The sequence below is a fragment of the Phaseolus vulgaris genome, chromosome 1 (assembly GCF_051622355.1).
Source record: "Phaseolus vulgaris cultivar YP4 chromosome 1, ASM5162235v1, whole genome shotgun sequence".
NCBI classification, from domain to species: domain Eukaryota; kingdom Viridiplantae; phylum Streptophyta; class Magnoliopsida; order Fabales; family Fabaceae; genus Phaseolus; species Phaseolus vulgaris.
The window spans coordinates 42,416,133-42,488,221 of record NC_143498.1 but is presented as its reverse complement, the minus strand read 5'-3'; the positions used below and the strand labels follow the sequence as shown (position 1 = coordinate 42,488,221).

The 72,089-nt window shown below is 30.0% G+C and overlaps 4 protein-coding genes and 1 pseudogene across 13 annotated transcripts; 1 reads left to right on the top strand and 4 right to left on the bottom strand.

The window, feature by feature from the left end:
• Positions 1-6,455: 6,455 nt before the first annotated feature.
• On the bottom strand, positions 6,456-8,034 carry LOC137814148 (homeobox-leucine zipper protein HAT14-like). Its single transcript, XM_068616730.2, is given in 5 exon segments — positions 6,456-6,839; positions 6,841-7,111; positions 7,192-7,271; positions 7,363-7,601; positions 7,680-8,034. Coding segments are annotated over 5 exon segments (792 nt in total). The 5' UTR covers positions 7,840-8,034; the 3' UTR covers positions 6,456-6,797.
• A 19,326-nt stretch (positions 8,035-27,360) lies between these two features.
• LOC137814147 (uncharacterized) lies at positions 27,361-29,840 on the bottom strand. Of its 10 annotated transcripts, none has more exons than XM_068616724.1 (3): positions 29,500-29,666; positions 29,327-29,408; positions 27,361-28,829 (listed from the first exon to the last, which is right to left on the bottom strand). In XM_068616724.1, the coding sequence occupies exon 3, from the start codon at positions 28,822-28,824 to the stop codon at positions 27,496-27,498; it is 1,329 nt and encodes a 442-aa protein (XP_068472825.1). In that variant the 5' UTR covers positions 28,825-28,829; positions 29,327-29,408; positions 29,500-29,666; the 3' UTR covers positions 27,361-27,495. The 10 variants fall into 10 exon arrangements, with proteins under 10 accessions (XP_068472825.1, XP_068472827.1, XP_068472828.1 ...); XM_068616726.1 differs by having other exon boundaries at positions 29,327-29,396; positions 29,489-29,664; XM_068616727.2 differs by having other exon boundaries at positions 29,327-29,396; positions 29,500-29,652.
• Positions 29,841-37,054: 7,214 nt separating this feature from the next.
• On the top strand, positions 37,055-37,164 carry LOC137816763 (U2 spliceosomal RNA; annotated as a pseudogene).
• Positions 37,165-37,789: 625 nt separating this feature from the next.
• Positions 37,790-39,966, bottom strand: LOC137814146 (peroxidase A2). Its single transcript, XM_068616723.2, has 4 exons — positions 39,675-39,966; positions 39,394-39,588; positions 39,033-39,198; positions 37,790-38,521 (listed from the first exon to the last, which is right to left on the bottom strand). The coding sequence occupies exons 1-4, from the start codon at positions 39,888-39,890 to the stop codon at positions 38,103-38,105; spliced, it is 996 nt and encodes a 331-aa protein (XP_068472824.1). The 5' UTR covers positions 39,891-39,966; the 3' UTR covers positions 37,790-38,102.
• Positions 39,967-53,215: 13,249 nt separating this feature from the next.
• LOC137814145 (DNA polymerase delta small subunit) lies at positions 53,216-59,120 on the bottom strand. Its single transcript, XM_068616722.2, has 14 exons — positions 58,919-59,120; positions 58,703-58,832; positions 58,477-58,583; positions 57,683-57,809; positions 57,292-57,399; positions 56,613-56,728; positions 56,444-56,527; positions 55,564-55,632; positions 55,412-55,483; positions 55,055-55,146; positions 54,848-54,975; positions 54,539-54,640; positions 54,350-54,417; positions 53,216-53,441 (listed from the first exon to the last, which is right to left on the bottom strand). Exons 1-14 carry the CDS (start codon positions 58,961-58,963, stop codon positions 53,382-53,384), a joined length of 1,308 nt encoding a protein of 435 aa, XP_068472823.1. The 5' UTR covers positions 58,964-59,120; the 3' UTR covers positions 53,216-53,381.
• Positions 59,121-72,089: the final 12,969 nt, after the last annotated feature.

The window sequence follows — 72,089 nt, the reverse complement described above, 5'->3', positions numbered from 1 at the left end:
TGAACGGGATTACCAACTTTATAGGTTGCAACAATAATAGGAAAGGCCTGAGTTTTATGGATCCCAATTTCGCTGAAATTGATAGATTACCGTTTAGTTTGGTCTTATAAAGTAATAATTTTGACGGCTAATCTTAATCCTAATATTTAAAAACCACATATTCTTATTCTTGTTTGTTTTTGTTGTATTTTTACATTGTTTCTATAAGTATTTTTTTATTAATATTTAAGTATTACCTGTTAAAATAAAAGTAAAAAAGTTATCATACATTACACTGTATAATTCTAGGACAAAATAAAGGAAATTATCATTCTCTACTAATTAACTGTTTAATATTTATCCAAGTAGTTAAATTTCATAAAGTAAAAGAATAAATTGTACCAATAAAAACAGACTATAATTTATGTAATTAGTATAAATATTTTTTACATTGAAAAAGTAAATGGTTAAATCTTGTTATACTATTAGTATATAAATGATTTGGTTAATGTAGGACATTTTCTTCTTGTTAAAATAAAACTAGATAATGAAAAGACGATATACACAAAAAAGATATTTATGAAAAGATAAATATAAAATTTAAAAATCAATTTTTTAATAAAAATATAAAATAATATCAAATTAAAGATATAAGTTAGTTATACTTAATTATAAGTAATTCTAAAAGACAACTATTGTAAATAACAGTTGAAGTGACTTGCCACTCTTCCACCATTATTAGTATTTTCAAATCAATATCTAGAGTAACACATAAAATAAAGGAAAACATAATTAAATTTTTTGTAACTTATTTTCAATTAGGATTCTCAATTCTTTTGGTTATCTTTACTTAAAAGAATAAAATTTAAAAAATTATGAAATAATTCATTATTCCATGAAAAAAGGAATTTTTTTCTTATGAGAATACAAGAAAGATTGAATGTTAGTTTATAATTTTAATGTTTCATAATGAACTTTATGTATTTTCCTATAAAAAAATATAATATTTAAAATAAAAATTATGAAGAAAAATGATTGAATTTAAAAAAGAAGAAACTATATATCTTCTCCTTTTATAATATTTTAAATAGAAATGCATGTGATTTATAAGATTTTTTCTAACAATCTGATTACACTACGAAACATTGAAGTGAAAACACATTGTAATTGTATTTTTGTTTACATGTATTATAATAATAAACTTAAAATTTAATGTTTAAGAAATGTCGTAACTTCTCAAACAAAGAAATTGATACCTTACAATTATTCTTAAAACATTTTGAGTAGATGTTGGTTAAAGTATTTATAAGTACAATAATGAGTGATGAAGTGAGTTGGATTCCAAAGGCTAGTTCATCAACTCTTTTTATTTAGGTGAGAAATGCTCATTTTTTAAACGAATCAATTATTTGTGTAATATTTCAGAAAATATATTTAATTATTACAATACAAGTTCTACATATTTCTTTACAAGTTTAGAGTTTTTTAAAATATTCACTAGTGTAAAAAATATTTTTTTATGACAGTTCAAACATATCATTTTATCTCGGTTTTAAAATTTTCATAAATACAAACGACATAGAAAAGTATGAGTTTTTTATGATGATTGTACAACTGTCATAAAACGTTTACTTTTTATGTCAAACATAAAGGAACCACCATAGAAAATTTACTTTTATAACTCATTTGTCTTTAATCATCATAGAAAGTAATACATTATGATGATTAAAATTACAGTCATAAAATATTATTTTTTGTTATAAAATGTATTGTTTTTTATAATAGATAATGTTTTAACTGTCATAAAATATATTATTTTTTATGATGATTAAAGACAAATTAGTCATAGAAAATAATATTTTTTTATGACAAATTTAACAATAACTGTAATAAAAAAGTGTACTTTTAAAAAAAATATTATGTCCATGCTTTTGAACCTTTTGTACTTCAATGGAGATGGATAACTGAATATCTACACAATCAATTGAAGATGAAATTAACATTCAACATATTTAATATATTTGGGTTAATTGTATATTATCTCCTTCCACGAGTCCTTAATGTTAGCATATATGCTTTTATGCATATGCCTCATTACATAATACTCGCATTCATAACTTTCTGATTGATGTGAACTCTACAAGTTAAATACAAATATTATAATATAATAATTTATACATTACAATTTAATACCAGTAAGACAAATGACTTACATTTGGTGCATTATATTTGTAGCTTCTTTCGGATAACATGTGAAAGTCCTTGGAACCTTAAATGAACTTTCATTCCATAGCTCTATAAATAGTTACATACATTAAAATTTTATTAATTATAAAATCATATAACATAAGAAACAAAATAATAAAAAACTTATAGTCTGCAAGGATAGTAGGACCAACGTCCCCCCTAATCCTTCTGGAGCATCACAACTCCCTTTTGACTTATACGAATAGGGAAAAACTTTGAAGTGGCAACTAAGGATTGAACAAATATGGATGTTAACTTTGCTCCCATGTCTAATAATAACTTTGTCTTAAATTCAGAGTATACCTCGTTCTTAATTTTTTTCCTAATCTCTTCTTTAAGGGACTCTATTTTGATTTGACTAATATGTGATTTACTAAAACATCGACGTGGAGACTATTTCACCTTATAATCTTAATGAGTTGTGTAATGAAGATTCCTGGAATTTATGTTCAAAAGATGCCTTTGTTTACGTGATTTTAGTTTGCAATTGCATCAAAGTTCAAACAAAGTTGGGAGGGAAACAGTGAGGAAGTGCAAAGGGTTGCCTTTGGCTGTGAAGACACTTGCAAGACTTTTGAGGTCTAAAAGTGATAAACAAGAATGGTGCAAAACTAAACAATGAGATATGACATTTGCAAGATTCTGAGAGTAACATTCTGTCGGTTTTTGAGATTAAACTACCATTATCTCCCATCACATTTGAAGAGATGTTTTGTTTATTGTGCAATTTTACCAAAAAAATTATGAATTTGAAAAGGAGAACCTGATTTTGTTGTGGATGGGAGAGGGTTTTCTCCAACAATTCAAAAGACAGAGAAGAATTGAAGAAGTTGGAAATGAGTACTTCTGTGAACTAGTATCTAGATCATTCTCCTAGCAATCAAGACGTGGCAAGTCATGGTTTTTAATGCATCACCTTATAAATAATTTGGAACAATTTGTGTCAGGAACATTTACCATCAGAATGGAATGTAACAATTCTAATGAAATCAAAGAAAGAACTCGTCATTTATCACACATTATTGCAGAAAGTTCCTCATAAGTAAATTGAAAGATGTTAGCAAAACAAATTGCTTACCCACTTTTCTACAAATAAGGCAAATCGGTACATCCATTTACTTGTTCAACAACATGCCAAATGATTTGTTAACAAAGTTAAGACGTTTAAGAGAGCATCACTACTCTCATAAGCCATAACATACATTTCTAGCTAACACAAATCATAATCCAAAAATTTAAATAAAAAATAAAAAATTGATTGAATACCTTAATGGAGAAGGCAAAATTGGAAGGGAAGGCGAATGCGGAAGGTCTTCCGAGGTAAACCGATGGTGTCAGGACAGTTTCCGTCGCAGTCGCTTCCATTGGCAGCTCCACGAAAGCAATGAAACGACATTGAATGAAAGAAGAACAATGGATGAATAAAAGTAAATATAATACGACAAATAAATTATATAAAATATATAATTAGAAAGAAAAAGAAACAGAATAGGGGTGTAGTGTATGAAAAGAATGGAAACGTGACTGCAGGAGGAGAGAGAGGGCGCATAGTGAATAAAAAAAGTGGGAAGAGAAAAGGTGAAAGTGAGAGGGGTGCGGAGAGTAATGATAGAGAGTGTGAGGCGGAAAAGTGAAGTAAAGGAGAGAAAGAATGAGAAATTAGGAAAGAAAGAGGTAAAGTAATTATTGAGAAAATTTATTGTCCCTCAAAATTTTGTGAGTCATCCAATTTCTTTTTTACATTTTTCAATTCTCTCCTTTCAACATTTTTTAACCAATTGTTGATAGATATATTTATAAGCGTACTTTCTTTTATATTTTTAACTAATAAAAAATATATAATTATAAAAATCAACAAATTGTTATATATGCTAGTATTTAATAATATTCATGAATTACTTTCTAAATACAAATAACATAATGTCTCTAAACTACATGACATTGTCAAAATTATAATTTAATTATAATAGTTGATTAAAATAAAACTTGAATTATTAAAAACTTAATTGTTCTTATTGATCAGAATTTATGAAAAATAATATACTTTAAACTATAAATTTTATTTATAAATTTTATACTTTATACGAATTTATCTAATTTTAATTTAAGGAAAATGATAATAATTATCTTCCACAATTTTTGACAGCGGAAAATGTAAAAATTGCCATATTTTTTCTTTAAAAAAAATATTTATTGTTAATAAATTAAAAGTGAATAATTAACATTACGAAAATTATTAATAAAAAGAAGTGAAGATTTCAGTGTGAGTGTGAGACTAAGATGTGTGAATTTTTTTTTATTATGATAGTTATTTATGGAACCAACATAAAATCTAAAAATTAACTAACATAGTAAATAATTTTATATTTATAATTTTGTTATTATTTTATTTATTATGATGGGTAAAAGAATAAGTGACATAATAAATAATTTATATTTATAATTTGTCATCATCTCATTTATTATGACGGGTAAATTATAATCGTTATAATAAATCGTCATAAAATCATAATTTTTGTTTTAATGATTCCTAATACATGATTAGAGCTTATAGAAATTCAAATATTTATAATATAAGGTTAAAAAATACATCCTAAAACCTTTCGACACCTATATGATCATTTACTCGTGTACGTAGTATAATTTTCGCAGTTCAAACATAACAAGAAAAATAAGGGTAAGTTAACGAAAAAAAAATTCATAACATATATAATTCATGCAAAAAGAATCAATCAAACCAATCATTTATAAACATTTCTTTAAATGTTTTCATATAAAATTTCAATACTAATTTCATCATTCATATAGACCACACATGGATCTATTTTCAATCACAATGATTAGATTTCATTTCAATCCCATTGACTGCACATGAATTCATCGTCTTCCGAAAGACTAATTAAATACACTCCTACTAGAGACTAACACCTGATCCAAAAATTATACCAGTGAATCCAAGATAAAGGATCAAGGTAAGTTCAAACATGTAATACTGAGTATCTACAGTGGGACCCGGTGTACATGAACTCCCTCTCAACTTCTCACCACCTGATATCTTAGTCTATATGACTTAAATCATCAGTTAAGCTAGATGATATCTGTTAACATATACTTTTCATATTTAATACCATCAAACAACAACTCATACATTATCCCAAATGTATGACCTCAATTTTATACAATTTTCATCATTCATATATAATACATATCATTCAATCACATATTTAAAAATTCATACCATTTAAATTTTTTTCCAACATCAAAAACAATATTTATCTTTCAAACTATCAAAATATAATATTTATACATGTTCACACAACATAAAATCAAACAATTTTTTCAACTAACATCCCCGTAAGAGAAATTGAAACTTGGAACACATCTCCTCCACATTCAGAACTTCTAGCCTAGAGTGCTATTGAAAGTTAAAGTTGGTTTCCCTTACCTGAAATTCCACTTATGAAAATTTTACCTCAAACAAGATAACCACTCTAAAATTTAGAAACCTATAGCAAGTTATCTAGATATTACCAAATTTTAGTATATGGTAAAAAAGTTGAGAGAAACATTTTTCTCAACTGTTCCTATCAAAATTGATGACTAAATGACTAAATCATAGAGTAAATGACTTAATGAAAATAGTATTTTATTATAGGATCTATAAATGTTAATCGAATATGTTATTCAAAATTACATTTTCCAAAAGACATTTTTTATACCTTTTAATTGTTTATAGCTATATAAAATTTTTCTTTTCTTTTTTTATCATTTCTCACAGGATATGTTAAAAACTTTAGAGAGATGAATTATACTATCCTTCAAACTATTTAAACCGCAGTATGTTAATTATTAAACAACCTAGCATGTTAAAAATTAAAGCTATAATCTACTGCACATTTCTATTGACAAAATAATTAGAGAACTTATACTTGTTTATAAATTTTGTCATTTTTTTATTAAAAATAAAATAAATAAATGTGATTTAGGGATACTCCAACTTATTACAGAGAAATGTTATGTTTCTTGCTTAACATTCAAAAACCAAATCCAAACCCAACCTAGAATTATACAAACAAAACTAAAGTCAGATCAAAGATGTAAAAACATGAAGAAAAAAAACATGAATAAAGAACTATCTGATTCTCATCCCAACATAGATAAATCCAACAAAAGTATAAATCTGAGTCCAGAAAAACTAATGAATCCAATCTGATAGATTCAACAACAAATACCCTTCCTAACCAAACATGTTTTTTCTATAATCCATAGGTTTTGATATAAATTTTGTACATTGTTTTCTTACAAATTAAAAGAAGAGAGAAAGAAGTTGAGTGTGAGATGAAAAAACATTATAAGAATTACAACTTAAATAATTGATAGTTCCATAGATCTAAAAGATCATTCTTCCCATAGAATAAAGAGAAGAAGAAAAAAATATGGAAAGAAAGAATTAAGTGAAATTTGTAGAAAATGTGACATTTTATACAAAAGGAAAATAAGAGATGAAGTTGAAAGTCTTTTGTGCTCTTAGATGCACATCAATTTTATGATAGCTAAACGACAAAAATAGGTCAATCAGATGAAGAAGCAATCTGATGAGCCATGTGGGCCTGCTGCGGGTGGGCTTGACAATATTCTGGGCTTGTCCCGAGAAACACCACCTTTGTTGGTGGCGGCAGCGGAGGTGGAGGTGGTGGTGGCGACGCGTTCACAGGAGGGACACATGGTGAGGGTGGTAGCCGGAAGCTGCTTGAAAAAAGGTTCACAAGTTTTCAAAGCCCTCAGTTCCTGCAGTTCCTTCTGTAACCTCTTATTCTCTTCTGTCAGACTCTCACAACACCTCTTCAAGTACTCACAATCCACCTCTGTCTGCTTCAACTTTGTTCTGTCATCATTGTGTTTTTTTATCAGAAAAAAGAAGAAGAAACAAAAGCAACAAACATGGTTTCAGAAGTTCTCAATTACCTTGCCCTTCTGTTCTGAAACCAAACCTCCACTTGACGGGGACGGAGATTTAACTCTTTTGCAAGAACAAGTTTTTGTTTCTGCACTTTTTTTACATAACAAATAAGAACTAACAGTACCTTGGTTGAAACAGTGAAAGAGATAGGGAGAAGGAAAGTGAGAGTTACTAACGGGATTGAGAGTGGTGTGTTCTTTGAAGCTGTCTTCCAGGAAAGCTGATTGTGTTTTGGAGAGTCTGAGTTTCTTCCTTGCTGTCCCATTTTCGTCTTCTTCGCTGTCACCCTCAGAAAACTTTCTATTGTTTCTGCAAAAATCCATCTGAAATGACGATACTGCACTGTTGGGGGATGAGACTGCAGCAGCGTCGTCCGTGTCATCAAGCGTTCTCACCGGTATCTCTTCCATGCCTACTGTGAGGAAGAAACATGCAGACAGATGAGAGAATGAAAGAAAGAAGAAAGATGAAGGGATATGATAAGGGTGTTTACATGCATGGGAGAGCCATGGAATGGGAAGGCGTGGAGAAGGAAGAACTGGTGTTGAAGGAAGAAGGTGGTGGAGGTGAAGGGGTGGATCTGAGGAAGGTGTTGGTATGGAGAAACCTAGTGAAGCATTGTCTGTGTGGCCTAAGCTCAAAGCCAACTCCATATCTGGTAATGGAAAAAGATTGTGTGGTTTGAGAAAGTATGAAGAATGAATACTGATCAAGGTTTTTAAATGAAACTGAGAGTGTGAAAAGGCACACACCAGAATGGTGCAAGAATCAACACTATGACTTACAACGGTTTCATTTTTCTTTTTCTTTCCCTTAGATGATGCTATAAAACAAGGACGGGCCTCAAAACATTGTTCTCTCAATAATCACTGTGTCCTACCACATCCATAAATACTATTAATTGTTTTCTATGTCACTTTTATAATCAACATAATTCATTGGTTCTATCAACTATTTTTTTAACTAATTAATATTTGAAATTCTAAACTATTTTGTAAGAAAATGCATGATTCTTGCCTGTTCTATGTGCGTGTGTCTTTGGAATTGCATTCTTGATATGTGGAGGTAATTTCATCGACATTTGTCATGCCTTCAATTATCATTTTTACTTCATGCATTTGCTTTTAGAGCATCAAGTATTATTCGACAGCCTACCTCAGCATTAGTTCTAACTTTCTTTGTTTATTCTCCAACTGTTTTTGACGTGTGAATTATTAAAGTGTTAACAATTAATCCCAGAGTTGAGACTTCATTATGATAGTAATATTTATTATAAATGAATTTTTGACTATATATATATATATATATTAAAGTTCGATCATTCACATTTTAATTAAATCACATTAATTTTGTCTTTTTTTTTACTCTTTCTTATTTAATCCTCGTGTTGTTCTTGTAAATTTTTCATTATGATCTTTTAATTGTTTGTGTTGATATAGTGGATTTGAGAGTTATTCCTTTGCTCCTTCATTAAACAAAAACATCAACATCAACTTTGTATGCGTGCAGTGTATAGAGAAGTATGATTTTTGGCATCTTTAGGCTTTTTTTTGGATAATTATCAAAATTGATTATGGTTAATAAAATACCTATTTAGATAACTACAATCTAGTCTTCTTTAAAATCACATTTAAAAGAATAATAAAACTGTTCATTATTTTTGTTTTCAGCAACGAATTAAAATCAACTATAAAAAGAATTGAAAAATCAATCCAAACATCAATTTCATAAAACTACATTTTATTAATTATAATGTTATTTGACGTGATTTATTCCACTGTTTTCAAATACGGATAGTCATGTATAAACACGTTGCTCAATAGGAATAATTTTAATTTTTCTTTTCATGCTATCATGTAATATTTTTGTATTATATATAATTTAAGATATTATAAAAATACCGAATTAATTCATTTTAACAGTCAAATTTTTAATAAAAACATTTCTTTTACATGCTATTTTTTAAAATTTTAAAATAACATGGTTTTTTTAATTATTCTCTTTATTTAATTAATATAGAAAAAAATTACTTGTGATAACAAAAGTATATAATATCACAGATATATATTTGAAATAATTTTTTTTATCATAGTAACTGGATAATAATTTTTTGAATTGATTTCTATATTTCTATAATTTTATACGTTTTTTAGTTTAAAATATCATTTTAGAATAAAAAATATCTATTTTTCCATAATTTTTTCTTAGAACTATTAAATGCACTTTTTAATTTTTTTATTAATTTGTTATATATTTTTCTTTCTTGTGTTATCAGACATAACCTCGTGCAGCAATTCAGAAAATACAGATAAAGATTGCAGGTTGCATAAAATATTTATATTTGTAAAGTGAAGAGATGCAATATACGATGCTTTTGAGATGATTGCAATAATTGAAGCCATGCAGACTTTAATGATAAGGTGTAGTGAGAGAAGAGAGGATGCTTGAATTATTGGTTAGGACAATCTTTGAGAAGACCAACAATGGCAGAAAGTGAACATCATGTAATCATTGCTAAGGGAATGTATAGCCCAAATGAAGAACCTCTGTAGTGTAACCAACTTTCTTTGTTGTCTTTCTGTCACAAAATATCAACCTTTTCTTTCTGCTATTTTTTTTACCGCATTCAGAAAAGGTAATAGAAGAGAAGACTCTAATTCATTTCCCTCAACACTTATTATATGGAGTATGTTCAAAGTTTTTGGCTATGCATAGTGCAGTTTAATCTCTCATATCATGCACTTTTATTTGTTTTTATTTATTAATGTTTTGATTAAGGTTTGAGGGTTTGAGCAGTACTTGTGAAGCACTTTTGTGCAGTGTTGTGATTTTGGGAAGAGATTAATCTGGTGCAGTAACCAGTTAGCATCATTATTCATTAGCAATTCAAATCTGAGTCTGCATGTGTGGACCATAATGTGTGTTATTCACAGCATATACAAACACATCTTGCTGCATTGATGGATTTCATTAAATAATAAATATGTACAAAAGTTTGAATTGAATCTGAATATATATAGCAAAGAGAAATTATTAACACTCTCTAATTGATTGATCAAAACCTATACATATGGATAATAACTAATTAAAATATATTTAGAATCTTGAAAAGTAGTCGTATAAAACAAGTAAAAAGTTTCGCAGAAAATAGCAAAGATGTATTAATTTGTTGTTCTTTCCTTTGTAATATTACGATTTTTTTTAGCAAAGAACTATTTCTCTTACAAAACCATCATTCAAGACAACACAATATAAATATAAGTATGAATGCAGAAATTAAATTGATTTCAGTGTATGAGGAAAATAGAAAATTATTTAATGTATAAATTAAATTAAAAATATTTTAATTAATCGTAGAAAAACTCATTGGAACAATTTTCTTCATTAATTGTGAGAAATTTTAAATAATATATAAATTAAATTAAAATATTTTAGATGACAAGTTTATGAATGGCATAAATATTTATAATTTTATAATATATAATTTATATAGTGATAAAAGGTATGAGAAAGAATAATTTTAAAGTCAGAACAAATTCATTACTAGATAAAGAAAATTCTGTCACAAAAGAATTAGTATAGAATTTTGTAATGAAAAAAATGTCACAAAATTAGGTATAATGAAATCAGTATGTAGTTGAGTTTGTCTATTTAAATCTCTATTCCCATAAATTTGAATTAAAAAAATTCTCTCATATAATCTACATCTTAAATAAACTTAATTTTAACATACCATATTTGTCATACAAAACTCGTTCGTAATATGGAATTACCTACACTTATAAATACTTTTTATATACTTGAAATAAAAATTATAAATTTAAATACAAGGTACATTAATGTAAAATTATACCAAAACAAGACATAATAACATCAAATTCATTTATCCATTATATTTTATCATTGATGTAGTACATTTCCTATTTTTCACTATTTGAAGTTCTCTCCTTTTAATTTACAATATAATATGAAAACTAAAATCACTTTAGTTCATCACAAAAAAATAACAAAATTATAATATACTAAAAACTTTAATGTAAAATCATACAAAACTCCAAAAAATATAGATTTATATGACTTGCCCTTTATAATTACCATTATCCTTTGTTTATCCTATATCTCTTGAAAAAATCAGAACCAATTTTCCTTCTTGGTGTAAATACAAAATAGGTACTTGTGAAAGTAACAAGTAGACAAAAGATAGAGCAAAATAGAATAATGACAAAAACAAATTAACATGGAAAAACCTCCTTAACTTGAGAAGTAAAACTCATGGGACCTAGTCCTGAAAATGTCTCCATTATGAAAGTAGATTATAATATTTGTTTCTCTCACTTTATGAGTCACCCAACAAGGATGAAATACAATGTTTATGTAGTCTCTCACTAGAAATTCTAATCTCATACTATCGTGGATAGCTTTCAATCTACTTTCTGTGTTGCTTGCTTTTCTCTTCCCTCACAAGTTCCCTTCATATAGAGAAGGAGATAAATATTTCTTCATAAAGAGATAATTGATAATTAATGTTTATTATATTTTCAAGATACCTTGAAAATGTTATCTTCAACTTTCTAGGTTGAACTTCATAGTTTTCAAGAGAGATGTAATTTCCAAGACTTTGAGATGTCCATCATTAAATATACTAAATGGATCAATTATTAAGATTCATTGATCATGGTCTCTCATTAATTAAGGAGAAATTCTCAACAATATGTGACTATGTTATAGAAGTTAGATATTTAAATAAGAGGTGAACTCCAAAAACATATTTTCAAATGTGGAGGTGGAGACCAGCGACAACAAATATAAAAGTTAAATGCATTATGTTATAACTTATTTTACATGAGATATTGATAACTACAAACTTTGCAACTAAATGTAGATAAAGTTTTAAAATTCCACATTTATTTTTTAACTTAAAAATACAAACTCACATCCACACAAATTATGGATCATAAGGTAGTTTTTGAACTTTTATCTAAATATCCAACTATAGGTATTACAAACATTTTCAAAAACTTTTTTGTTTGTTTGTTACGATTTTAGACAAAAGAATGTCCATCATTTGTTCTAAAATATCCATTATATAAACAAATTTATTTAAATTCTTTATTTTTTATAGTTATTAAAAAAAAATCATGTTACTAATTGTGAACATTCATGACCTCACAATTTGTGATGAATATACTATGTTAAGATTTGTAATAAATGTAATTTTCCACACACTATAAAAAAAATAGAAAATATTGATTAGTATTTCAATTACTAAATAAAATAAAAACGAGTTATTACTTAATTTAATAATTATTTTTTGTACTTTTTTATGGTATCTTTGTTGTGATGGTGAATGATTCACTACAATAAAATCATGAAATATAAACTAATTTTAGAAACAAAAAATAACTAGTTGCTATAGTGACTAAATTAGAGATCATTTTAAAAACTAAAAATACTTTTGGTTTCTATTATTGTTAAATGGTTTCTAAATTGGTATCTAATTAGTTACCAAGGTTTTTTTCTAGCAAATTTAGAATTTAAATAATTGATAGTGTAAAATTTTGTTAGATACCAATTTAGAAACTATTTAACACTAGTAGAAACTAATTTAGAAACCAAAATGTCTCTAAAATGGTCTCTAATTTAGTCACTATAACAAATAATTATTTTTTGTCTCTAAAATTGGTTTTTATTTGACGATTTTCTTGTAGTGGTAAGTTAGTCAATATAACAATTAATTAATTTTTATCTCTACAATTGGTTTATATTTAATTTTCTTGCGGTGTAAGTTACTCAATGAATCTATAATTTAATATGAATTGATAATTTAATAAATAAAATTAGTTTTTGATTTTCAATATCATTATTAATTAGAAAATTATTAAATAGAAACAAATTTTAGAGACAAAAAATAATTAATCACTATGTTGACTAAATTAGATACTATACTTTAGAGACTAAAAAATTGTTGGTACCCAAAGTAGTTTATAAATTTATAAACTAGTTTTTAAATAGATATCTAATTAACTATCAAAGTTTTAGTTACCAACTACTTTAAATTCTAAAATCAATAGCTAAAAGAATCCCCTAATTGTGGAATAAGGGGAACGAATTTTCCCTAATTGAGGACTAAGAGAACAAGGGTTGATCTTTGGAACCACTTTTCTCTTAGAGAAAGATGATTCATTTTTGGAACCTCTTTTCGATTCACACAGACGTAGTCATTGTTTCTACTTCAAATCCTTTGACATATCATTATTATGATCAATCACCGCATCTGAAATAAATAAGTATTTAAATTATCCTAGACCCAATTCCTAAACAATATATGACAAATGAACGTAACATAATAATAATTATGTTAAAATTATGGTAGGACGGTAGAGTCCAAAATAGAGATTTAAAAACATAGTTAAAAAAATTGAAAGAAGGAAAGGGTTTAGAAAGAATGATGAGGGCATGGTTGTACTCGCATGCATGATTGCACGCTACCTAAACAAAGCAAATGAGTGACGAAGTGAAAGAGAAGAGTGTGAAATTAAAAGACAAAGCAATTAAATTAATTAAGAGAGTAGCCATGCAATGCAACACTTTTGCTCCCCTCACCAGACATCATCATGGGACATTTCTCATGCTCTTTCCTTTTCTTAGTTATGCCTTTCATCATTATTCTCACTTTCATAATCTCATTTCTTCTTCTTCTCATTCTTCTTCTTCTTCTTCTTCAATCTGCTGCTGCCAAAGTATGCGACAAACTCTTCCTAAAATATTTGCACCACACACTTCTCAACTCTCCCTTCTTCAACACTATCTTGGCTTGGAATCATTAAAACTTATAACTGAAATTATTGCATCTCAAATGGTGGTGACCTAATTACAAGGCTGTCTTCAAGAGGCTCCATTCAGATTTTCAAAATTACATATATGCACTTATGAAAGGAACAATGTTTTCAAAATTAACATGGGATAGGTTATTATAAACAGGTAAAAAGTACTGATTCATTGTTCGATGCTTATGGAGTTGGTCCTACTTGTAAAATTTATTATAACATCAAGATATATAGTTTCATATATGTATGAAGTCTTCTATTTTAAAACTTCTTTTTAAATTAAAAATTTATTTGCTCTGATTTCGACCATATTTGTTCATTGGTTTGATAAAGATAAACTATTTTTTGAGAATTTTTGACTGATAGTTTTAAAAAAAAAATTAGCCAAATTGTGTCTAGTTCTTTTTAAAAATTGAAATCTTACTATATTGCTTCACTTTTCAGATTAAAAAAACACTAATGGAAAATGTTGATTTTATGTTGTTTAGATAATATCGAGTTGTAGAGGTTTATGTAAAAAATAGTATAGTGATAATTTTAAAATTAATGTAGAAAATGTTTAAAATATATTTTCATCGCGTCTCTTCCTTTTATTTTCACTTTCTTTAATGTGGTTTTATAACTTTTATGGTTTTTGGTGGGGAGAGCAAGGAACCAACATATCTTTGTGGAGATGTCATGCCTTATATCATTGACATGGATTATGTTGTTGCTTTATTTTTTGTATTGTTGTTTATGTACAAACTTTGACTAAGAACTAGGCTTTTTATACATGGATTGGAATACCCCAAGTATTCTCATTTATATTATTCTTTATTGCTGATTAAAAAAAAAACTTTTATGTTTTTTTTTTAATTCTTGGTGACTACTACAGTTCTTTTTCTCTTGTATCATTTTCTTTCTACTTCCAGTTATCTTCTATCTTCTTTGGTACTACTATCATTTGATAACCTCTTCTCATATTTATTAAAAAATAAGTAACTTCATCTAATTTTACACTTAAAATGGCAACTGACTTCATTTATTTTGTTTCATTTTATGAAAAAGCTATATTTCTTTAAACTATATTTAATCATGTTCAAAAGAGATGATGTTATAACATATTTAAATTAACCTGTAGATAAGAATTGATTGAATTTTTCTTATATTTCAGTTCAGTAAATTTGAACATATATATATATATATATATATATATAATATTCATAGAAATTTTGTGAAGAACCTAGAAAGAGAAACGCACGTAATACATATTTCTAATCATCGTTTAAAATAAAATAGTTTAAATTTCTAATGTAAAATATTTTATGAAAAAATTTGCTTTCGTATACTTATATTTGTCTTTTATTAATCCTCAGTATTATGTTTTAAAATTACACAGGCTTTATCTTAAAAAAAATCACACGAACCTACATAATAATATCATTTGCTTGGGAACATGTATTTATTTTTTCTCGATTTTCTTGAATTTAATTTGCAAAATTATATATATATATATATATATATATATATATATATTGCTTAACTAAGTTTTAATATTCAGATAAATCTGTGTATTTTTAATTGAGTTTTTATTGAAGTTTTTTTTGTCGTCTTATATTGAATTCTTATTATTTATTTTTTCTGTTAATTTGATTATGTGATTATTATATCTTATTTCAATAATTTATTTAATTATATTTTTTTATTAATATTAAATAACGTAATTTTATAGTTAATAAAGTGATTTTTATTATTAAATGAGGATAAAAGAAAATCTAAATATAATGTTAGAGGACTATAAACATAAACATTGAACTTGATAAATTGAAAGTTGGAGTTGCATGTGAGTAGTGAAAATGTTAACATTTTTAATATTTACATACAGTTTGGTTCTTTGGAGTGGCACTGTAGTTGAAGACGGATGAGAGAGTGTCATTCTCGTTTGGTTCAGTGCACATTTGCAGGGGTTTGTTGGCGCTCTCAACAATGAAGAGAAAAGAGAGATTTCTAAGTAAAAAAGTCAACCAAAAAATATCATGCTACCCTTGCTTTTGTTCACTTTTTTGAAAGTAAATTTATCTTACACTAGTAGTTCCACTCCCACGCCATGCACAACGACAAGAACACCACTATACCCATGTCATGCACAACAAGACAATATTTCATTTCAAGATTTTTCACAATCCCTAGTCGATTATGCATGAAAAAACACATAAAACTTAATCGATTATGTCCTAAAAAATAGTTGATAATCGATTAAGCATACAACATAATTGATTACTCTCTATTTTTAGGAGGATAATCGATTATGTGTTGTGTGTTAAAACAAACATAATCAATTATGTTATCTAGAAATTTAACATAATCGATTAGGTTATTTTTTTAAGAGAATACATAGTCAATTAGACTCCTAAAAACAATGAATAATTGATTATGTTATTTTTTTTAATACAAAGCATAATTGGTTATGTTCATTTTTTTTTTTTCAGATTTTCCAATTTTTGTTTTTTATGATTTTTCCTTTGATTTTTTTTAAGTTTTTTTGTTCTAATTTAATATCTGGTTTGTATATTTTTTTAGAAATATTAAAAATATTTTTTTTATTAATCAGAATTAATAAAATACATTATTTGAAATTATAGACTATTATTTTAATAATTTTATTTATATTATATTATTCAAATTCAATTATATATTATAGTAATCTTGATTTTGATTTATTAATAAGAATAGAAAATGAATTTAAATATTTAAACTCCAAACCCTAAATTTGAAACATACACAAAAAATTTCTAACCTAAATTTTAAATACTCATTTACTTTTTAAAATATTTAACTTTTTCATAATAATAATAATTATGAAAATCATCATTAATATTAATATTTTTTTTATAAAAACTTTCATACATTAATATTAATATTTTTATATGAATAAAATTATATACTTCATATATATATATATATATAATACAAAAAAATGTAATTAACTAAAATGGGATTTAAATCAATTAATATTTTATTTTTCTATTTTTTATATATAAGGATAAATTTGTAATCTTAGAATCTACATCATTAAAAATAATTAAAAATATTTTTACAATCATCATATCACTCATGTATTTCAATCAACTTTCTTCACACATCCATTCTAATTTATCTCAATTCAAACGTACTTAACTTTTTTATTAAATTTGCACACTTTCCTCCCTCACATCCTCAATTTTTCACTCCCTAATTAAAAAAAAAAACGTATTATATAATATATTATAGATTGTTATATATAGAATAATTTTTTTGTGGTTGTCTTCTTATCGAAAGACTAGTTTGAATATTGAGAAAAAAAAGGAGTTAGTAAATTCACCAATAAATGCATGCTTGTGTTTGAAAAGGGATGATTATTATATAATTGCAATAATTACAATGATGATTAAGATAATATTGATAAACAATAACATAAGTTGGTCCAATAAAACAATGATGGAAAGGATGAGAGGGAATATATTGACTTTGATGATGGAAGCAATTGGCCATGAAAAGAAGGATGATGTTGGAGAATCATGATGAGAGTGACCACACACATTCACAACAAAACACACAAATTATATACTCAATTTAATCAATCAATCTTTTATAATTATCAATAAATTAACAGTCAAATTCATTTTTAAAATAAATAAAAAATTCAATTATCAATTAATTTATTTTTTAAAATTATTGCAATAGATTAAACTAGTCTCTGAAGTTAAAAGGGTCCAATTGTATGCTTCTTTTTATAATTCATATTAAGGAATCAATTAAATTGGTCATAACAATTTTAAAGATGAAATGAAATACAATTGACCATTATATATACATAAAGATAATTAATGTTATAAAAATAATAAATATTTTTAGAAGAATATAAATAATAATAGTACTAAAAAGTAAATGTGACGACTCCAGCTACAGTAACTCGTGTGCCCAACCACGCCCTTTCAGGCAATTCATCATTTTGTTTTGGGTGTTCTTTTTCAAGTGTCAGACTTACGTATCAGAATAATGATAAATGTTCTTAATATTTTAATGAATGAGAATAAATAAAATGAATACTAAATGATTATTTTAATTCGTAAAATTATAAATCACTGTAGTTTTCATCTTCTAAAAAAAATTATTTAATCTTTAAATGTGTAAAATTAGGATAACTACATTCTATGGTTAAATTTTGTAAAATGATTCAATTCATTGAATATTAAATTGGTAAGACTGATTTTGTAGCTTTTTTTTTTATAACATTTGATGCTACTAGAGAGTTTCAAAATTAAAATATTTAAGTACACCTTTTTTTTCAAACTTTTAATTATTTAAATCAAGTTATTTAATTATTTAATTTTTTTTCATTTTAAAAATATTTATCAATTTTTTTTACTGTAACACTAATAAGTGATATGACATAATGTTGGTGACTTCCTGCGCGTCATAAGATAATTTGCAATTATATTATTTTAATCTCTTCATTTATAGTGAATTAATATTTTAATGATATAACTTTAAAATGAGATGAAATAAGTAAATTGATAAATCAAGAAAACATATTTAAAATAAAAAATGATAGTTGTAATAAAAGGGTAAACCCTAAACTAGCAGATTTGTTTTATATATAGATAATATTTACTCTTTTGTAAGCAAATCTACATTTATTATTATTAGTGTTGATAATATTACCTATATTATTTAGGAATTTATAATATATATATATATATATAGTTATAAAAAAATTATTTATTAGTACGAGATTTTATCAAAATATTTATTCAAATTCAATAAGAATAATCATAACAAGGCAAACATCATACATAAAATAAATTAATAATTTAAAAGTAACAATTTGTAATAATTATTATTTATAAATACATATAATCACATAATTTCAATGTATATTCATCATATCATATATAATAAATAACATGCAATCAAAATATCTTCTGGAAGACATAATTGTTATGTTCGTACATAAAGACTAACATATGTTAGTTGTATTGTAGTAGATCACTCTATGTATAACTCCAACTCTGGCTAGGACCATTGTTGACACTATCCAAATTTGGTCTACCTCACTCTAGTCTAAGGGCATGTCTCTAGTATCCTTCCATGGCTCCTCACCACCTGGTGCTTTAATCTATGTGATTGGGACTACTAGTGGAACATGTGATCTCATTCAATTTGCTCTAGCATACCTCACCATACTAAATGAGATATAAAGTTCTACTCAACCTCACGAACAATTAAATAGGTTATGGAAAAAAAATTACTTTAACTTTTATTAATAAAAGAAATTACTTTAGATACTAATAATTTTTTAGTTTATAAAATAATATCCAATTTAATCGACAACTAATTATTTTTATTGTCTAAAATTAGTTGTTATTTAATAATTTTTTAATAATTAATACTAATTATTCTTTTCTAATAATTATTTTTACATAAACCCTTAATAGTAATATTATAAATATAGTTTTGAAATTCTACATAAACGTATTATAAATAATAATAGTAATGAATATTTCTTCCTCATAAATCATAAATAATCATAGAACTATTATTAATATTAGTGTATATTTCTTCTCCATTAATATTTATTATTATTATTATTATATTTTATTAGCATTAATGCTGAGACAATTGAGATCTATCTAAAATATTTTCAATTTTCATATTTTAATCCCTAAAATTTATTTTTATGTATCATATACTTTAATTTGACTTAGTAGTGTTGTATATGCCCCATCTTTGATTAAATATATTGTATGAACATTTTAGAGTATAAACACCAATTAGAAAATGAGAAAAAGGTCTTTTGATTTTTGTTAGTGACCAAGCCCACTCTTTAACTTCACCTCTATCCACCTTTGCATTGCTAAATACTACATTATTGCTAAGATTCTATATACACCACACAATAACTATCCACATATATTTACATGTTTGGTTCCTTCTATTATTTATATCCATTAGACAAAAGTGATTTAGATTGTGCTTAGATAATCTGTTACTCTATCAATAACTATTCACTTATTAAAGAGACCAAACATATCTAATTATTTTACATTTTTCCCCTTTGTTAAACCTCTTCACCACCAATATTTCGTCACAACTTCTTTCCACGGATTTTTTACTTCAGTTGCAAGCCTCTATTTCCACTTTGATCAAAGAGCTACATTAAATAAATTAACACATTTCTCTAATCTTGATTTTAACTTGGATAACTTTTGGAGAAAAATTTTCATATAAAGATTCATGGATTATAAAAATATTTCAAATCTCATCAAATTTTCATTGATCATGAAAAATTTCAATAAGATTATATTTATTGATTGAAATATCAGTTTACTAGATTGGAAAATATTGCATTCAATTCTTTGTTGAGAAAATATCAATTTATTTTTAGAATGTGAAAAGCTTATAAATCACCTAGCCTCTATTAGTTAGTTTAGATTAAAATTTATCTCACCATAATTAAAATAATATTTTTTTAAATATAAAAATAGTTTTTATAAATGAATCATTTGAGATGTCAATCCGTATATAAAAAAGTGTCTATATATACATAAATGATACACTAAAACCTTGTTAGAAGAGCAACACCTAACCATCAAGCCAAAAACATCATGTCATCATTCCTAAACCTAACCATCAAGCCAAAACATCATGTCATCATTCCTAAACATGACAAAAAAAGGGATAAATATCATTAACCAACAAAAAAAAAGTCACATTAATAGCACTTAGTAAAGGATGTGCTTTGCCTCCTAAAACAAAAATAGTACCAGTCGGAACCGAGTTGACTAAGTCACTTGGTATGAGAAGTCGACTGACTGATATATTCAATAAAGAGATAGATGATAAATAAAGTAATATGTTATAAATTCGATAACAATCGATAAATTAAGTAATGTTGTTTTAGCAAAAGATAAGCATTAAGTACCATTCATAAACAAAATAGTCCATTATGAGCACTATAAATAAGTATTATCACACAAAGAGTTAGAGACTTTTATCAATATATCATTCACTCTTATACATGGTATTTACTCGATCATTGGAGAACCTTTTACAAGTTAATTCTCGACCGAGTATCATAAAACAAGCACAAGAAAGAAGAAGAAGGAAGAATAATTGAGTGTCAAGGAACGAAGAGGAGAAGAAAGAAGTATGAACAACTGAAAGACCAGAAACAATTGTTCAAGCCTGTAGCGGGTACTATCTAGACCCTGTACAAATACATAAATGTTTATATAAAACATCACATATTCATCGAGCACCAGCATCGCTAAGAAAAAAAAATCAAGCACAAGCTATAATCCAATGCATATTGTTACTTCCTAACCCAACATGATAGATTCTTCACCTTGAAAGCTCATTCTAAAAACAGAGGTCACCCAAAAACTTATTTTAGTGGTTACAGTTCATTTTTTTGTTTACCATAATGTTTTATTTAGTTAATTATGTAAAAACTAATTTTTCTAATGAATTTAATCATAATAAACTTTAAAGAATAATCTATAAAATTCTACCAATTACCTTGACTACCGTCTTATAATACTTGTTCAAGTTTATTAATTTTTACTTTGAGTTTATGTTGGAAAGGTTCATAAGTTAGAATTTGTTATAATCAAATCATACTCTAAGAATATTCATGATATAATAACTTCAATGGTTAGATGGGTTTAGAAGTGAAATTAATAAGAATGTGTTGTATATACATTTATTTGTTATTTAATATGAATTTTAAATAGAATTACAAGATCTGAATCTAAACATAAATTGTGCTATTAGATGAGAATTTACACAATTAATTTTGAACTTGGTTAAAATTAATTTAGAAATAATATGATTATTGTTTGGTGCTTTTATTATTATTAAAAGCAAGTTAGTAACACAATTTAGTATAATTTTTTTATCTAATATAAAGTTATTTAAATTTAAATTTGTTCCCTTTGTAGTTTGTTCTCACTCTTTAATAGATTACAAAAGAAGATATAAGATATATTGAATACCTTAATAAATTATATATAGATTACAAAATAAGGTATAAGATATATTGAATGTTAACTCAAATCTATTTGGATAATATTATAGGTAAATTCTTATATTTAAGATTTTTTTATCAATAAAAATAAGATCTCTCAATCTATATACACAAAAGTTTAAAAACTAATAAATCCTTCAATTCATATACAAAATGGATTGAAACTAATCAGTCTCATATACATATTGTCCATTTGAATAATTATATCCAAACGATGTTGTTCTTGCTAGGGAGATGGGACCTAGAGAACTGTTGACCGACTTTGTCTTTCTCCCTCTTGTCAGTTGGTCAACTTACACTTCAATCTACTCCTTCAGTTTTTCTTTAGCTCCTCATTTAGGTCTTGGTCGCCTAATTACTCAGTCTCTGACGAGGATGCCGAATGGGGATACCGGCAGAAGGCACTCAGACGCTCAAGTCAGCAAAGGGCGTTTGGCACTCGAAGGTGTACAGTAATTAATGACGTACCTTGTTTATTGGAATATGCACTATTTATATTATTTTAATGGACTTACATTGTTGGGTCTGATTAGTGAGATGAGTCGTGCTTAGAGGTGTATTACCTAATTTCTAATGATGGTTTAGCTTTGTTGACCTTGATTTGAGTGTTAATGAACCGAGAGTGTCGATCGGCCCACCTGGATGTGGACATTGTCGGTTGACCCAATCATATGTGCCGAGACATGGATTTGGTCGTTCGGCCCATACCAGTACATATGTTATTTTTAAAAGTCACACACGTGGATTAAGAGAAAAAAATATATATTTATAAATTGTTTTGATCTTAACTTTTTAAGTGATATTGAACTTTTATACATAAAGAAATAAATGATAAACCTACCCTCAATTTTTGCATACAAACAAATTATAATTATTTTTACCTAAAATCACATTAAATATTATTTCAACATAATTTTAAAGAATTTGTAAGAAAAAAAATGCGTGAAATGATTCACAAAAAATTTCCTCACCTTTTTTCCTTGACTTCGGACTAAATTGGATGATGGAGAATTACAAGATCCATATAAACTCTTCATTGTATATCCCTTATTGGCCGTATAGCTTATTATTATGAACTCCATTCTTTTCCTTTATTGTAACATTTGATACCTAGAAGAAGAGTTGAGACAACACAAAATTTTACACCCATAGTTCCAATATTATAGTAAAAGTAATTATCATTTATTTTATTTTATTACAAACCATATGTTTGAAATTTAGTGTAGGTTAAATATCACACATTGAGTAGAAATGAGAGAGTTGAATATAGTATAAGAAAGAAAACTTATAAATTGCTTTAAAATTTTAGGTTGGAAATAGTATTAGTTTCTCATATTTTATTGTTGATTCTTGTCTATGAATCTCCTCGAAAAATCTATCAATGGTATCAAATATCTTTTTTCTTAACAAAAGTTCAAACAAACATAAGATTGTTAGGGAATTTTAGTGTGAATTTAAATTTCGCATTATATAGAAAGTTAAACACCATATAAGAAAAAGAAATCCACAAACTTATTGTTGAAGATCTTAACTTGGAGAAAGTGTGAATCTATTATATTTTACCTCAAGTGTTTTGTATATTTTCAATGGATCCTTCTCCCAAGATCCATCAATATATAATAAAAAGTTAAATTAAAATTAAAGAAATATATAATTTTATTGGACCTACGTGTTAATCTACACACACACCATATAGGTCATTATTAACCATCCTTTATGTTGTGTTCGGATTGAGGGATGCACTGTAGCTGAGAAAGAACATTCACTGTCTGGAGCAAGTCTTGTGCAAGGAAAGAAGAGCGTGAATTTGCGGTCTGCTTTCTACTTCTCATCCACATTGAAGTGCAAAGAAAGGGGTAGCATAGCAAGGAAGCCAGGTCACCAACTTGGAAATACATTTTTGCCCTTCATTTTTCAGGTGCATTTGAGCTTTTGCACTATGCATATCAAAGATTCCATGCAGTCTTTGACACGAGAGGGCACAAAGAGATTCTTGAGCAAGCACTTATTTCGGAGTTGACCATGGTAGCTGGAAGTTGAATGCAATTTAAATGAAATAAGTGTGTGGACATTTATTTTTCACACTCCCTTTACTTGCTTCTTCTCAGATTGTTTCTTCTTCTCAGAGGTTGTTTGCTTCTTCTCAGAGCTTTGTTTCTTCTTCTCAAGTGAGTACTGGAGATATTTTTGTGCTAAAATTAATTGATTTTGATACTTAAAACACAATCAAAATAATCGATTGTTGGTGAATAATCGATTATGGGTTGCTTATATGTGCACCATTATCAATTTGTTGTATATATATTGTTTACATAATCGATTTTGCTACTTGTATAATAAGAGTCGTAATTGATTTTGCTTTCATGTTTACACAACAAGCATAATTGATTCTCCTCCATGTATATTAACCAGGTTAATCGATTCTGTCTGAACCCACTGAATCGATTGTGTTCCCTACAAAATAACAAACTTAATCGATTTTCTCTTAACCTTTTACACCTAAATCGATTTGGTACACATACACTCCTTCTTGTATGTCTACCAAAATCGATTTTACATCCTTGCATGCAATAATGTATTTTCCATTGATTTTTTTGTATTTGTGGGAGTTGTTGCTCCTTTGGTGTGTTGGATTTTTCAAATTACTCTTCATATTTCTAGTAAGTTAAAATAGTTTGTTAACAAAAAATTGTGTCTGATCTTGATCTGATTGCAGTTGCATGTTTATTTTTAAATTTTTAAATTTATTTTTTATTGGTTATATAATTTTGGTTATATTTTATTTCCTATGTTTAATGTTTAAAAAATATTATTGTTATGTTTATATTTAATTTTTTGTGTTGTTTATATATTAATATATTTTAGTTTATTATGTTTATATGAATATGATTTAGTTTATTTTTATAATTTTATTTTAGTATTTTAATTACCAGTATTCTATTTGTATTTATTTTATAATTTTATAGTATATGTTTAATAGTTTAATAAATTGTTTGAAGTTCTGTTTTTATTTAATTTGTTATTGTTTTTATATTAATATAATTTTGTGTATAATTATTATGTTTATTTATGAAGTATAATTTACCTGATTATAATTGTGTATTAAAAATTCTGTATTTTAATTAGTGACGAAGCTAAAAAGCTGAACCCAAACTTGTTAATACCCAATATATAGTATACATTTAGTGCTCATTTCTTTTTTAAGTTAAATAAAAATAATTTAGATATAATAAGTTATAAACGGAGTGTGATGTGCCTTCACAATTTTTGTTAGATCTTGTTTTTACCGTGAGGAAAATTGATTCCAGAAATTTCCTAAACAGGAACATATACTGGGAATAAATTGATTAATCATTTTCTGTTACATTGTAATTCATTACACTGTTATTAACTGTTTCCTTCTATCTGTTTTAAATTATTTATTTTATAATATTGATGGGATTATGCTTTTTCTGAACTGCGAAAAAAGGTCTAAATTACATTTTATAAAAATGTAAGAATTTTGAAATATTATTCTTGTACAATACGAGGCATAGTAAAAAGTTATGGAGTCGTTGGAAACAGTTGTCCCAAATATTTAGATTTAATATCTAAATCATACAAAGATCATCTTGCCACTGTGTAAGAACTAAATATTTAAAAGAATGAATTTAAACTAATCATCTACACAAATTTAGTGAAATAATATTAAAAGAAGATTGGTGTTAAAACTTAATTAAGGCTTTTGGTTAACACCATCGTAATCTCACTTGACGTATCCATCTCAAAAGTAGTAAAGTGGCTGGTTAAACACTTGGAGTGGGAAACCAAATTTCTATCTGTGGGTTTTTTTTTAAAAATTGGGGAAGAGAGAGGAAAAGACGAGGAAGACTGAGTCAAAGTTAATAAATGATGTGTTTGATGAAAATGAAAAGAAAATAAGAATTTAATATTTAATTTAATCATTTACTAAAATATTTTTGGATTTATTTTATTAAGGTTATTTTTAAATAATAAATTAAACATGCATGTTTACTAAAAAAAATTATGAAAGCAATATTACAACTTAATCTTCAATATTCGTTTTATTAGGAAAATTGAATATTTGATTAGGTAAAATTATAAAATTTGATATACTAGCAATAAAATTTATTAATAACAAAAAAATTATTAAATTTTAAAACAACAAATTCAACACATTTTTTTTCAAAGTTGACCGAAGAGATAGTTCTTTATCATATAATCAATTATGTTATGACTTGCTTTAAATAGATTATGTATTGAAAAATAATTGATTATACACTAGATCATAATCAATATATGTTTGCTAAAATATAACCCCAAACCACATTTATGATGGCACACCATCTTTTCTAGTCTCTGATAAATTACTAAAGACATAATCGAATTAGAGGCCTGTCAATAATATACTATTTTTTTTAAAACTATTATAAAAAATCTAACAAAAAAAATTCAACCCAAGACCATTTTTATCAGATTAGACGCAGCCTAGAAGATGCAGAGAGAAAATGATACACGTAAGAAGCAAACCATTTAGAATAAACGTAAGCATTATAATAACTGGTTTTGCCCTAAAACAACGACTGAATCTGAAGATAGATAGATAGATAAATACTATACACAAATCATCCAAATCAAAACAATATCAGCAAAGATAGTGGCATGATGTTATGGTCTTAAAATCATGCTTCAATATGATCCATTGAAGAAAGATATCATGAACGCTGAAGTACAACTTTTTTATTTTTTTTTAAAAATACCCACTTACCATCGTGGGTAAGAAGGGTCAGAACAACTCAACTAAAGTAAAAATAAAACGGAAGCTCGTGCGATAATGAGGAACCAGATTATGCAATCTAACTTACATCGGCAGATAAATTGCTTCTTTGGTACAAGTCGTACGTTGAGATAGAAGAGATTTCTGGATTATGACTTTAAAAGCAATGCATTTTTGCTAAATAAGAGGTTGACTATAACTACTTATTTTGATAAGCTCATTGTATGCTGAACTCCTACTTGAACAAAATGAAAATCGAAGGACTTTGGTTCGACGAACTTCATTATGAATCATGTTGAAATAAGATTTTTGAGAAAAATAAAATAAAATCATATATAGCCCTTTTCATGAAGTAAAATAAGCTCCATGTAATGCCCCTAAATGCTAGGGTAGCTTGGCACCTTGGTTATTCCATAGGGAAATTTAGTTCCTGGATGCAGACTCTATAAACGACTCAATCCTTAAAGGAGATTCTTAAACAGCGAATGACAGTAATGTGAAACCATCTTGAATCTACCAAAACTTGTAAACGGTGAAAACTTCATAAATATAAGGTAACGCGAAAGCAAGAAGCACTTACATAGGTGTTGGAAAATTATTAATCATATGAGGTACATGATAGAATAGTAATAAGTTGAACATCTATAAGACTTTTTTATCAGTTCAAACGTCTGCGTCTTGGAGCACGAGAATCTCCACTATCCACATCAGACAATCTTGAAGCATCATTCCTCCTCCTAGAAGAGGATGTTGACAAGGATACCATGGAATCAATCTCTACAGCAGTGTCCACTTGACTCTCTGAATTAATAACAGCACCAATGCTTGAAAAGGAATCCCTGTCATCGACTGGAGGAGGAGGTTGTTCTTGGTTCCTACCAATTGGATTGCTACGGAAATAAGCCTCAACTAACCTTTCAGCAGAAGTCAGTGCTGAGGAAAGAGTAGAAAGCGTTGCTCTGTGTGATTGTGTTCTTCGAAGCAAATGGGATTGCACCCTACTTCGGTTATCCCCTGCCTCGGCAGTATTAGCATTATTCTGAGCCAAAGCCATTACATCCTCTGGGAGTGGCCCTAAATTCTGCTCTCTCCGCATCCCTCGAGCAGTCAAGAACCTACTTAGCAAGGAAGTAGTTCTCTCTGCAGTTTCACGGGCACCATCCACTTCATGTGGCTGAACAAAATCACGAGTAAGATCAATTCTACTCCCGAGACGCCGAATCATCTCTTCCACAGGGAGTGCAAATGCATTTCTCTGAATGGTTTGTCTCAGACTCTCAACCCTCCTTGCTTGGGGCCTCGGAGGGATCTTAAGAGCAGAATCCTCCTCATGACCTCGGACATTGTTCCCACGGCCATATATTGGGGTAACACTTTTGAGAGTCACCTCTCCCTTGCAAACTGGACACTCTTTCGCATCCGAATGCAGATGCAACCACCTATACAGGCAAGGCCAACAAAACAAATGCCCACAACAAGTCACAACAGGATCCCTAGAGATGTCCAAACAGATGTTACAATCAAAAAAATCCCCATCAGTGCCACTACCCTTTTCAACATCATCCTTCTTCTGCGAAGCCTCGTCCTCTGCAACACCATTCACATTCTCACACGCCTTCGGCGCCTCCTCCATTCTTTCCTCCGCCGCCACACTGCCTTCTCCAGCCTGTAAGGCAGTTCCATTTCCAGAATTGACCAGAAACTGGTTCAATTCCATGGAGATATTGTGAGCCTCAGGAGGTATATGAAAATGCCGCGCAGCTTCAGTTGGGATGTGAACATGAAGTTCAGGATGCGGTAGCGGAAGATGCCGCCATCGCCACCGTTGCCGTGCCCTAAACCTCACAGCTTCGCTAATTCTCTGAAGAGGCTCTCCTATCCAATCATCCAAGTTCACAGCTTCATTGCTTATGGGGCCAGTTTCAGGTTCTGGGCCTGGACCCAGATTCAAATCAAGGTTCATTGCATCGGAGGTCTCTTCCTCCATCGCAGCTTCAATCACCAAACCAGAAAGACGCTTCCTTTATTGCAAATTTCAATTGTAGGGAAAGGGAAACAACAAAGGAAAAGGAAAGCAAAAACTTTTCCACCAAAAAACTCGAGTTTACCACAAATCGAAGAAACCCAGGTAAGAGGGGGAGTAGGGCGTCGAAATTAACAATCAGAAACGAAAATCCCCAAAACTTGAGGCGAAATTGGGCGTAAACCCTAGCTTCATCACAAACAAGAAGGACCCCAGATCCAATACAGAGGGTTGACCACAATTGTAAGGATAACCCATGGTAAATTACTCGAATTAAACTCGAAATGAAGGGAAACTGTGTTTAAGTGTTTCCGATTAGGGTTAGGCGAGTACAAGTTTGCGAAAAAGAGACGAATAATTTTTTTGATATATGTAACGAAAAGAAGAAAAAAGAGATTGAAGGAATAAAAGAGGGAATATGGAAGAAGGAAGAAGAAGAAGAAGAAGAATTGAGAAGACAGAAGACCTTGGAGGTAAGAGACGGAAGGATTAAGGTTGGATCATTGTGATGCCGTAGGTTCGGTGCGGTGCGGTGCCTGCGGTTGGATCTAGTGTGAGAGAGAAATGGGGTTTAGAGGAAACAGGAAATGGTAAGTGAGAAAGAAGAAGGAAGAAGAAGAAGAAGAACCTGAGCTTCACCTGGTATGGTATGCAGGTCGTTGTGTTTGTGGTGGTGATGAGCGGTGTGATGAGGTAGAGGCACGAGTGGGTTGTCTGTGATATTCCTACGCCGTTCCCTGCACCAAAACGCTATCAGAGCCGTTCTTGCGATGAATCACAATGAAACAATTCTCTTTCTCTCTCATAGCCTAATTACCATTATTATCTCATTAAAAAGCCTGAGATTTTTTTAAAACCACCTGCATATCTTCCTCTCCAGACAATTATGTTTCAAATATATTAAACTTGGACCATTATAAGAAAAATTAAATATCTCTAACCTTTAAGAAAACTATATTTCTAAATTTCATCCTCAAATTATTTATTATTTTGAACATGGTATATCTTATAGTCAGAAGAGTTTAGTAATGGCATTTTTAGATATTTCGAAACTCTTAAGTGAATAAAGATGAAGATAGTGATAAAAATGAGAAAAAATAATCATAATGAATTGGAGATGTGTATTTTGGTATTAAATACAATCATACATTACAAGTAATTGGTAAAAAAAAAATACCTTAAATCCTAAAGTATATATCATTGTGATCGGTGTGAAAAATTGTTACATATATATAATAAATAAGTGATTGAGGTAATAAATCGTTAAATACTTAAAATATAAAAGATATAAATACTTTTTATTATTTTAACTTTGAATTATTAATGAAATTTGTGAGTTTTTTTTTTAGATATTTGTGAGAGTGATTTTGAGTTTTTGAATTTTTTGAATTCTAAGTGGTGTCTTTTGATGATTTTTTCAACCTCTTCTTCTTTTACACATGTTTCTTCCTTTTGATCTTCCTCCTCATAAACATTTGAAGCAGATACCATGCACTAAATTCTAGTTTATTTATATCCCAAGCAACAAAACACACACATCATGTAAGGATAAAAGGGTAGAAGTTGGACTTTGATATCACGATGTTACTCTAATACCATTTTTGGAAGCGTCATGTGAAAGAACTAGATGACAAAGCATATAAGTTATCAGACATCTCAATCATTGAACTAGGGTCGCTAAGAAGTATATGTAATAAGGTATCATGCTACCTCCCTTCATTGATGATGAAAAGTCAAACTACATGATATCATTAAATATATCTTCTTCAAACAAGTCATCGTAGGTAAGTTGATATAAGTTATTAGACATCTCAATCATTGAACTAGAGTTGCTAACAAGTATATGTAATAAGGTCTCATGCTACCTCCCTTCATTGATGATGAAAAGTCAAACTACATGATATCATTAAATATATCTTCTTCAAACAAGTCATCGTAGATACATTGATATGAGTTATCAGACATCTCAATCATTGAACTAGGGTTGCTAACAAGTATATGTAATAAGGTCTCATGCTACCTCCCTTCATTGATGATGAAAAGTCAAACTACATGATATCATTAAACATATCTTCTTCAAACAAATCATCCTAGGTACCTTGATATTTGTTTGAGTCACATTACAATTCTAAACATCAAGGGAGACAAATAATCCTAACATTGTCGTCTAATATAAATATATAAAGGTGATTTAATCAACTCTAAGACTTCATGCACTTAATAGACAATTATACATCATATCATATAAATACAACAAATAAACTAGTACGAAGACTCTCTTCACCATGATTCTTATTCTTTCACCATCACAACAATTTGACAACTTAAGGACTTACATGACATAAATTTTTTCTCTTTTAGGTGATGATAAATTGGAAGTGCTAATCTTGAACTGATACATAGGTTGGACCTTCTCAACCAATCATGGCGATGCTCCACATTTGTCGGAGTCATTAAACCAACTACATGATTTCCCCTAAGCTGAAGGCTCTCACAACTCGATACCCCACACACCCTCAAGACTTCTAGCCAGTGAAAATCCCTTGAGTACCTTATCATTGTCAACCCAATTCCACCATCACTTAATTATACTCATAGTTATCATAAATCAATTTGTCAAGTTTTACCATCCTCTTGATGCACGATATTTCCTTCAAATCACTATTGACATGATAAGTATTTAGAGTCAATATCAAATTTGATCACCACATTACACAAATGAAATACTCAATCTTTTGTCATCACACGCCTAAGTCTATTGTACTCAAGTAATGATATCTCATCACATCACCTTGATGTTCAATCTACAATCACTCAAACCTATAATGCCACATGTTAATGTTCAATTCAAATTCACTGTCTAACTCTTTCTTTTTTTTTATCTTTTTTATAATTAATATTACGTTTAAGCATAGAACATACACCATCACTTTTTAAATATATGTTCTTACATTCTTAAACAAACAATACAAGAAATTTCATATTTTTTTATCTTCATAACATGAAAAATAAATAGTAAGTTTTATAATCTAAACTATATATCTTCATCATTAACTGAAACTAAACACTTCAATTTACTAACCAATCCACTAGCAATACCATCACATCACAAATCTATTTATGTTTAATCACAAAATCATACATACATTTATAAATAATATGACAATTCATGATAATTAAGTGATAAATCGTTTTTCACCAAAACTAAGCTAACTTAAAAAGTTCATAACTAATTCATAAAAACTCATTCCCAATAAATTGTAGTGTTAATTACTCTTAATAAAATCTATAAAAATTGAGAACTATTAATAATATAATTTTATGATAAATTAAAAGCCAATTTTGTCTCACAATATTTATCAGTGAATACCACTGAAAAGTAAAAATAATTATTTATAAATGTTGTAGATAATTTTCACCAAGTTAATATCACAAATCTATCATGATCTTGCCACATTTCAATTATTACATAAATCAACCTCTTCCACAACCTTATCCCAAGATATTTGGAACTATTAGATTGATGATGAAAATTGTTATATAGAATATCTAACATCTTCTAGAAATTTATATATAGCGTATATAGATTGATGATGAAATACCCTAAATACTGCATATAATATTATTTTTTATTAAAAAGTATAATTTTTTTATAAAATTATGACTAATACTTCAAGAGTAATTGCTAACTTATTCTAAATCCTAATTAATCCTAAACTTCTATATTTCAATACAAGAAATACCAATCAAGTTCAATAATGCGTAGCCAAATACAGAAAATTGTGAATACTACATTTCTGTCTCAATCAATATGTTACAAGCAATCTGTATTTTTAAAATTCTATCACAAATTCCACACAAAAAAAAATTGTGTTTGTCTCTTTCTGAATCTAATTATCCCTGCCACATCCAATTTTACAAGAAAAATAATACTTAGGTTCAATTACACATCAATAATTATAGACAATAATTTAAGATGGTTTAATGTTTTAATATATATCAACTCTCTAACAACAACCACTAAGATGTTAAAATTTATAGTTAACTTAAAGAAGTTATTTTCTTCCCATTTCACTTTCATTTTTCTCATAAAGAATTATAATTCCATAGAAAAATAACTAATACAATTTCATTATAAAATAACCAAGTAATCTCAATGCATACATCAAAGTACAAATTAAATTTCAATATTATATCAATATTTTAACTAATCAACACTTTAGTAGAGATTCTAGAGTTTTGAAAAAACATAGCCAATTCTATAAAAATCCTTTATACATGGTTCTAGCTGGTGAGTTCCTAATTAATTCTAATATCACTGAAAAAAAAAAGATATCTCATTCTTTAAGAGTGATTATTGTTAAACTTAAACTTATCTCTTGTAATTCCTTTACTGTTATGTTACCCAAACTAATATATTGATTAGAAAATTCATCATAATTCAAAAAAAAAATTGTTCTAATTTGATTTCAATTAGAACACCTTAATATTTTGTATGAAATAATCATCTTATTTAGTTATCTAATGGTTATTGAAATTAAATTAAAATGTTCCTCATAATTGCCACTTTCAAATTAGGCAACAACAAAAATCTTAAGAAATTATATTTAGTTATATAAATATAGTTTTAACATGTACCAATTTACCTTAACTATTTTTTTCATACAAAAGTTATAGTTTAGTCATAACTTTTCCTTAAAATTTAGACAAATTAAAAAAAATCATTTTAAGTTTTATCCTAGAAGAAAAACTCCAAAATATCAAAATTCAAAATTAACTCTAGAAAAAAAATATTGTTTAAAGTTCCAAATGCCATGTTTTCATAAGATATCATATTTTTAGTAAAAAAAATGCTAACTTTTCTGTAACAGACTGGTCATATTCTAGAAATTTTAGTAAGGGTAGAATGTACTCATAAATTAAAAATTTATAACTAAATCTAAAAATATATTTTTTAATATTTCAGTTGTCATTTTCTTCTTGTTCAGTGTATTTTAAAGGAAAAAAGACACTCCTTCAAATCTAGTACCACCGTAAAAATGTTCACAAGTTTAAAACCCAAATGGAATAGATTTTAAAAATAAAATAGTTAACAACAACCACAAAACTTCAAATATATAACTAATTTGAGAAAATATATTTCTAATTAATTTGAGTTGTTATTTTTGCTTACAACACTACAATGAGGTTTCAAGGGAAAATATAAACTTTCAAAAATAAAAAACATGAACTTGAACCCTAAATCAGTGAAGTTAGATAAATTTTCAGCAAATACTCAGATTTGTTAGTTCTTAAGGTTCCTTAATATTGTTTAAAAGTCTTCCAATATGAATTCGAGGTGTTGATCTCTTGAAGGAACTCTTTCAACTTTTCATGCACGCACCCTAAATATTTTTCTTGGATTAGAAAGTAAATTTGATGAAGTAGATTTTTTTTTTTAATTAAGGTAATTAGAATAAAGAATGGAAAGAAAATTTATATAAATTTGTTAATGATTTGATAGATATAATAAATTTTAAAAAATTATAAAATAATATATATAATAATTAATTTACTTGTATTATTATAAATTAATTTTAACTAAATAAAAGATAATAATTTTATAATTAGTTAATAATTTTAATTTTATTATTATTTGTTATTTATAATTATTTTATTATAGTTATTATTTCATAAATTTATTATTAATATTTTTTTATATTAATTATCATTTTATATATTTATTAATATTTTTTATTATTTTAATAATTATTATTATTATTATTTATATTATATAATTAATTATATTTATTTATTATAATATAATATAAATATAATATGAATGATTTAATAATATAAAAATATAATATTATATATATATTTTTTTTAATAGTTTGTTATATATATATATATACTTATATGTTTTTAATCGAGCTTTTTTTGTCTCATTTTCTGGTTTTTATTGATTTTTTATTTCTTAATTTTTGTGTTCTTTTTGGCTTCTTATAAATTCGTGGCTGGAAGAAAACAGAGCCTAAGTCCAATAAGATTTGTTTGAAATGTGATGCTATAGAAAGAAAAGGAACACAAAAGTAGAAACTAAAAGAAGGCAATACAACTCCTTAAAAAATAAAATTTCCAATGTTCCAAAACAGGGAGTAAGAACAAAATCTCAAATAAATTGTTTTTGTCATGAAACCATGAATAGAAATTTTTTTTCAAGAAGATCAATATTTGTATTAAATGAAAGTAAAATAAAAACCTATCACAAAAATGAAAGGGTGGAAAAGGGGGTTTGCGAGAGGGATAGTAGATGAAAAGAAACCAGAAAATGTTGAGTCTTGGTATCTAAAGGTGGAGGCTTAAGCTTCAAGTTTATGGCTTTGGTAGTGGGAGGGATGATTTTTGTTTTTACAAAGAGGGTAAAAGAGAGAGAAGAATTTCCGTCAAAAGAGAGAATTGAGAAAAATAAAAATTAAATATTAATATAGTCTCTAATTTAATTAATATAATAATTAATTATTATTTATTTTAAAATTTAGTTTTTATTTAATGATTTTCTTGTATTTTTAATTTAAAATGTCATAAGAATTTAGAAATGACTATGTTAATTGAAGTAGGTATTCAATATGGAGAAACTTAAATGTATATGAAAATATTATAATATTGAATTAGAATTTAAGTATAAAAACCAACTTCTTGGTACAGTGGTTAAAAATTTAGAAATGACTATGTTAATTGAAGGTATCAAGTAGGTATTCAATATGATGGAGAAACTTAAATGTATATGAAAATATTATAATATTGAATTAGATTTAAGTATAAAAACAAACTTCTTGGTATACTGGTTAAAAATTCTATATGTTAGTAATTTAGCTTATATATATAGAAATATTTGTACATAATGCATATTTACATATATATATATATTTAAATATTGGTATGTAACACTGATACATCAACATCAATCCATATGTGAAATGATATTTTTTCAAGGTTCTTGATAGTAAACCTCACTTGTCATGTTCAATTACTACAAAATATTTACTATTTTTTTTACATCATTAACCAACAATGTAACACATGGAAAGAAGAGTATTGACTATCACATGCTAAGCATACAAAAGAAATTGAATATTTTCAATTGGATAGTCACACAATCTTCTCTAAGGCAATATGAATACCTATGATTAAATGTTTCTAACTTCAAACTAAATACCGATAGTCGAATAGACAAAAACTCTAATTGCAAAATTATTTCATTTGTATGTTATACATGAACTAGTAAATGAAATTTAGTTTTGACAAACATTATGTAGAGCACACCTTTCACTTTAGGTATAGGGCAATGTGGGGAGTTCAACCTATTAACATAGTGTTTTTAGCAGGTGGAGTGGTGGGAGTGCTAAAGTCTAGTCTTTTCCAAGTTTTTTATGTTTCCTTATAATGCTTTTGGATTGTAAGTTTAGTGATGAGATTTTTTTTATTTGTATAAGGGTTAAAACACTATTGAAATATTCATTTTAGTTTATTTATTTATTGTTAATAAAAAAATAACATAGTGTTTCAATTCAACCTATTAATTAATCTCTAAGGAGACCAATATAACTCATTTGATCACTCTTCCATGAACTCGCTCAAAACCTACTCTTCACCATTACACAACTCTACTAGAAGTTGTACTTTATCTCGAATGTAAAACACTTTTATATCACAACTTCTACAAAATCCTCTCAAGTTTCCCTCTCCATTGTCTACAATGATGGCATCATCAATTCCATCAATGGTGTGTCATTCGATTCATATAACCATCCACTAAAGATAAATAATTCCTAATCATCTTGAAATTCTTATAATCCTTAACCTAACATAAAAAAAAAAGTGTTAGATTCATTCCCTATTAAACCTATTTCATACATGTTAATCAATAAACATATATAACAAGTGTATTAAATTATATTTTCAATTTAAGTTATTAAGTTTAGGGTTTGTGTTGAATTTAGAGAGGAATAGGAGTATTTGTTCTTCAATGCTGAAGCAAATTTCTATGAATCTCAAAGAATTAGAATTGAAAATTAAATTTGAACAAGAAGAAGAATACCAAGTTATCGTAAAGAATAATTCAAAGTAGTATTTTTTTTTAAATCAACAAAAATAATACATTAATAATGGAGGATACTTTGACTACCCAGACCATATAAACTGCACATAAAGAATAAAGTCTTTTGACTAAGATCTAGTGTAGTATATGTTCTTATAGTTTGATATCTGATATGTGAGCCATAAGTTCACACGATATTAAATTAATTTTTTGAGAGAGAAAAAAATAAAGAAAGAATAAAACCTTTTCAACATACAAAATGTAATTTTTTTAGAATATGTATTTCGCTAAATAACTCTCCTAATATAAGGCTAAAATACCCACATATTCCCGCAAATTTAACTCTCCCATATTAATAAGAAACGTATATATCGAAAATATCTTCTCTTAAAAAAAGAAAGCACATGAAGAAGTCAATTTCATTTTACTTTCATATATACAGACCATTTTTGCAGAGTTTCTTTTAAAGTTTTGAAAACTGTTTGAAAATCTTATGATAAATATATAAAGATCCTTTTGTAATTTTAAAAATAATTAATAATAAATAAATTTCCAAAAAGAACTATATGCGACTTTCCCTGCCAAATTTAATAATTTTTTTTGGAAACTTTAAATCAATAAGAAAAAAAACCATATAAACACAACAAATTTTGCATGCAACTTTTATGAAAAATTTTGCAATAAATTTCACAAGTGATTCATAAATGTCGAAATGGGTAGCATCTGCCTACTTTATTTTGTAAAGTTCACTTGTGACCATGAAAAACAAATTAAAATAACTGCTGAATCAAACATCAACTAAAACTAAGTCTTACTAATGCAAATTATTAAAGAGTGCAGATATGAAGATTACGACCAAAGAAATAATTTTTTTTATTAAAATGAAACAATTTTATAATACATTGCATATCATATTTATAAACTGGTACAATTGTTAAAAGTAACATTTTCCTTTATTAAAAAAACTCATTATAAGATCACTTTATGTAAGGAAACAAACAAACCAATAGCCCAACAAGATACTGATTTCGAAGTCCTACCATATCCTGACATCATCACACAAAGAACGCAAACCTATATTTATATGTAGTTATATATATATATATGTGTGTGTGTGTGTGTTGATGATGAGTAATGTGTCAAGAACAACTCATGTTCTTTTTTAGCTTCCATTGACTTTCTTACAATCGGATCTGATTTCTCCCTGACTTCCAGTTAAGGGGCTAATATTACCCATATTAATCATGGACTGAGCAAAGGCTTCGAAGAACGCGGATTGGTTGCTGGCGAAGTTGCTGACGATGGACATTGTGGCGGAGCCATTAGTAGAAAAAAGTTCTTGGTCTGTTTGAAGAAGACCCCGATTGTTGAGAAGATTTTGGAAGTAGTTGTTGTCGAAGGTGTCTGGGGAAGAAGGGTCAAGGTTGTTCAGAGTGTTTCCGCTTCCATTTTGTGGACAATTTTGCTGCAGGGTTGCTAAATAGCTTGAGTCCAACGTGGGATCAGGACTACCCGTGCCACTGAAGTTGAACAGCCTCTGGTTGAAAAATCTGCACTGTGCACGACCAAAAGTATGTGCACCTTTGAAATCAAGCAGTAGTTAATAAGCATGCATGCTTTTTTAACTGTTTCTACTGGTTTTTTACAAATAAAATTAAATGAGTTTTTTTTTCTCTTGAGAAGTTATCACATGTTTGAGATTATTCGGAATTAAGCAATTTTCATATGAACATAACTGGGAAAAAAATTTAGATATCATTGAGATTAATGTAGATCATAAACATACTGCAGTTAAAACAATATTTCTTTCATTATATGTTCAAACTTATTAAACTATTGATCTAAATAATATCTATAGAAAAACTTAATTTTTTCAGGATACAGTAGCAGCTGTCATTTAAGTAACATTTGGCAGGTCTTGTATTCAAAATAAACAGTTTTTAAAATTAGGTTCACTTTCTTTGTTTCTAATAGTTAAAACAATGAAAATGAGTACTTCTTTTATGATATAAGTTGTTGTTAAATGGAGTAAGTGTTGGAATTCAGCTATTTAAGTTGTGTGAGTGCAGGCAGTAAGACTAGATACGATTACCAGATAATGCAACGAGATCGGTTATGTTTAGGCCAACGGCAGAAAATTTTGCTGTGATATTGGCCAAGCTTTCAGTTGGAGCAGGAATGGAAGAGTTAGCACCAGATTGGTTTGCAATCAAACCGTCCCTTCTGCCTAGTAGTACCGTCCATGAAGGTCCTCCTCCCTGCAAATATATACCATATTAATATGCAGTTTTGGTTTTTTATTTCTGTGGTGGAATGTCGTGTGATTCATGTATATAGTCAAACTTGTGGGAAAGGTATTTGTTTGTTTGTTGTTACTGTAATAGACGCATGCATTTATTACAAGAAATTTGATAAGGTAAGGAGGATTATATCAACTGATAACAATAAATTACCAAAGACACAGAAGCTTCAGCAGCAAGGGCAAGAATATCAGCACAAGATACAACACCAGGGCATGAATTTTCAAGAGATGTCTTTATGTTGTCAACTACATTAAAGCCACGAGCTGAATTATTGTTGGGGACTGCATTTTTCTCGCTCAGTGTTATGTTCCCGCCTTGGTCTAACAAAAGGGATCCATCACATCCCTGAAACTCAAAAATAATATCTATCTGATATATCTGACAGTGCATGAGAAAAAATAAAAATGAATTATGCTTCTGGAAACGTGTACATTAACAAAGCAATCATGAAAATGAAGACGGATTAGGCTGGCAGCAATACGAGTATCAGATTGCAGAGCCTGCTGAATAACACTGCGGACAATGGAAGACACGTTAGGGCATGTGCTGGAGTAGAAGGTTGAACTCAGTTGAGCATTTGATGGATGAAGAAAGATTGTGAGCACTGAGAAAATGGTGGTGAGAAGGGAATGATTGAAAGAAAACATGCTTGAGTTCTTGTATATTCTTTCCTATTGGTTTTAGAGAATAATGCATGGAATCTTGGTGGCATATATATGAGAAAGTATATCTTTTGAATAACATATAATTTGCTTGGAGATAAAGATAAAGTTTTCACTGTTACATTACTTGCAAGCATAAACTAGCTAAAAGGCCTAAAAAATATAGGATTTGTAGTAATCATTAGGTGCACACAACGGACGTTGAAAGGAAAATTCAAACCATAATGATTACCACTTAACTACCTTTCGTTACTTTGAGTCGATATTTGGCACCATATATATAAATTCTATCTTAGGTGCATGCCTTAGAATTTATTTCATAAAAACTTGCATGAAGTGATTGAATGGAAAATCAGAACAAGTTTACAAAATTCAGCTGAACGTTTATCAAAACAAATCATGTGAACAACAATGAAGTATATATTTAGCTAGAAATGAAGTTGGAGAGTAAACATTGTGAATGCTTTTAATGTTTTGGTCTATTCTAGTTCTATTTTTCCTTTTTCTATATGTAAGTCTTCAACATTTACAATGCTTGTATGGGTATTTTAACGTTTGAAATGAAGAGGATAGAAAATTCTAAGGGCCCTACTTCTTATGGTAGGAAAATGATTAACGAGATAAACGTTTCATAGATTGCTTTTCAGTCATTCTTTGTAGGTACTACATCTAACTCAATAATGGGAAAACAAAACATTATGGTACAACATCTAGTCACAAATGATGTGTAACCAATATAGACACACCCTCAATCAATGAGAAACATGCCTTTTATGTGGCCATTGTCGATTTAATTTTTCCACTTCTGGATGCTTTTGAAATTGCATATTATGGAAAGATGACCATCATGGAACTGGGAATGTAAAATGACAGAAGAAAATTATCTCGAATATAGAACACTCTTAAACACTGATATACCAAATATATATCATAGATATAATACCATAAACATTCATAAGAAGAATTAATAAACATGTGATGCTTCAACCATATATAACAAAGAAGTTTATATACACATGAAGAACCTAAAAATGTAAAAGAAATGCACATAGCCAAGAAACCTATACATTCTCATACACTGTTTGGCATCAGACTAGCTGCAACCCATGAATAGTCTTCGTTCCCAGAAGTCTATTCTACAATTCAGCACCTCTGCACACCGCTTTGTCTCTACTGGTAAGAGCTTTTCCTCTCAGCAACACATCACAAGTAGTACCTGCAAAGACTTTCAAGTGGCTCTAACTTTCCTAAGTCTGAGAAAGGTTAAAAAAAAATCAAAACATCTGATGGAGTATACAAATTTGGTACCAGTAAGTTCTGATACATCATATTTTACAAAAGCAAAATATAGCAATCCTTAATCATCCTGTGTGCACCCAGATTTCCTCATACTAGATCCATTAAATGTAAACTTTTGTTATTTCTTCAATAGAAACATTTGACACTGAGTGAAAATGCAGATTGTGCTTGCATAATCATTTAATATAAACAATCAGATCCGTCTAATTCCCGATGTGTTCACCACTGTCTTCAACATAGGAAAAATTACCAAAATAGTATAATTTAGTAATGAAAGTACGAAAATAGGCAAATTTACCAAAATAATATATATAATTTGGTAATGAAAATACGAAAATAGTCGGATGTAAAAAAAAATTACACAAATAGACAAATCGTCATCACCGTATTCTAGACAACAAAAGTCATATAGTGACTATAAATTTCTCCAAAATGTGAGTACAAATTTCACTTCGAAACAAATATAGGCAACAAGAAATATAACTTCTTTATAAAATTTGAATATAAGTAGCCAACAAAAAAATATGACTTTGTTGTACTAATATTACTTCTTGTTTATATGTGAAACGATTTCGCAAACATACATAATAAGGAGTAGTTAATGATCAAACATAGATTTTAACTTATATTCTTTAGATAATTTATAAATTAGTTTATAATTTTTTATTAATAATAAAAATTATATTAGATATTAATAATTTTGTAGTCTATAAAATAGTATCTAATTTAGTCAATATAATAACTATTTTTTTTTTCTAAAATTAGTTTTTTTCACCAAAGAATGAATAAATTTAAAAGAACATTTCAAGGGTGTTCTAACACTTATACAAGAACCTAAAACTTCTTCATTTAGTATACAAAATCAGAACCCAACATAACCACAACACAAGAAGACCTAGGCTTCCTATTGAATAATGAAAGAGTGTCTAGGCAGCCTAAAAAAATGCAAAAAAACAATATGCAACAATAGGGATGACAATGCGGGGCGGACTCACTAATCTAGCCCGCTAACCCACTTTGGCACGCCCTGCATAACCTGCAGCCCGCGTGGGCCAACAGCAGGGCAGGGTAGGTTGGTCCGCTGGCCCGTGTAAATAAAAAATTAATTATTAATTTCTTTTGTAAAAAAAAAAAATCATACCTCATTCACCCATTATTGAAGTGTGACCTTTATTTTATTTTAAAAAATTGAATTTAATGTACTAAAACAATGAATGTTTTATTTTAATCATCTAAAAGAGTTAGTATTAAGAGTGACGATGAATTTAGTTTTAAGTAAAGTCTTATATTTAAAATTTGTTAATAAAAAATAATATAAAGAAGAGATTTCAATATGATAGTTAAAAAATTAGTCATCTTCATTAAAATATTTTGTAGCAAAACTTTGATAATATATTCTTATACATTTATATACATATATAGGAAAAAAAAGATGAAAAACAAAAGTTTAATTATTTTTAATCAAGCCTCCTAATAACCCTTTGAATTTATATTTTTATCTTAATTAAATGAATTGAAACATGTATAAAATTTTAATTTTTCGGTAATAGAAATAATTTTTTTATAATTAATGAAATTTTAATTTTTGAGGAAAAAAATTCTTATGCAGGTTGGCCTGCAAGCCCACGTGTTACTTCTTATGCGAGGCGGGCTAGTGAAATGAGCCCGCACTCCTAGTGCGGAACGAGCCAACCTGACCCACATTTTGCGGCCAAGCGCGGGACGCTCCTATATGGGGCGGGCCAGCCCGCATTGCCACCCATATGTAACAAGCCTCGCATTATTGGCTTTGCTACTATGAGAATATTCATAATAGAAACTTTTAATACTCAAATTCTGGTGACACCTCACCCGTATGAACCTGCACCTGCATACATAGAACATCATCATTCCCGCCCTTCTAGATTTACACTCCTGCAATGGGCTTCAACATATATAACATACCCCTAATAACTACCTCTTCTACCCTACTCATCTTTACTTTACCCCTCCCCAATTACTTATAACTTTTGATACATTGGAGAGGGTTCAAATACCAATATGAGAAAGAGTAGTTAAAGGAGTGCATCCTATGTTTCATCCCTAACCAAGATTTAAGTTGTGTCATATGAAAAATTTCTTTCGAATCATTTACCCTTGCTTAAAGACAACTTAATTTCTTTGTTCCCAAATACTCCACACGACAACCGTTCATAGACCTTTCCATACCAGATTTTGTTTGATACTAACATGGGCTAAGTGGAAATTCTCAAAGTGACATTTCAAGTCTTTATGTTGGACAAACAGGATGTCAATCCATTTGTAAAAGAAAAACCACACACATTGTGCAATTTTTCATTCTAAAAACAAATGTTGAGTTGACTCATCCGAAGCTTTGCACAACGCACATGTAGGTGAATTAACCATCACCCTTCTCCTAATTAAGCACATTCTTGTGGGGATTCTATCCAGCAAAACCCTCCACGTAGTAGTCAACACATTGGACAGTGTTTTAACCTTCCAAAGCTACTTAAAAATACCATTACTAGAGCCTCTGGCATGATTAACTGAGCATTCATAAGTTGATTTCTCAGAGAACAATCCTAATTTGTCACCTCCCTATTCAATTTGACCCTAGATAGGTAGCTTAGCATTTCTTCTTCTTGTATAGATTCCCACTCGAACCTGACACGTCTCCACCTTAAACTCCATTGCCATTCTGATTCTTCCCACTTATGACTTTTTACGGCAAGTGCACCGCGTTTGTCAAAAGTAATAATTGTCCCTAAGGACAGATATCGATCCCACAAGGAACAATGAATTATCAAGTACAATAATCGCTAAATATAAAACAAAACAATTAAAAGTGGTTGGGTTGGCGATGATCAATAAGAAAACAGACAAAGAATTAGTTGTTTCAATTGGAAAAATAGGGATTAGGTTTCATGTCTCTCACTCTCATGTATTTTGATTAGCATGTCAATATTAAGTTCTTTAATTGAAATTGATGCCCGTATAAAAATCATTTATATCGATTCCTCGCATATAAAATCCTTAAGAATGTTCCCTAACTATCGATCCCTCGCATAATTATAAGAACAACTTAGAACGAAACTCAGACATTAATAGCAATTAACATTTCAAGTCTATTCCTAACACTCAAATATGTTAAGTATTGTTGTTTAGGTCCAAACCCTAAAAATACCGTCCGGTCAGATTTAAGATTCTCAATTTGTCACGAAAAATTAAAAGTAAAACAACAATACCAATAATCAATCCAAAACTGAATATTAATATATAAGATATCACCTCAATACATAAGAGTTTGAGCAGATTACTCCTAATCCCAAATGGTAGAATTAGCCACACATACTTCTATCACCTTTCATTCTCCCAATTGGGTTACAATTCACTCTGTGGTGTTTTCCTCTCAATCTGGCACCCTAAGGTTGAGCCTCTAGCCCTCTATTTATCCTAGTTTTTTAGGGTTAGGTTGTTTATTGTGTCGCGTTAATGGGCTAAATGATAAAACATAAAAAAGGCCCAATCTTTCTTTGCATCTTTTTCCATTCTGGGACCTTCTATCTTTATCTTTTTAGCTCAAATCATTCCTCTTTAATCCAAATCTTCAATCTTTCTTAGAAATCTGCAATTAACACCAAATTTGGGAATAAAATACTCTTATTCAAATAAAGATCATAAAAAATGTAAGAAGGTATAAATTCATAAATTAAGGATTATTTTATATGTAAATTAGCAATAAATCCTCATAAGTGCCTATATTTTAATATGAAATATTACTGAAATTAGACACTTATCACACACACACCTACCTCTCCCACCTTTTTCCCTTGATCCAAATATATTGAATACAACCTAGGAAACATTGTTTTGGGGTTATTACTGCCAACCCAAGCGTCCTCCCAAAATCTAGCTTTATCCCCAACTCCAATTTTCCATCCTACTCCTTGAAACCATCCTACTTTTGTTCCCTCATCACATACTTTAGATAAGTCTCTCCACCACCAAGATTGAAGTTTCATTTGGGGTTGACTATGACCTAATTCCATGCCATATTTTGATAACAATAACTATTTTCACTTCCCTTTTTCTTCACTCAAAAGATGTCATTTCCATTTGGCCAGAAGAGCACCATTAAACTTTCGGATATCTTTAATTCACAACCCTCCCTCCTCCTTAGGTTTACACAAGTTCTCCCAGCTTACCCATGATATAGATTTGCTAGCCTTCCCCCAACCCCAGAGGAAACTCCTTTGAATACTAATGATCTTTTACACACCGATTCCGAGCTTTAAAAAAGGACAAGCATAAGAGAGGTAGCGTTGTGAACACCGACTTGACTAAGCATATTCTTCCTGCCAAAGACAAAAATCTCCCCTTCCAAACACTAAGTCTAGCACTTATTTTGATCAAAATTGGCTCCCAAAATTACTTCTTCCTTGGGTTACTACCCACTTCTAACCCCAGATATTTAAAAGGTACCCTCATTTGTGTGCAATTTAAAGACTTTGCATAACAAACAAAAGTGTTTCTTTCAACATTTATACTTGCCAACTTTGATTTATGGAAGTTGATTTTCAACCCAGAGCAAGCTCGTAACACCTAAGGAGGACTTTCATAGTGAGAACATTATAGAAGGTAGCTTCACATAGAAAGAGAGTGTCATCAGCAAGCATACATGACTCTGCCTCATGCCTACCAACCTTCACATCTTTAAGCATATTGGCCTTTAATGCTTGTCTTACTAACCTAGCCAAGTCTTCAACTACAACAATAAATAGGAACGGAGTTAAAGGATCTCTTTGCCTCAACCCTCTCGTTGGTTTAAATTCCGCAATGAGCCCTCCATTAAGCAATATTGAGATTGATGCAGATTCTATGCATCCTCTAATCCACTTACTATGTAAGCCCAATCTTTGTAGTATATCAAATAAGAAGTCCCACCAAATTGAATTGTACGTCTTTTCATAGTCCACCTTTATGCATAGATCACTCCTCCTATACCTCACGAGCTCCTCTACAACCTCATTGGCCACTAGAACACTAGCTAACATCCCTCCATCCTTTATGAATGTTGGTTGACTTTCATCAATTACCAAAGGGAGAACATTCTTAATTCTGCAAGATAACACCTTCGAAATGATCTTATATAAGGCACCAACTAAGGAGATTGGTCTATATTGGTCGAGATCTGTGGGGTCATGCATTTTAGGTACTAAAGTTATAAATGATGCATTACAGTCTTTTGGAATATTACCCGTTTTCTGGAAATGATGCACAACTACTACAATATCATGTTTAAGAACATCCCAACTATTATTGATGAAGTTAAAGTTAAACCCATATAAGCCAACACTTTTTGATCCTTTGCATTGCTAGACTGCTTCCCTTACTTCTTCCTCTAAGAATTGGAGATCAAACTTAAGCTATCCTCCAGGGATAGTGATTTAAACTCTACAACTCCAAGTCTAATCCCAAAGTCGTGTGTAGCCATAAATCTATCTTCGAATAATTTTTTCGCTTCTCTTCGAACTACTTTATGTTCCTCACTCCATTGACCCCCAACTTCAACTCCTTTGACTTCATTTCTTAGTCTTCTCCATCTAATTATAGAGTGATAATATTTTGAGTTGGAATCCCCATGCTTAAGCCAATTTGCTATAGCCTTTTACCTGAAAAGAGAATCTAGTTTTTTGTTAGTCACCCTCAATTGACTGACAAGGTCCATTCTTTTCCACCTAGTGCTTCCCTCAAGCTTGCTATGATCATCTTGGATATCAAGATCCTCTATTTGCTTCAGAATCTTCCTCTTATTTGTGTCCAAATACCCAAACACATCACGGTTCCAACTTTAAGACTAGCCTTTAGAATTCAACTTATCTTTGAGTTTCGTCATGCCATTTCCTTGGATAGAGTAAGAATTTCATTTATCTTTCACCAGATCCTTGAAGTCATTCTCCATATGCCATGCATAAATGGTCCTAAAAGGCCTTAGACCCCAATCCTTAACAAAATATTTCACCACTATAGCACTGTGGTCCGAAACCTTTCTCGGTTGTACATATTTTTTTTCACATTGACCATTTTTGGAACCATTCATCGAATACTAACACTCTTTCTAATTTGCTCTTTGTTGGGCCATTCGACTTGTACCATGTATACTTCTTGCCAACAATTGGTAGTTCCAACAAAAAATTTCTTTCAATGACATTATAAAACCGCTGATCTCACTCGTTTGGCTACCCCTTACTCTGACACCTTTCCTTTCGTTTACACATCTAACTGCATTAAAATCACCACAGAAACACCAAACCAAATTTTGATGTGCAGATTTGATGTTAGATAATTTCTCCCATAAAGCAACATTTTCACTCAAATTGCACTATGCATACACATTGACCATAACACACTTCGTTTTAGATTTGAGGTACTGACCGAAAATTACAATGAAGCCCTTTCCCACCACATGATTGTCACAATAGAAGGCTTCTTTATGCCACATAGTTAACGTACTCTCAACTCCATTTACACCTTCATTATGTATCCATCCAACTTTATTATTCCCCCATAAAGAAAAACACAACATCTGAAAAAGCAATTGTTTTTGTTTCTTGTAAGCACATTATTTCCGCTCCCTCATTAACAATTATTTGTCTTAGATACCTAGATTTAGTGCCCCTAAGCCTCTAATATTCAAATGTATAATTATTATAAAAACTCATTTTTGTTATCCTCCTCATACCTCTTCACAACCTCAGGATCACTCTCTTCCATACATTCTAACTCTTTGACTACCTCTTGCTCCTCCCCACAACAAGTTATCCCTATATGTTTACCTAGCTTCCATAATTTTTGTTTACCTAGCTTCCATAATTTGATTAGTTCAACTATATTCACAACATTCCAAAATCTATTATTACAATGAATAATATCACTGTCACAAATAGCTACTGAATTAAGGGTTAACTTAGATGTAGAAATGTTCCCTGAGTGTAGGGATCCCACTCTTGATTTGGATTTCCACCCTGACTACATACTCGACTCCCCCATCTCTCATAGTCCTCACTCAACTCTTAAATCCCTCACTAAAATTTTCATCAAAAACTAATAATGGTCAAGCATGTGATTCCAGGCATTAGCGTGTTACCTTTTAAGAGTATAAAATATAAACAATCCATTGTAGAATGTTTTCTTCTTATCTTTATCATCCCTCTTCCTTCTTTCCTTTTCTGTTTATCTACATCACTCACTAATTCAATAATTTAAAAAAATAAGTTAGATTGATCATTAAAAAAAAATAAACAAAGTGTAAAGAGAAAAAATAATTAATTATTATTTTATAAATTAAAAAATTATTAATCTTTAAATTAATTTTTATATAATAAATAGTTTTAAAATTAATATTTAATTAGTTATATATATATATATATATATATATTAGTTGGTTGATATTTTTTTAATTTTTTATTTTCAAAAGATTTGTTGGGCCAATATTCAACCACTATCATACGGTTGTATTAAAATTTTCAACCCAATATTATATTAGATCAAACCTATTATTGCACTTCTTGAGAAATTTAAAACGAATTAAGTCGAATTCACCCATATACATAAATATAGGTCGATGGAGAGGATTTTCAGTGCCCATTGATATTATAATATTTTTAATGTAAAACTTTTGAGAAATTTTATAAGATTTTATTTTAATTTAAATGTGTCTCATCATTTTAGTTATTTTTAAACAACTTTTATAAGTTTTGTTGAATTTTAAATTCCTATTAAATTTTACTTTTATAATTTTTTATTTATATTTCAATTTTGAATACATTACAATTTTCAGTTTTTTCATGAGCTGTCATCATTGGATCGTTACCAAAATCTTTTCAAAGCATGATTCACTTTATATAAGTCTACTTCTTATTCAAATGATTTTTTATCATGAATTTTTTGGGTCATGGAGTTATTATAAGAAATATTGTTTCAAATCATTTCACATTCGTTAAAAAAATATATTTCACATTCGTTACTATTGTTTCTTTCATGTTTCAACCTTCTTCTCTTGTAAGGAGCACATATTATCTCCTAAAAATATGATTTTAATGGATTACAAACTTTAGAGAATGAAGTTGTTTCTTTTATTGTATCTGCAACAAAAAAAATATATTAAATAACAAAACATTATGGGCGTTTCAACCTTATATAAAAAGTAAACAAGAAACAAATGATGATTACAAAAATCTCAATTCTACAAAACATCCATTTGTATAGTTCCCATTTCTTCTAAACTCAATCAAAAGTTTCAAGGTACTATATAACACTTGCAATTACATACAAAAAAAAAACCCTAAAAAATGCAATAATTGTATTAAATTGAAATAGCAATGACCAAAATGAAGTTGTTCTTTAGTTCTTCTATTTTTGTTACGTTATTTACACTTCCCATCATACTTCTTTTCATCCATTCTTTTTCTCGATCTTTTGTCCAGAACTCCAACCGATAACATCCATACTTTGTTTTGACATCATTCTTGCCTCCTTGTACCACTTGTGCATAGTTGAACTCCTTTTCAACTCTTTTCATACTTTTTTTTGTTTGTTATTTTTCTTTTTGGCTATGTATCACTTTTTCATTCCTTCTATATTGAGGTGGTTTACATGAATTTTGACATTCCCTATTTTGATTTCTTCAAGTTGATACTCTAGTTTTGTTGCATCTCAAACTTCGACGAATATGAGAAATCCGAAGTGTTTACCATTTCTATTTAATCTTCCTTAAATAAATACGTCTAGCACTTTACCATATCTTTGAAAGATTATTCTCATTTGAAGTTCATCAAAATTGACATGAAAATGCAAGAAGTAATCATCTTCCTTTTCAAGTTTCCAGTTCTACATAGTGATTATTCAAAAATCATATGCAATTTTCTGAGCATTAAAAAATTTAATAAATTAATATCAAGTTTATTAATAAATTAAAATATAGTAAATATTTTACTTGCGATTTAACTTAGTCGATTAAACAAAAACTAATTCAGTTCCATAAAAAACAGAATACTTGATTTAATCGACCAAACATTCAATTAACTTATAAAGCATAATCATGTATAGTTATATTTCACAATGATTCTCACATCATAGTAAAAGCATTTTCACTTTCTATTCTCTTCCCGAAATTTCATCAAACCTCAATTTTTTCAGCTTCATCTCCATTGAAGTTCCTCTTTTGAGAAGTTTCATCTCCACAAGTAAATCCAAAACTCTTATCTCTTTTCTTTTTTTCTTAATGGATTCATACCTTTATATTTATAAATTGAACCTTCTAGCATTTTTTTGAATTTCACTTTGAATCTAGATTTTTCTTCATGAATTCACTTTTCCTTTTATTATATAATTCCCTATCTTGTTTAATCTTATGATTTTCATATTAAAATATTCAAATTTGTAGATCTCATTGATGCTAGGGTTATTAGATTAAAGTCTCTAATGGTTTTGTTCACTGTCCATGTGTTAAATCAAGTGTGTAATCTCTCAATTGCGGTGTTAGTTTTGTGATTTTTGTTTATGCTCTTGTAAGAATAGAACTTGCATAGATTTTATTATTTAACTTAACCTTTTTTACCATTTATACAACTCTCTAACTTCGCTTGTAAAAGATAGGTAACAATTTTGGTTTCTTCCATAGTTGCTACTATGAGTTTTGGTTATTGATTTTACTTGCTTTAGAATTACTATGATTTTGTTCCTATGATATACATTATAAATGTAAGATTGACTATAGTATGAATTCTAATGAAGAGGAGAAGGGACTTCACATCTAGACAAGTTAGTATAAAGAAATTGTCTTGAATTGGGAATCACCAGTGAAGCCTCTAACAAATTAGTAAATATCTTATTTAGATTTGGTAGAGCGAATTGAAATTGCTTTATATGATCAGATGTTTAATTATGATTTGTATAATTATTACAAATATATTAGTCTAGAAAAGAGAACCTATCTTTTGCCTTTTAGAGTTAAGTTGGTTCTAATAAATCGTGTGAAGGGAATGAAAGGATAATTTCTTTAGTATTGTGTACATTAATTTGATAGCAATAGGGTAATAGAAAAACATAAATCGAGAGGATATTGAGTTCTATATATATGAACTTGATCTTTATCCTGCATGTGGTAGCAAAGCATATGCATGCTTTTAGTGCAATTTTTTGTCATGTATTTGTCATTGTTTCAATGTGTTTAGCAATATCCTTTGAATTTCTAAATTAAGGGTGCACCTGGAAAGGTTTCATAGGATTGGTTTTGCTGCATAATTATGCTTTGAAAGGGCAGAGGTGGTTGTGCTCAATAAGGTCTCCATATACATAATTGATATGTGCTTTTGGTTTGGTTTTGTTTGCTTTGCTATTAACTAATTTTGGTGTTTGTAATGCTCTTTTAAAATTGTAAGTTAGGTGGTGAGATTTTTTTATATTTGTATAAGGATTGAAATAATATTAAGTATCTCTTTTAATTCATTAATTTTTTACTGATAAATTTTTTTTATCATTATGTTCTCTAACCTAAAAAGAGTATTAACAATTATCATAAAGATTATAAAGTGTTACTTTATCTCATAAGTATATTAGCAACAACTCTTTAAAATATTTTTCTTTATTTAATTTATTCATTTTCGGAAAAAAAACATGTTACAACAACTAAAACATAATTTACTCTTTAAGATTGAAGATTAAATTTCTACAACTCAACTAATTTGAAAATATATAGTTGAAAGTATAATTCAACGTATCAAAAATCAAATCAAAATGAAAGAAATTATGTAGATGGCAAGTTGGCATTTGATTTGATTGATAATATAAGCAAGGAAATGACAAACTCAAAGGAAAAGAATGGGGTCTCTTGAATGAACATTATACATGTTACTAGCACTTTATTCTCTTGATTTGAATTGTGACAACCATTTCACTTTATATTTGATATGGAAATCCATTATTTAGTTAATCCAAATACAATTTCTTTGAGTTTTAAAAGTTTCAAATTAATTGTTAATATTATTATAGTTAATATTTGACTAAATATTAAATACTAAATTCAAATATAGTTTCTTAGAAGATTGTGTGCCCTTCAATGAAGGTTCTTATTGACAATAATAAAAAGTCACTCAAGGGCCAAATTGAGAGTTAGAAAATTAATTTTAATGACATTTAAATTAGCACTATAATAATACCGATAAAAACCATAACTTTCCTCATAAAAAAAAAGTCGATTTGTTTAATTTTATTTGATTCTTCACAATTGGAAGAAGAAATAATATCTAGTGCCATGTAATTTTTCATGCACATTAACAAACCTATTTCTAAATTCATATGTTTCAATCTATTTTAATAATAAAATGCTATATACAGCTCGCAAAGATAACTTCCAAAATTTATGCTTGAGACATTTTTGGAGACATTGTAAGAGTTGCAAAATCGACTTTAACGAAATAAAATATTTATATTTTTTCAATAATATATAATACATAGAATTATTATAAATTTTAATGATATATAGAAAACATTTAAAAATAAAGATATTAAAGTCACTTAGATAGACTTTAGTAATATTAAGCGTGTTTTAATATTAAAAAATATATTTGATTATATTAAATATATTTTAATAATTATAAATATATGAAAAAATATATTAGAGTCATCTTAATTGATTTTAATAATATTAAATATATTTTAATAATTATTAATATGTTAAAAAAATATTAGAGTCGACGACTGTTATAATATTAAAGACATTTTAATTTTTAGTTTTTGTAAAAAAATACATGTGTTAGTATTGATTAAATGAATATTATTATAATTATAATTACTGATGTTAATATAATATATTTTTAATATTTATTTAAATTAACATATACTAAGTTACTGATTAATATGTTATATATTCGTAACAACGAATAAAAATTATAAATTATTTTAATTAAAATATTTAAATTTAAATATGATAAATCTTCTCATTCATATTAAACTACAATTAATCAAACTTGCAAAAATTAAATTAATATTAAAAATTAGCATTGGTTTAGTTAATACTAAAATTATTATACATTAATTAAATTTTATAACTTTTCATAACAAGTATTATTTGGAAGCTTACAGATTTAATTACCAAAGCAACTTCATTCTGCATTGTTATGAGCCGAATTGGGTTCCAAAACTGAGAGCATGACATTCGAGGTCCCTTAGATTAAGCTGCATAAGGGGAAAGAATAATTACATCAGATGAAACCAGGACTATATCAACCAAACATTAAGCAGAGAAAACAACCTTCAGCAGTGGTAATCCTTCAACTAATATTGCTCTTAACTACATCTTTTCATCAAATATAGATCCTTCTAGGATTGCATCAGTGGCAACCAAGTAGTATCGAACTAAAACTTCTACCTTCTTAGAGAAGGCAAGAGATACCTAACTAGGTCAGTAAAGTTCCTGGCATATTAACAAAGTAAATAACACGAGGAGCTAAAAAGATTGCAACAGGGCTTCATACTTTATTCATTAAATTTCAAAATTACAGATTTACAAGCATCACCTTCAACCCAACTGGAAACTATATCAACCATCGTATAGCTGGGGCTTGGAGGACTAGTAGATAAAAGACAATCTACATACCAAAACCTGTTTGTCTCGCGTGACCAATCCGTAACCAAAATAATTGGAAACACCCAGTTATCTCTAGCACATACCAAGACCAAACCTTTCATGATTTTCTTAAAAGAGAACCCTATATCTATAGAAAGTTTTGTCAAAATAGTAAAAACATAATTTTTTGATATTCTTTCTTTTAATTGAACATTTTAAAATTTCTCCATTATATAATAGAAGGGAGAAAAGCAGCGAGAAAGACAACATTGAAATTCTAGCTAGGAACCATATTTTTAGCTTATTAATCATTTAAAGAAACCCATTCTAAATTTTTAACTGACTGCAATGAAATACCTAAGTTGAGTCTCGTTTGTACGTTCACAGGGACAACAATCCGTTACTTTAGCACCAAAACAGAGACATGTTACTGATGTGCTAATGGAGTAATATATTTATACAAGTATTAAAAGACCATATCTAAGTTAAAATGAAGACTGCAAGATTTGGAGCTCACCATAACAGCAATTCCAGTTTCACTGAATTTAGGAACACATATTAGTCTCACTAACTGCCCTTCTGATCCTGCAATCATCATGCAAAAATTAATTAAAGTTTTAGGGAAGGGATATTATAGTTAATGCAAAACAGAAACAAAGTAACTTTTAATTCGGCAACTGCAATAATGATTTTAGAATAAAAATACCCTTTACGATCCGAGTTTCAAATTTATCTTGATTTCCAACAAAGTAAACGTGAGGACAGCTCTCAATGAAGAAAGGATCCCTCTCAGTATAAGGAAAGCACCCTGGAAGGCAACAGTTTAGTAACAGAAGTCAGAATAAATCATTTTTATGTTTTGGGAGAACAACTATGTTTCTTCAGAAATAGCAGGTAATATATATAACAAATGTTCAACCTCCAGAAAAAAATTGGCTGAGCTAAGCAGAAAAAAAAAAGGATTATTGATAATAAATAAGGCGTAAAAGCATTGAGGCATACATAATGAGCATACCAAGAGTATTAGGTGCAGTGGGTGCTAAATGCCTCCACCTTAATGTCCTTTCCATGAATTCAAGTTTATCTTTTGCATCCGAATATTTCTCAAGATCATCTACATTTTGACCCGATGTCCCAATAAACCTGGAAGCAGTGCGGGATCATGTTCAATGTATAATGCTTTTAGCAACAAAGACAATAATATTGAGAATATACTATTTACCTGACATTATCAAGCTCAAAACAATGAGGATTTGTACAAGATCTAAAAGTATTGTATGCAGAAGACCCAGGGAAAAGGCATCCATGCAATGACTGCAAGTGATGATTTTAGTAGCAAAGAAAAACAGCACATGTTAATATGACCTATATAACAATTGAAGAATTTGGATTCTCTGCTGGGATTTTGGTGTTGTCCTTCTACCGTGTCTTCAAAATACACAGATTTTGATATATTAAAATATATTAAAAACTTTTTTAATATATCAAAATCAGTGTATTTTGAAGGCACAGTAGAGGAACAACACTAAAAACCCAGCAGAGAATCTGGACTCAACCCTTGAAAGAAAAATATAAGAACCTGTTGTGGCAATGAGAAATTAGCAGGGTCACTGTGTCCTGGCATGATATCCAAAGGCAAACCAGCAGCTATCTGAAAAAGCAAGTAAAAGTTAGGCAAATTATTGAGAAAAACAAGGAGTACAATATAAGAATGAATGTAATGAAACAAACCTGACTCAACAGAATGTCTAGCTCCCTTATTGGCTCAGACATTATTGCAAGATCCTTTGAAGCCAAATTCTACAAATATTGATGAAAAGGCCAATAAATCCCATCATAAATTACAGATTAAACGCCAGAAAACTGGTTGTATTATTTACTGTAATCAGCTCAATTAACTGTTTTGCAAGCAATGGGTGCTATAGCAACCTGATGTCAATCAAGACTTTATATAATCAACCAAAGTGCGTGAATCTAAAATGCAACTCTAAGATGTTAAGAAGTGGCAGGATAACTTAGTTCTTCTCATCTAATTATTCATTAACACAAATCAGATGATTCTGTAATATTCCTCCACAAAAGTGAATTACTATGGCAACTGTACCTACCCGCCTTAGCAACTAAATCAAATATGAGAGAGCAAGTGCAATCAAGGAATTCAGATACCAGAGAAAACTAATAGGTGATTATACAATACAAATTACAATAGAAGAGTGGGTGATCATATTTTGGTCCATGAAACAAAGGTTTTTACTTTATTAGAAGAAGAAAAAGGTAAAACTATTGAATTATATTGAATACATTGTTTAAACTTGTTAAGCAAAGACATATTGGCATAGGAAACCAAATAGTTGAAAAAAATGCATAATCATTAAAGAAACTTGTCAGTGACACTGTTAAGATATTAGTGGAGCATATTACTCTATTATGTTACTTTTGTATAACCACACATTGTCACATAGTTATACTATTCTTTTCCTGTAATAAATCAGATCTCTCCTTCCACAGTAAAGCTCATGTAAGTAGTAAATGGTATATGCAGAAATAACGATTTCTCTCTAAAATCCTTTTGTTTTCCTATCTCTCTCACCCTATACAGGAACGTAAATACCTGTCCGTTAAGAAGTCTCTGAGGTATCTCAACTAGATTTCCAGCAAAGACAACTTGAACAATTTTTGACGCAATACTTTGCTCCTGTGTAATTTGACACTTTTTATTAGTTAAAATGTAATGGTGCATAATTATCAACTTGAGAAGTTGAGAGAAAAACAGGACAAACCTTCTCATCTCCTAAATGCCCTGTGATATGATCAACGAGAAGCTGAAATTGAAGAGGATTAGAGGTGCTGCTCCCAACCCTTAAACCTGACACAAGAACAACGTATTTGTCTTCCCCTGTAAAAGACAAATAAAAGAAAATTCAAGACAATATTCTCATTAAAATTTGAAATTTTAATAAGAAATATTGAAGTATGGATGATCAAATATGTAAAGTTAAAAGGATAAAATGGCAAGTTTGTTGCTCATTATCTCTGCATTAAGACAAGCAGGAGAAGCATAGAACAGGCAGCATATTTGAATTGGGTAACTTTCCAAAGTTTGACCATATAAAAAGATAAGAAACTAGTTCCGTTAACTCCAGCAAATACAACTAAAATCTTATGAAATCAAATAGAAAGAGACTATGATAAGAAAAAGGAAACAGAAGATCATTTATGATTGCAGACTATGAATAATAAAATTTTCAAACAGCACAAATCCTTCTGACCAAATACTAAACAGATAACAGAAACATCACTTTATGCAGGAAAGTGGGATGCCAATTCCCCAAATATTCTTCCGTCCTCAAATGGGAAATCATAATCTACAATGTGTAGCTAAGGTCTGGGAAAAAATCCCATAAATGTCAAGGGCATGCTTTATTGGGTTATAAAATGCAAGGGATATACAAGAGGTACCTGATTTAAGAGGAAATTCTATCTGTGGGGGTAAGCCAGCATCCAGTACATCCTGAACCAAAAAGTCACCTGCCCCACTTTCCTTTCCAAGTAAAGCAACCACAATTCCTGTTGCAGATAATGTAAGTATAAAATTGTCATGTTTCAAATGACAGTCCTTTGTACAGAAGGCAAGTTGCATTGCTATAAAGTAGCCAGATGTATTATTCCTAGATACCTCATATATTAAACAAATCTGAAAACAAAGCCATCCAAACAGAAAGAAGGAAAAATAAAGAAGTTATAAAAACTAAACTTAGTGTTTTGGAATTAACATGCACATGTTTCATAATTGCCTTCTTATAACAAAATCTATTTTACTAAATCAGGATAAGTTGTTCATCATATAGACCTGTTACATATTCAGAGGGCGGAATGATATTTCCACTGAGCTTAACCCGCCCACTTTCATCTTCCAAAACTAGGTAATCATCCGAGTCCATGAAGTTATGTGGCTTGACAAGTGGAACCACTGATTTCTGCATATTATCAGCAGAAAAGTAGTGAAATACAGCACCACGGCACATTATTATCAAATTTCATAAAAGAAAGCACACAATTCATCCTTATATAACGAATGCAAGTCCTCACTCTCTCGAGACCTATATACTCTTCAAAGTACCATAACACAACACAACCTAAAAGCTTCCATATTAAACCAAATAAATATTTTTTTCTCCTCTTTCATTAGCAATTCAACCAGAAAACACTTTTGCTTCTCTGCATCTCCTCAACAAATACACGAATTCCTACAGCTTACATTGCGCATAAAGGACACATTTACAAATCATTGACAACACAAGTAAACTATTTTTTGAGATTTTCCGACATTCAAACTTAATTTCTATGTTGACGCTGTGAACTAGTTAGATATCCACATTGATACGACTTTTAAGACCGGAAGTTTAAAGGTCAACAAATTATCATACATGTCGATCTGAGATTGATTGAACATGTAAAAAACATTTACACTGTCAATCTGAGATTGAATGAACATGTAAAAAACATTTACACTGTCAATGCACTCACAATTCACTCTTAATATTCTCTGTAATATTTTCTAATTATATTTTTACAATTTACTTAAAATTTAAAAAACACACATGCAATATTGGGGATACCCATGAAGTATAGACAGAAAGGAACCTGCTTAGAATACTCGTCAAGTATACAAGGTTTGAGCTTCATGTGTTTGTAGAGGGTTCCAACAATGACACATTCCTTGCCCTCCTCCAATTCCAGCACCGTGCACACTGTTGGAAACAGAAACCGGTAAGCAGTTATTTGAAACCTCAAAGAAACACACACAAATATGATAGTATTATATTACCCTAAGTGGATGTTATAGTAGAAAAAGCAAGGAGTAGGGTACCGGGAAAATTAGGTTTCCAATGAGGAACGAGAGAATACAACAGAGTTCGCATCAAATGAAGGCGTGCGAAGTAAATATGGCTGTACTGTTGGCCGTGAAACATCTCTTTCCTAATTTTGAACGTTTCGTCCTGCTTCCATTGAAATCAAATCAACACATTCATCATCAAGATCACAATACAAATGAATCAGAGAGAGAGAGAGAGAGAGCATTGACCAGAGAGCCATAGCTACACTGCACTCGTTCCATTCCCATGGCCATGGCGGGAACACTTCCCTCGCTTCAATTCTTTCTTTCTTTCTTTCAATTCTGCAGGGAACAACAATACATAAATACTCAATTTTTTAATGGTTATATAGAAAAAGTTTACAACAACTATGTTACAGAGTATGCTGGTTTGGTGGTAGTGTTACTTTTTCGCATGCGGAATGTTCGTGGTTCGATACCCGTATCTCAATTGTTCTAGGATTTTTTAATGTGATCCATAAAATGTAATTGATTAATTTTATACAAATAAAAGGTAAATTTAAAATAACATGAATATAGCAAGCTCGTACAACAACAAAAATATTTTCAAAATAAGTAAATAAATTTGTAAAACTGAAAATCTCAATAAATAATGTGACTCACAAATGCACTTATGGTAAAAAAAAAACAAATGACAAATTATACTAACCTTAATAAGGTGTGTTTAAAGGATAATTATGCTTTATCGAGCATACACCAATTTGTCAATGGGACGATCAAACAAAAAATTTTAAGCTTTCTGGACACACTGATATAATTAGATTTACATTCATCAAAGAGACAAGGAGAATATGACTTTTATGATGGATGATGTGAATTACTTTTACGAAGTCATCCTCTTCGACCTTAAGAATGCCAAAGTAACTTATCGAAAAGTAATGAACAAGGTCTTCAAGGGTCTTATCAGACAAAATGTCAAAGTATATATGGATGACATGGTTGTTAAGTCTAAATCTTGCATGTGGAGGATCTCGGTAAAGTGTTCGTCGTGCTTAAAATAACAGTAGATTGAATCCCAAGAAGTGTGTATTTAGGGTGGAGAGCGGAAAATTCTTTGGTTTCATGCTCAATCATAAAGGCACAAAAACTAATCCCAACAAATGTCGAACTATCATTGAGATGATAATCCCCAAAAACATGAAAGAGGTGCAAAGACTCATTGAAAGACTCTCTATACTATCTTGGGTTTTATCAAAACTTCTCACGAAGACAAAACCAATCATTCAACTACTAAAAATGACTCTAAATTCCATTGGAGCCCCCGATGCAAAGACACATTTATGCCTACTTATTGTCCAAATTGGTGAACAGCAAGAAGAAAAGTCACCACCAATCAATCATTCAACAAACGATTATGGTATCAATCATAGACCAAGTCGAATGCTTCTCAACCTCTTGAGATAAAACATGGATGGCCTTCATATAATAATTTAGTAGAAGCATATGCACCGAACTCAAGGAAAAACTGATAAGATATAAGTGCGCATGATATATGCTTATTGGCCACGACCTATTCAAAATAAGCTATTCTCGGTCCCTGCTAAAATGTGTGACGAAAGGCCAAGCCAAGTACATCATGGAAGAGTAACAATGAGGAGTATGCAATTTGTAATATGTAGGAAGAACTATATAAACCAAAGTCCTTAGAGCAGACTACTACGAACCTACTATTCAAAACGATTACGCCAAGTATGTGAAAAAATGTGTAAAGTGTCAGAAGCACAAAAATCTGGTACACGTTAAGCTCGAGACAGTACACCACATCCCTTCCCCGTGACCTTTTAAACATGATGAATGAACATAGTAGGGTTCTTTCCTCTCGACAAAAGACAATGTAAGTTTTTGTTGATAGGAATTGACTATTTCACTTAATGGCTTGAGGCAAAACCTCTAGATTCCATCTCGACAAAAAATGTCTAGAGATTTGTATGGAAGTATATCATATGTTGATATGCCATACCTCATTCAATAATCACTAATAATGGACAACAGTTTGTCGACCAAGGTCTAATCGAGTTTTATAAAGGTCTTGAAATTCATCACATCACCAACTCGATAGAGCCCCCTCAAAACCAATGGTCAAGTGAGGTCACCAACAAGGTATTTTGAACAAGTTGAAAAAATGATTAGGGTCATTAAAGGGAAGTGGACAAAAAAGTTGTTTGAGGTCTTATGAGCATACATGTGCACACTTAAATCGACAACACAAGAATCTCTCTTTAGTTTGACATACAAATCCATGCCATGATTTCAGTAGAAGTTGGTGTCTTCAATAAGTATTAGTTGTCCCCGATATACATCATTGCCAACATCAAATTGTCCCTCTGCCATCGGAATACCATACTTAATGATTGGTTAACGAATATCTTGGTTGAAGCCCTTGACATGAATCCTAAGAACATACCCTTTAAATGTCGATAGCTCCTCCTCGACCTTGACTTTTTGAGAGGTGGACTCCTCTTTAGCCAAGGTCATTTCAATAATATTTTTCTTCAATTCCTTCATCTTAACTAATAAGTTTTTTATGTTAGAATCAATAACTTTTCCTTTTTGTCCAAGATGAGGCTTCTTTTTATCCTTGTTATTACAACTTTTTATCTCAAAAGTTGAACCCTTGGAGAACTTGGAACCAAGAATCTGAGTAAATACCACGATTCAAATTTGCATCTCTAAGCACACAACCATGAGTTCCTCAAACGAATCAAAGAGTAGTACCTCCTTTTTGGCAGTTGTTAGATATATATTCACACCTTTGAAAAGTGTTTAGTCCTCCCTTGTCGAGTAGGGGTACAACAACATTGGTCCTAACATAAGAAAGAAAAAGGTTGAGACCTCTTAGGGGACCTTCTCGAAGAATAATGCTTCTTGGACCTCTCATTCCTCTTGTGTTTTTTTTTTGTGAATTGAAGGAGGTGCAAGGTTAATGTTAGCGATAGAAGAAGGTCACTCCTTTGGAGCAAAGGAGTCAATTACGTCATTTGAGCTCTTGTCACCCAATCGACCCTTCAATCCCTGCATGAAGTTAAGTGTTGTTTGATCCATGATGCCTAAAAAGCAAGAAATCATTCAACAAAATTAACACCTACTGAGAATACAATCGAAACATACCAATCAAATTCACCCATTGAGGGGAAAGATAAATTGAAAGTACCTTTTGAGTGGGTAATCTTTTCGGAAGGAGATCTAAGACTTTAAAGACATTCTTATCTTTGAAGGTTATCATAAACCTCAGCCAAGTATGATACTGGACGAAGTCCCATGTTCAATAAAATGAGAACTTCGATTTTTCCCGAATGATGAAAATATTTTAGACAACGATAACCTTAAAAAATCCACCCTTAGGGCTTGTTTGCTTTTGGGGGTGACACTGTAGGCGCAGACGGATGTTGGGTGCCACCCCCGTTTGGATCTGTAGATGGGTGAGGGTGAGGGTGAGGGTGAGTGGAAAGGAGAGTGGTTTTTGGTTCATCTGTGATATGAGGAGATAGGAGGGTGAGAAGGGTGGAAAGCCACGTAGGATTCCTTCATTTACCATGCTGCCCCTTATTCACGTTACGCACAGTAACTCTTTCTGCCATGATGAACCATTATCTAAGTGCCTTCAAAGACCACCATATCTACACCACTTCGAAGACCACCATATCTACACCATATATACATCTGGCTAGCCTTGACAGAGAAAGAGTTGCATTGATATAGTGCTTGGAGAGGGTCTTCAGTGAGAATAGAGGTAGGAGAGTGAGTTTGGTGGTTCATGTGTGCCCTGGGTTACGTTTTTTTTATTTCAGTTTGAACCTAATCGATTATTTCAGTTTCATGTTTGCTCACATAATCGGCTATCTGGAAATTTTTGGCAACCATAATCGATTATGGGTCATGTGTTATTTTGACCATAATTGATTATAAAACTAACATAATCGATTATGTTAGTTTTTGCACTACAAGCATAATCGATTATGTCTGTGGATAATCGATAATGTGGCTTTTTGAAGGGAACTGATAATCGATTATGTTCATAGTTTTCAGATTTATGTTTAAATTTTCTTTGTAATTGAATTTGTTTAAATTATTTGAAAATAATTATTGATGTTAATTACTTTGTAATTTTAGATCTGAATATTTAGGAGAAATTTATTAATTATATTAGTAAATTAATTATTGTGATAAGTTGTTTGTGTAATTATGTATTAGAAGGAAAGATTATATTGAAATATGAATATTTATTTTGTTACGGATGAATTGAAATTATAGATATGAATACGTATTTTAAAAATAGTAATAATAATAATGTTTAGTGTTTCTTTTGTTAGGTTATACATAATTTATAATCTTATAATTAAAAAATTATAAAAAAGGTTGTAGTAATTAAAAACACAGTCAAGGTTTAGAGAAGAAAATGATAGAAAATGATAAAATTATACTTATATTTAAAATTATATTTAATTAATTTTTTGAATTTTATATTTTTTTATTTTATTTATAAATAAAACTTTAAATTATTTTAATTAACTAAAATATGTACAAAATTAATAATTATTGTAGATAAAAATTAATAATTATTGTAGATAAAAATTAATAATTATTGTAGATAGTTATTAGTGTTTAAAAATTAAATTCTTTATAAGAAATAGTTTTTTATTTGTAAATAATATTTTTAGGGTTTAGGGTTAGTTAATATTTTTTTAGATTGGACATAAATTCATATTTCATTTCTATATTTTATTTTTTTAATTCATTTCAATTTTATATTATTTTTTAAGTTATAATTGAAACTTACAATTATTTTAATTATGAAAATCATGTACAAAAGTAATAATCATTTTATTATTATTTTTTTACACATGGACAAAAAAAGTATACTTTATTATTATATATAATGTAATAGAAATTAAATAATATAATACTAATTATTTTAATTAACTTAAATATTCTTTAAACTAATTAATATTTCATTTTTTTATTTATTTATATACAAGGGTAAATTAGTAATCTTACAATTTACACTATTCAAAATATATTAAAATACTCTCACAACTATCATATCATTCACACTTTTCAAAAAAATGTATTCACACATCCACTCTAACATCTCCCAATCCAAACACCCTCAACTTTCTCTACACTTTCTTTACACTTCCACTCACCTATACCCTCAACTTTCCATTCACACACAACTTCTAATCCAAACACACCCTTAAAGTTTTATAGGATGAAATATAGGGGCAAACAAACATGTTCCCATTGATCTACAAGTGATACCCAAGCGATTGAAATGGTAGGCCGAGCATTATAATAGTGAAGGAAAACCTTAGGAGAGGGAAGTAAACTGAAACTCTCACATACCAAGCAAAAGACTTGTACTGAGGCCCAAGAATTTGGATGTAGTTGTGTAGAAGCGACATTAAGGGTGTGCAAAACACTCATGGTAAACTCATCAAAGGAAATTCGAACATGGGTGTTTGAGAACAAACAATTATACACATAGAGGAACTTGGACGACGCCCCTTTCCAACCATGAGATACATTGTCAGTGACAATACATCGCTCGAGAGAAACTATGTCCACTTCAACATCCCTTTTGAGCATCAGGACGCTCGTGACATATGAATCTATCAGACGACCATTGCTATTTCGAAAATAATGGGTGATGTGTGTATTTACCCACTCACAGCTTGACCGAAGAGGGGGATCACTCTCGCTTGCTCAACAACAAGATTCTTAACTCGACCAAGAGCGTACCCTACATTCCCCTACCTAGAGGTCGAACTCTTCCCCACAACAGGGACCAACTAACCAGAATCCCCAAGGTGCATCAATCCAAAGATGTTCATACACTCAAAGATAAATACATCACTAATATCAAATATATGTGAACTCTCCGCACCTAACCACTACTTAGATCAATAAAAAATGCAAGTGGTCTTACTACTAAAGACTCGCCTTTATTTATAGATGTTGAAGCGCAAAAACTCAATCAATTCATCCTGTCACCTTCCAACCACCAAATCCCTTCAAATCAACAATCACATAAAAAACGGTCAACCAAAAAAATATATATCAAAATCTTAATCATGATCATCCTTTGTAAACCTTTTTAGCATAAGACTCCCAACATGAAGAGTTGGGTGAGATGATCGAACACCTTAATGGTCCAAATTATCCTACCAAAGAAAAATATAAAATTTTAATCATAAATAAAAAAATATTAGGTATAATTACCTTTTTCGTTAAGTCACACTTTACGACGTCAAATGATACTTATATGGTAGAGAGGTGGGATTGAGAAATGTGACATGTCAAGATCAGTGCCAATGTGGCAGTTGAACCATTGAAATTGGGATTGGAAGTGTACCCTTCAATATCACTTAAACACCACTCACTCACTCCAACAATGACGTCGTGGTGGTGCTCATCTCCCTCCCCCACCCTCACCGTCACGACCACCACCACCATCGTCTGCCATCACTACATCACTTTCCAATAGGGTGGACACGCATTCTTGCCAACGTCGAAAATTCTGACCAATGAAGACTTCAATTTATGAGACATCCAGAAATGGTTTCGCAAAAATGGTTTGCGTTGAGAAAACAACATTTGACGTTTCTAGAGCAGCGTTGTTGTTGTCTGTATTTTCAGCCATAAGTCCTTACGATTGTAGTAAATGAGGCTTTAAAACGAACAAAAATTGGTTTCCCAAGGCGTGAGTAATCACTGTCCGTAAGGACTTATCCGCGATGTATTGCGCAAGTCCCCCAAGATATAACAGGAACTTTTTGGAGATTTCCGAGGATCAGATCTAACAAGGTACACTTAAAAGAGTAATATCTAATGAACCCATAAAAGTATTTATAATAAAATAAACAAATAAATGATGAGAAAGAAAAAGAAAAAGTGAAGAATGGAGAAGAACGAGAAGAGGCACGACGGTGGGTTTCAAATAAGATGAAAATTGTGAGTGAGAGTTGTGTGAAGGAAGAGGATGGAATGCGGTATTTATAGATGAAGAAACCCAAAACTGTCGCATCTTCAAACCTTAATGAAGTCGTGACCGCCGCCAGAGGTGGAGGAAGACCCACAAGAAAGGAGGAGCTAACCACCCACGATTCTTGCAACGTTCTCAAGGTTCCGCAAGACCAGCAGAGCGGAGGCATGAACGTTCTCAGTCGTGCGGCTACGAATTGGGGTGGAGTGAGCAACGTCGTGCGATATTCTCAGTTGCACTTTTGAGATCTCCTCCAACAGCATCGAAACGGCTAGGTTTTCTGCGCATACCCTGTTGCATACTCTGTTTCTGTTTTGCAATATATATTTGTATGTTCTTACGAGTTTACAACAATCCCCCACATATTGCAAAAGATAAAACATAGAGATAAAGAAAGAAAAATTATTTTTGGGTTCATCTAGGATGTAATGCATCAAAGCTGGTATAACAAGCTATATGAACCAGACTTAGATTGATGAACTTAACACATAGTGTAGTTGGTATAGCAAGCTATATGAACTAAGACACTTAGTATGTGTTAGAGGTTTATCAGTCACATTACTTGTTGTTATTGCTGTGTTGCGCTACTAGGCCATGCGCGTTCCCGATATTCATGAGTGTTATAGAGATTTTGCCAAGATCTCATGCAAGCGGCCCCACTTGACACTCATATAGGTGATTTCATCAAGTGTATGTTGTAAATCATACACTACCCATAAGGGATATGAAAATCATTAAAACTTTGTAAATCATTAAAACTCTTTTACCTCTGAATTTTAACCACAAAGTTTATCCTCTCGATAATGCAGTATCTAGCACTTTCACACACACCATAGGAATGGACAAAATTGATTTTGAATCAATATTAGTGTTAGCAGAACTAACAAGTGACTTGTTTTTATCCATAAGAACCTTATTCATGGGATCTCCAATCACAAAGGTTGGGTTTCCATCACTTGTTTGTTTACAAGTGGCTTAAGTCCCATTCCCCTCGATGTTTCTAAAATCATTTTTCTCCCTAGGGGTTTTGTCAAAGAATCTGCCAGATTCTGTTATGAATTGACATTGTTAATAGAAATCGTTCCACTCTTTAATAGTTGTTTCACCGAATTATGTCTCAATTGTATATGTCTATTCTTTCCATTGTAACTTTTATTTTTAGCTATAGCTATTGCCGATTGGAAATCACAATGCATTGATACAGATGGGGTTGGTTTCATTCCTAATGGAATGTTTGCTAAAAAGTTTTTCAACCACTCAACTTCACTACCAACCATTTCTAGAGCAACAAACTCAGATTCCATTGTTGATCTTGCAATAGTAGTTTGTTTGGCTGCCATGTAATTGCATCACCCTCAAGTGTAAATACATAACCACTAGTGGATTTTGTCTCATTTGAATCAGAGATCCAGTTAGCATCATTCTACCCTTTTAGCATAGCGGGAAATCCATTATATTCAATGGCATAATCCATTGAACCTCTTAAATATTTCATGAGTCTCGCAAGTGCATCCCAATGATCATGACTAGGACATTGAGTGTATCTACTCAGTCTATCTACTGCATAAGCAATATCTGGTCTAGAAAAACTCATTAAATGCAATAAGCTCCCAATTATCTGGGCATATTGAGTTTGAGAAATAGATTTTCCTCTGTTCTTCTTTAATTTAGAGTTAGCATCATAAGGGGTACTCACTGAATTAAAGTCATAGTAACCAAACTTCTTAAGAAGTTTCTCAGTGTATTTTTCTTGGGATAGTAATATATTATCTCCCTTCCTTTTGATTTTAACTCCTAGAATCACACTTGTTTCCCCTATGTCTTTTATCTCAAACTTAGATCCAAGAAATAATTTTGTTTTAAAAACTATCATTGCATGTACAAAAAATTAGCATGTCATCCACATACAAACATATTATGACATATTCACCATTTTCAGATCTAGAATACACACATTTATCAGCATCATTGGTAGAAAAACCTTCACAAAGTAAAATATTATCAAGTTTTTCATGCCATTGTTTTGGTGCTTGTTTCAAACCATACAAAGATTTTAAAAGTTTGCATACTTTTTCCTTTAGACCTGGAACTACACATCCTTCAGGTTGAGTCATATAAATTTCCTCTTCAATTCACCATTCAGAAAAGTTGTTTTAACATCCATGTGGTGAATTACTAACTTATGGATAAATGCTAAGGTTAGCAACACCCAGATAGAGGAAATCCTAGTAACAGGTGCAAAAGTATCAAAGTAATCTATGTTATGTTTTTTAGTAAAACCTTTAGCTACTAATATTGACTTACATTTTTCTATGGATCCATCAGGATAATACTTCTTCTTAAAGATCCACTTACAACCATTGAGTTTTGCTCCTTTAGGCAGATCTACTAAGGTCCACGTATTATTTTTCTTAATTGAATCAAGCTCAGTTTTAATGGTTTTATCTCAATGTTTAGCATCTGGAGCACTAATAGCTTCTATAAAACTTATTGGATCATTTTCAACTAGATAAGTGTAAAAGTCATCTCCAAATGAGGTTTCCTTTCTCGATCTTTTCCTTCTACTGACATCCTCACTCAAGGCATCACTAGTATTATCTATAGGTTGTTCAGATGTACCACTACTCTTTAGAGGAAAGATGTGTTCAAAGAACTTAGTGTTTTTCGTCTCTACTATAGTGTTACGTTCAATTATATCACTATTAAGAACTAAAAACCTATAGGCAACACTATGTTCTGCATATCCTAAGAACATACAATCAAATGTTTTAGAGCCTATTTTCCTTTTCTTAGGATCAAGTAACATCACTTTAGCTGAACACCCTCACAAAATTAGGTTTTCATATTAGGTTGATAACCTTTCCACAACTCATAGGATGTTTTACCGGTTTTACTATGTAGTATCATATTTTGCAAAAAACACGCAGTAAGTAGAGATTCACCCCATAAATTATCAAGAGAATTGTAACTAATAAACATGGCATTCATCATTTCTTTAAGAGTCCTATTTTTCCTTTCAGCTACTCCATTAGACTCGGGTGACTACGATGAGGTTACTTCATGAATAATACCTTCTTTTATACAATAATCATTAAATAAAACATATTCACCACTTCTATCTGATCTAATTCTTTTAATTTTCTTATTCAATTGATTTTCTACTTCCGCTTTATAAGTTAAGAACATGTCAAAAGCTTCATCCTTATGTTTAATTAAATACACTTTGGTGTATCTAAAAAAATCATCTATAAAAGTTACAAAATAATTTTTACCACCTCTAGACATGGTTTGTTTTAAATTAGCAAGGTCAATATGAATTAAACTAAGAAGTTCAGTTTAGCGTTATACAAAATGACATGTTTTCTTTGTTATTTTAGATTCTACGCATACATCACATTTACTATTTTGTTTGTCATGCATGTTGATTAATCTTAGTCGTTGTAATTTCATAACATACGAAGAATTCACATGTCCTAATCTAGCATGCCATATATTATACGAGTCAACAATATAAGCAGAAGATTCAGATTCATTCATAACTTCAAAAATGTTCAATACAAAAAGACCTTGATCACAATATCCCTTCCCCACAAAAACATTGTTTTTTGTCATAACAATCTTGTTAGATTCAAATGACACTTTAACCCCAAATTTACTTAGCAATGCCACAAAGATCAAATTAACTCTAATTGATGGCACATGTAGCACATCACTCAAAGCCAAAGTTTTACCAGATGTGAGCTTCAGAAGAACTTTTCCTTTTCCTAGGATTGGAGTTGTCTTGGAGTCACCGAGATAAACTTGTTCTTCTCCATCCCCCACACTTGTGTAGGAGGTAAACACATTTATGTTTGCACAAATGTGTCTGGTAGCCCCAGAGTCTACCACCCATTTGCTCACATTTGTCACAAGATTTACTTGTGAAACGACTGCCGCAATAGTATCTTCTCCTTCGGCTAGATTTGCCTTAGGAGGATAGTCGTTTTTGGCCCTATGTCTACACTGAGGTGCATGATGACTTGGCTTTCCACAGACAAAACAATTACCCTTTTTCTTGAAAGTGGGGTTAGTTCCATTGGGACGAGAGAATTTATTATATTTCTTTTTATGATCAAAATTTTTCTCGTAACGTTTTGGAGCTAGTTTGTCTTCTACCACGTTTGCTTTGACAGACAAAGTTTTGGCCTTTGCAGCAACGCACTCCTTCCTGTTTGTGTCTTCGATGATGATGTGGGTGATCAGATCTGATAGTGACATCTATGTGTGTTTGTGCTTCAGTTGTTGTTTGTAATCCGTCCAAGATTGCGAAAGTTTTTCGATCAAGAGTTCGGACACGAATTCATCCAGCAAAGTTATGCTTTCAACTTTGATATCTTCAATAAGCTTGTGATATTCATTTATCTGGATTTTGATGTATTTGCCTTTAATCATCTCCCAACGGTAGTAGTTTGCAATTACGAAACTTTGTCTAACGATGTCTTCGACAGTATATTTGAGGATAAGAGAATCCCAAATATATTTTGCATTCTTATAAGAAGCATAGACATTGAACAGATCGTTAAATAACACAATGAGTAAGGGGTGACGACATACCTTATTTGCATGGATCTAATCATCAACTTGTTTTACAGCCGTGGTTGAGTCGGGTTTGGAAGTTGTAAGTACAAAAGCAACTCCGTACATGTCCAATAGGGTGGACACGCGTTCTTGCCAATGTTGGAAATTCTGACCGACGAAGACTTCAATTTTTGAGACATCCGTAAATGGTTTCGCAAAAATGGATTGCGTTGCGGAAACAACATTTGACGTTTCCAGAGCAGCGTTGTTGTTGTTCGCATTTTCAGACATAAGTCCTTACGATTGTAGTAAATGAGGCTTTAAAACGAACAAAAATTGGTTTCCCGAGGCGTGAGTAATCACTGTCCGTAAGGACTAATCCACGATGTATTGCGCAAGTCCCCCAGGATACAACAAGAACTTTTCGGAGATTTTCGAGAATCAAAACTAGCAAGTAACTCTTAAAAGAGTAACATGTAATGAACCCAGAAAAGTATTCATAATAAAATAATTTAATAAATGATGATAAAGAAAAAGAAAAAGTAAAAAATGGAGAAGGAGGAGAAGAGGCACAGTGGTGGGTTTCAAATAAGATGAAAATTGTGAGTGAGAGTTGTGTGAAGGAAGAGGATGAAATGCGGTATTTATAGATGAAGAAACCCAAAACTGTCGCATCTTCAATCCTTAATGGAGTCGTGACCGCCGCAGGAGATGGAGGAAGACCCACGGGAAAGGAGGAGCCAACCACCCACGATTCTTGCAACGTTCTCAAGGTTCTGCAAGACCAGCAGAGCTGAGGCATGAACGTTCCCAGTCGTGCGGCTACGAATCGGGGTGGAGTGGCCAATGTCGCGCAACATTCTCGGCTGCACTTCTGAGATCTCCTCCAACGGCATCGAAACGGCTAGATTTTCTGCGCATACCCTGTTGCATACTTTGTTTCTGTTTTTCAACATATATTCATTCGTCTGTTCATACAATTTTACGACAGAATCTACTAGAGTAACATCCTTGTAGATGTATCATGAGTGCAAATTAAATGAATTTAAAAAGAGGATGTCGGAATCGAAGTCAGGGATGCCGACGATGGCTTTGTTGCCGAGTAGATTCGTTGTAGCACGAGTGTGACTCGTTCACCATGAATCGATGCAAGTGTTTATCGAGCAAATATCAGTGTCGCTTCACTGATTTCTCTTTGGATGTTACCCTGTCTGGTGTTTCTCTCACCGGAAGGTGGAGGAGAGAGGAAAAAAGGGATAAAAGGTGGTGGTGGAAGGTGGAGAAAAGTGGTGGTGAACGATATCCAATCTCAATAACAATGACTTAAATGTCATGTCAACACCTGATTGTGACACATCACATTTTTCAATTCCATCTCTAAGTTATATAAACAACATTTGACGTCATAAGATGCAACGTAACTCAAAGGATCAATTTGTATATATTTAATAAAAATATAAAATAAAATTGATTTTTTAACAAATAAGATAATTATACTAAAATTTTATTAAAATTTTATTTTAACAGTTATTACTCAACTACTTAGTCAAAAACATTAATTTTAGCATAAAACATTTATAAGTTAAATTAATATCTTACAGATTATAACTTCAATTAATAGTTCAAAGGTTTACCTTTTCCTTATAACATATAACTTAAATTAATATTTTAAATGTGTACCTTTTCTTTAAAGCATTTAAATATCTAAATAAAAGCAAGGAAAATCATGTTCTCTTATTAGACCATTGAAATAAGGTGGACCTATAATCTATTTTAGATATTTTTTTAATAATCTAAGGGATGTTATTCTGAAATACATTC

What these genes read in the sequence shown, in the direction of transcription:
- LOC137814147 (XM_090302890.1), bottom strand. Translation starts at nt 28,824, where the DNA reads ATGGAGGAAGAGACCTCCGATGCAATGAACCTTGATTTGAATCTGGGT.
- LOC137814146 (XM_068616723.2), bottom strand. Translation starts at nt 39,890, where the DNA reads ATGTTTTCTTTCAATCATTCCCTTCTCACCACCATTTTCTCAGTGCTC. An exon ending in TTCATGATTGCTTTGTTAAT is followed by an intron (nt 39,589 to 39,674) that starts GTACACGTTTCC and finishes TTTGAGTTTCAG; the next exon opens with GGATGTGATGGATCCCTTTT. An exon ending in CTGAAGCTTCTGTGTCTTTG is followed by an intron (nt 39,199 to 39,393) that starts GTAATTTATTGT and finishes ATATATTTGCAG; the next exon opens with GGAGGAGGACCTTCATGGAC.
- LOC137814145 (XM_068616722.2), bottom strand. Translation starts at nt 58,963, where the DNA reads ATGGCCATGGGAATGGAACGAGTGCAGTGTAGCTATGGCTCTCTG. An exon ending in ATTTCTCATTGCCACAACAG is followed by an intron (nt 55,147 to 55,411) that starts GTTCTTATATTT and finishes CATCACTTGCAG; the next exon opens with TCATTGCATGGATGCCTTTT. An exon ending in TTTGAGCTTGATAATGTCAG is followed by an intron (nt 54,976 to 55,054) that starts GTAAATAGTATA and finishes CACTGCTTCCAG; the next exon opens with GTTTATTGGGACATCGGGTC.